Source organism: Bactrocera oleae, chromosome 4 (assembly GCF_042242935.1).
Source record: "Bactrocera oleae isolate idBacOlea1 chromosome 4, idBacOlea1, whole genome shotgun sequence".
NCBI lineage: Eukaryota > Metazoa > Arthropoda > Insecta > Diptera > Tephritidae > Bactrocera > Bactrocera oleae.
The window spans coordinates 39,576,428-39,648,516 of record NC_091538.1 but is presented as its reverse complement, the minus strand read 5'-3'; the positions used below and the strand labels follow the sequence as shown (position 1 = coordinate 39,648,516).

The window sequence follows — 72,089 nt, the reverse complement described above, 5'->3', positions numbered from 1 at the left end:
CTGCCCCCTGTGGTACCAGAATTAAGTCTGCGGTCAGACCTCGTAGCCGAAACTACAACCAGTTGAGCTTCCATACTGCTCTGGACTGGTGGCCAGGGGTTGAACCCCATATGCAAATTTCACGCACACACTATTTACACAAGAAGCTAACTCTAATTCCTAGTTTAACGCCTTCGCCGTCTAAACAACTCACGCGCATACGACCCTAACTGTTCGCCATTCCGACTATTGGAGATCACGACCCCATACCCCGAGATCCCATCGGACACTCCGCGATCTCGTGAGCCTCACACCGCGCACCAGACAAAATCTGAAGTCTGGGTTACCTTCAACAAACCTAACGTCCCGCATGTACTCATAAGTCACCCGACCTCTTGCTCACTAGATACCCCTCACTCTCTACATAATCGTCGGAAATCCAATCATTCTGCAGCAATGACACACTCAAACCCCTTCTTAACCTGAATGCAACAGCACGCTGTATGACAATCAGGTCAAGAGGGGGTGAATCTAAAAAAACCTGCATCCCAACCGTCGACATTATAGTCCGACATACAGGCAAACATGCAAGCATCATGCAACGTTGCTCAGAGAGAAGTTTTCGGTGACCCGAGACCATCAACGCTGATTCCCACCATATTGCCGCCAGCCACCACCATATAAGCCACGATATACGGAGCGAACAGCACGGTGTCCAAGGTCCCAATCGCTCCTTAAAATGCGTCGCACTTTGCCTACGATTGCCTGCCTCCGCTCCTTCAAACTCGCCAAGTATGGAGTAAAACACCCGGACAATCGGTAGACGAACCGGTGGCAATCTTCCCTTAAGCAGCATTGTCGCCGTTTTTTCCATCGATATGTCAACCACCACTCCTAAACCCAAACTATTCCCAATTTCTAAAAAATGTCCTCCCACCCGCTATAAATCTGACCGCGATCGACCTTCAACCAGAAGAAGAAGGTCGTCCGCATACGCACAACATTCGCATATGCCAAGGACATATTTTTTGACATTCTCGCTTACAATACCGACCACCCCGCTTTAGCTGTTAAGGCCGTTTCACCATAACTCTTTCCAGCACTTTTCCAAGTCCTGGAAGGAGAGTGATGCCCCGATAAGAATGAGGATCCTTCCGGATCTTATCAGGGGATTTCAGAAGAGGAATAACCCTAGCAGTGTTCCACTCGCGTGAAAGATAACCCTCCCACCTGAATGAACTTCCAAAGGCGGACGGACAGACTGACTGACATGAATAAATTGAATCAGTTGGTTGCGCTAATCATTTACATATATATGTATATATGTATACTATATTTGGTCTCCGAAGTATAAAAGTATAATATTATATTTCGAAGGGCGGTATTAGTACTCATTTAAGCTTCATAGGTGTATGCAAACATACAAGTATAGGAATATTCATATTCGTATGTTATAAAGAGTGTACAATGACTGCGAAAAAGTATAAATTTTTTCAGTTGGCGGTGCCAATTAAATGTTCGCTACCATGCATTTGTAAAATTTGGTTGAAAATAATACCGTAAAGTGTGCTAAGCTGGCTGACAGCAGAAGATTAGGAATTTAAACATAATCCGGTCTCATCTGTAAAAATATAACCTTAGGGATAAAATTATGCCTCTATATAACTACCAACTGCATATACAAACCAGTTCATATACATACATACTCGTACATATGTAGGTGTGTGTATGGACATTTTGTTAAACCGCTATGGCCCCTATAGTTCGAGTTAACACAGCTTCATCCAGTCAATGATGTTGGCTTTATGGCGCATTATCCCTTAAATCGAAATCACACCACAAACAAATAAAACGGTAGATGCGACAATGAGATATAGTCGCACCGAAGCACACAACAATTAGGAATTTATAAATAAGCAGACAAATTCACACATGCATATACGCACTGTGCCATAAGCAGTCAATTGAAGCGCTGAGGCAAAAAAATAGAATTCGCTAACAAAAATGTAAACACACATATGTAGATGGGTGTGTGCGAAGGTAGAAAACTGTATACAAACCATATGGACTTTGTGACAAAACATTAAAGATGTATGTAAACAAATGGGCCTATAAATATGTCTGTGTGTGCATGCTACAGAAGCTGAAAAGCAATCAATTCAGTGTGCGCCCGAAAAGGACTCTGAGTGATACACAGCAATTACCGGCAATTGCGAATTGGACATTTGTTAAAATATCGTTAAATACACACGCATCGATTATACGGCAGACCGACAATTACATCTACGAGTATTATGGGCATATGTGTATGTATGTATGAAGGTGTGTGTAATAGTCATCATCTTATGTGCTACCTTTCCTGCAAGTGATATAATCTGCAGCTGTATGCGTTATTGTTGTACTCTGCTACCGAAATTGATATATTAGTCGGGAAAATCTGTAAATCCGCTTTAGGGAAGGGAATTTGGTTTTCAGGAAGAGTGATTATCACAAAGTAAGCAAAGCTGAAGTAAACCACGGCATGGGGTCATACATACCCACTTAAACACATACACACGTACCTAAATACGACTACTAACATGCAAGAGACTATAACAATGTCCATACTTTCGGATTTGTATCGGTATGTTTACGGAAGTACTTTAAAATCCCATCTTAACACCCATTTGCGATTTTAGTCAAGACATTGAAAAGTAATAGTTCATATTTTGGTAATATACATACATGTATCTCTAATGTAATAGTTAGCATAAAGAATCTGGATAGTTGTTTACCGCCTTCCAAATTGAGTCTTCAGGGTATCAAGCTTAATTATAAACAAGTAATAATCCATTCCAAAATTTTTGAAGATATCTCGTCGAATAAAAAAGTTTTTCTTTCAAAAACTAGATTTTGGTCGTTCAAAATCTGAAGAACTAGGTCGGATATTTACAGACTCGTTATGCTGATTATTTATACCTATATACATTTTATTCTGGGTGTTACAAACATGGTGCCAAACTTCCTATATACCAATTCCAGATATTAATACGGACTAGTCTCTAGTAATAGATATATGGAGTATGTTTCTTTCTCCTAAGGGTAAGGGGTAGTTAGAATTTTTATACTCTTGCAACATGTTGCTACAGAGTATAATAGTTTTGTTCACCTAATGGTTGTTTGTATCACTTAAATCTAATCGAGATAGATAAAGGGTTATATACATTCAAATGATCAGAATGACGAAGCGAGTTGAAATCCAGATGTCTGTCTGTCAGTGCAATATATAACCTAAGTAAAAATTAAGATATCGTAATGAAACGCTGTAGACGTATTCTTTGGAAAAATAGTAAGTACGATTTCGTAGATGAACGTAGTCGGCCCACTGCCACACTCACAAAACGCCATAATCAAAATCCTATAAATTGTTATAAATACGCCACAAACTAAGATACAAAACCAAAATTTGCACAGAACAAATTATTTCGACACCTCTTGCGACAGCGTGCAAATAAGTGAAATGATAGCCACGCCTACGCCCCATATAACGTTTTTAATTGAGTCTATGACCTATAATATAACTTAAAAAATTACCAACTTTGATTGTAATTCATTTCGTAAGATTCGGCGAATAATGATTGTTGAATTCTTTCGCAACTTTTTTATACTCTCGCAACCTGTTGCTACAGAATATAATAGTTTTGTGCACCTAAAGGTTGTTTGTATCACCTAAAACTAATCGAGTTAGATATAGGGTTATATATATATAAATGATCAGGATGAAGAGACGAGTTGAAATCCGGGTGACTGTCTGTCCGTCCGTGCAAGCTCTAACTTGAGTAAAAATTGAGATATCTTTATGAAACTTGGTAGACATGTTTCTTGGTACTCTGCAGATGGGCGTAATCGGACCACTGCCACGCATAACTAAGCTCCGCAATAAGATACAAGATTTATTATTTGGTACACAGGATCACATTAGGGAGGGGCATCTGCAGTAAAAAAAAATTTAAAGTGGGCGTGGTCCCGCCCCTAATAGGTTTAATGTGCATATCTCCTAAACCGCTAATGCTATAATAACAAAATTAACTAGAAGCAAATGCTTTTAGCACCTCTATTGACGGTGTGAAAATGGGTGAAATCCGGTGACAAGCCCGCCCACTCCCCATATAACAGTACTGTTAAAAACTACTAAAAGCGCGATAAATCAAGCACTAAACACGCCAGAGACATTAAATTTTATCTCTGGGATGGTATGAGATGACTTTCTAGGAATGGCGTTCAAAATTAGACAGTGGGAGTGGCACAGCCCACTTTTAGGTGAAAACCCATATCTTGGGATCTGCTTAAGCGATTTCAACCAAATTCGGTTCATAACGTTGTTTTCATATTTCTATGTCATAGTGCGAAAATGGACTACAACCACGCCTATTTCCCATATAACACCATTTTCAATTCCATCTGATTCTTTCACTTTCCACAATGCATATCAAGCAACAATGATTATATTGGGGTAAAACTTTGCGTGAATAATACGTTTAAAGTATGCTACTTTGTGACCAAAAATTGTCTAAATCGAACCAAAACTGTTCAAGTCCCTAAGTACTAAATATGTGAACCCTAGTGCCTATAGTTGACCTTCTACCGAAAATATCAGTCAATCCACAATGAAATCTCAAACGAGTATACCATTTGACTTTGCGAGAGTATAAAATGTTTGATTACATCCGAGCTTTGCCCTTCCTTACTTGTTTAATATGAAATTTTTCCAAACCCCTGAAGGTATTTCACCGGATTTGATCGTTGCAAATTGTAAGAGTATGAAATGTTCGATTATAAAATTATAAGGACATTGAGTACACTATGGAGCTTTAAACCAGTTGTATGGATAACAAACATGCCAAATTTAAGTAAACTTTAAAAGATAATTGAATGTAATTCAAATTGTAATAATCGATTATATTTCTTTGCCGGAATCGATCCCTCAATGGTCTAGACTCATCCTATTGTAATGTTTATTAAAATTTGTTTTTTAAAAATTTTTAATAGACTGTTGTTAAAGTAATGAAATTACAAGTTCACTTAATACTTTTTCCCACCTAAGGGAACGAGACTCGTCAAAATGTTGGTTTTTTATTCTACAATAGATTGTGCAAAATCCCTACTAATCCACTTTCTATAAACACCTGTAAAGATGAAACTTATGCCAAAGCCAAAAGAGTCTATAGAGCGTTATCAGTTTTTGGAACACACCCGCATAACAATAGAAAAACTTTAGCCACAAATAAGGCCGGCAAAGCTAAACGATTAAAATAAAGGAGGTGTGCAGTTGCATGGTTTTTCTTCGTCGAATGTGGTCATTTTCTGTAATTTGGCATTGAATCGGCCCGATAATTGTACTTATTGTATGCTCCGTGAAAAGTCATGAAACGATGCCGACATTCCTTTGGATTCCGCTAAAAATCATCAATCACTGATATGAAGTCATTGATATAACTCTTTTTTAATTTTTCTTAAATCTGCAGACTCGCTCGCGTCCACACGCGTTCAAAATAAAACAACGAGAACGAGTCGGCTAAAATTTTGACAATAACCGTCTACGAAAATGTACCACATTTCTTTAGCAATATTGATGCCATCGTATCGTTGAATATATATGTATACGTAAGCAAACCAATTGAATTAAATTGAAATTATTTTGCATAAAAATAAAAATAATATTATTTTCACTTAACTTAACTTGAAAACATATGTATATATATGGTAGTTTAATATTTCTAAAAACTAAATACTCTTTTTTACCATAAGTTCTGTCACAAGTTCAGGCCCTTAGAAAAATAAAACTAGAATACATTTTTTAATAAAGTTTATTTTATTTAATAATTCATATGTATATTAAATGAGCGATGTACGAAATTTCATTCGAAATGGTCACCTTTTGCTTTTATATAAGACTTCAAACTTTTCGGCCATTGATCAACAGCAGCACGCACAGTTTCTATTAGTATTGACGGCGCTGCTCGAACCAAAGACTGAACTTGTTGGAAGGTCCAATGCTCTCCATCCAACAGAGTATTGCTAACTGCTTTTCCGCGCCTTCTAAAGCATCCTGCTGGTACACTTTTGACACAGCTTTAACCCTTTTACCACACCAGTGAAGTAATGGTAACCAAGTTGAACCCTCGGAATACAATTTTTTCGTCTTTGTAAGTTTTTGCGTAGATTTTATCGTGCCGTTTTGCTTATTAAATACTTATTCATCAGTGAAAATGTTTTCATCTGTAAAAAAGGATAATTTCACGGCCGTTATATATATACGAGTATATAAATGCGATCAATTATGCGATAAACAAACATTCTCTAAATATTACGTTTTTTGACAAACTTATAAATTTTAATTACGCTTTTTCCACACTAATGTAAAACAATCACCGCAATACGATTGCTGTATCTCCCCACTCGATAGCTAATAAGCGAAAGCAAACACTGAACTAATAGTTATATATGAGTAGACACATCATACAAATTATGATAAAATATAACGGCTTCGGCCAAATGACCACCGGTACAGCGTTTCGGCTGCGATTTCGGCTATAGTGCCCCGAACGTTGTCTTTGAGCTCCTCGAGGGTTGCTGGTTGATTGGCGTAAGCCTTTGATTTAACATACCCCCAAAGTAAATAATCTGGAAGCGTTAAATCGCAGAAACTGGGCAACCATTTGACTGGGCCATTTCTCGAAATTAACGCGTCGCCAAACTTTGAACGCAATGTGTCCATATTTAGAAGTAAAACATAAATCACCGCACCGTCTTGTTAGATATAAAGATCGTCCGCGTCGATTTCATCAAATTCCGGTCGAAAAAAGTCAGTTAACGTCGTGTTATAACGCTCGCTATTGAAGATAATGGCATTTTCTGCCTCATTTCGAAAGGAATAAGATCCGATGATTTTTCGATTTTTGAGAACGAAATTGAACTACACGAAGATTTAACCCACGCCAATATCGGCAATTTTGTTTATTGACGAAGCCATTAAGCCAGAAATGAGACTCAACTGAGAAGATATTTTTTTATTTTACAGTAGCCACATGATGAAATGGCAAACCTTACTAAACACATTCAGGCACGCCACGAGCTGTCAAAATCACGCATCCCTATTAGTAGACGCTATACATAAATGATCAGCACGACGAGCTGAGTCGATTTAGCCATGTCCATCTGTCGTTTTGCACATATCCTTTTCTTCCCAAAAAGCTACTCATTTGTCGGAATACTATAGCATTTATCGGACCACTATAGCATATAGCTGTCATACAGTTCGAACGATAAAAATCAAGTTTTTGTATAGAAAACTCTTTTATTTGATCTTCACAAATTTCGGTATGGATTATTGTTCAAAGCAACGGTACAATTTCTGAACAAATATTCAGATCGGACCACAATCTCATACATTTTCTTGTTTTTTTTTTTTACTAAAACGTTCAAAATATAAACATTGTCTTAACATAGAGACACTTCTTATAAACAAATTTTTATAATCTGTTATGGTAAACAAAGAATCACACTATCTGTCAAAGTAAAACTATGTGCCTGACATTTGTGTTCATTATACTTTGCCATGGTACTTTAAAATGAACTGATTTTGAACGAAACAATGTTTAAAAGTAATGAAAATTTCAATGCGTTTTTCTCAGTACTATGTTTTTTGAGCTGGTGACCATTGTAGCTCAAAACCACTCGGTAGATTTCAATAAAATTTATTTTTCAGAACATGAAAAAGTGGTGCCTGATCGAAGGATTTTTTTTCTAATCTAGATTTTTTATAAACAATTAACTAATACAAAAAAAGCTTCGATCTAGCTAGAGATTATCTATTAATTAGATGCATATCCAAGGATGAGTGATAGTCACCGCAAGGAACATTACTTTTCATGAAACGCAGTCGCGATGTCCACATGTCCAAACTTCTGTTCAAACACAAAATGGTATCAGATTTGCAAACTATTAAAACCGAAATATTGGCAAATCATTAATTTTTGAGTGTGTTTATTTGACATCAATTTCTTTACTTTTAAAATTGTAATCCAAACTTGCACTTGTTGTTGGCCGCGTTAACACAAAACGAACAGCGCCGAATATTCAAAGACTCTATAATGAAAGGCGTGGCGAATACATGAAAGGCTGGATATGTTACCATTATTGCTGATGCCACCATTTATAATGGCTGTGCTGTGTATATACTAATACATTTATATATGTATATACACGTGTACATATGTAAATTCGGAAAACTATGCTCCACGCACACAATATGCTAATATTATATTTCCGACAGCTGTATAGAGGCAAGTGCCGAACTTAATGATACTGTTTACTTTTATGTACTGTAGTATGTACGAGTACATATATATAAACATACGTACCTAAGTATATACGAATGCTATGCGTATATCACTTTATTCACTCTCAAGGCATGTATCATTGCTTTTCTGTTTTCATTCTTCTTTAGGCAGTCGTTTGGCGTTAACACGTGGACTCTTTTGTCGCTCATTATCGGCAAATTCTCTTTTGGTGTCGTTCAGTGCGTTCACACTTGGACATGAGTCCGACAATTCGAATCGAGTTTTTGTGTCACTTCTTTTCACAAATAGTTCGCAAATGTTTGTGCGGTTCGGCTAGGCGATATTTGGTGTGTGTTGCATAGTTCATTTGTATATTGGTCTTATATTTTGCTTACAAGGAATTACCATGAATGTGGTGGAACAATATATGTATAATAAATATGAACGCATCTCAATAGGTTTATGTAAATATTAAGAAGAAAAATTAGTACCATTTTTATTAAAATAATTTATATACGTATAGTATTACATTTAATACTACTAAATGTTGTTAACTATTTTTTTATCCTTATTCACTATTTTTTAAAATATTCCTATTATACTATACATTACATATTACATACAAAAAATAAATAACAAAATGAAAATTTCCGAACATATCGTATACATATACTCATTAGAAACCGAGCGCTATTACAACCATGACAATAATTCAAAAATGAAAAAGATTGCTGAATTGCGTAGCAGCGAACTGTTTCGAAGAAGAACACGAAGCGTGCACCCGAGGTCGGGCACCACGGTGCCTTCGCCTACAAAAAATTGGTTTGGGCTACAAAAAAAGACCATGTGTGAACCGGCTCTAAGAGTACTCTACACACCGACACAACATAGATATGTACATGTTTGTATACATTTACATTCATGCATATGGATATCTTTAAAAAATATATACAATATTTTCACGTAAATATTATACATTATTTACATAGAAATTTTTACAAAAAATAATAATTTTAAAGGAAGTCGAAGAAAGTCTTACATTTTTTTCAACAAATTCCAACATTGTTCATTTTATATATATTTATATTTGACATTTATTTGATATATAATAATTTTGTTCGTTTCCAAGCTTTTTCAAAGCATACTCATTTATATTCTAAGTATTTTTTACTTCAACATGCATGCTTACTTATAACGACATATCCCCTAATGTACATATATACATATAATGGAGATTTGAATTCAAAAGCGATAAAAGTGGAACGCGTGGTAATGAAAGAGACAACTCTACTGGCTGAAGTGTGTATAACAAAAACATTGCTCAGTTTCTCAGTTGTTTGAATGTTTTCGGTTCGTGGGTGGGGAGATGAATAACTAAATGGATGTCTGGCGCGTTATGGCTTTGTTGGTTGGTTGACTGAATTCGGATTAAATGGAACTTAAATCTTAGTATGTCTTTCGATATTTTGCTTAACAAAATTTTATTTAAGTTAATGTTAATAAGGATGCCAATATGATATACAGTGAGGCACTAAACCCTTCACAAAGTTTTAAAAAAAATCAATAAACGAGAATATCTATTTTTCTGAGCTTGTATTTTTAGAATATGTTATGTACTAAAAGGAATTTCAAAATTGCTGGCAAAACTAAAAAATAAATTAATAAGCTTAAAGTAATTTATTTGAAAATAATGAGTTCTGAGAAGCTCGAAATTTGAATATTTTCGTCCCTTGACTTATACTTTTCAATTTTAATATTTTGTATGTTCTCCACTTGTTTATTGCTTTAATTCTGTCTGGCATACTTTTAACAAGATTTCCTAAAATATTTGGACTGATTTTTTGCCATGCTCTTAGGACTTGTTCCCACAGTTAATTGGTGGTCTTTGGAGCTTCTTCTTCTGAAAAAATTTTTGTTTTAAAATATCCCAAAGCTGCTCTATCGGGTTTAAGTCTGGAGATTGTGGAGTTCAATGGAATTCAAGGAGTTTGTTATTTGTGCGCTATGCTTCGGGTCATTGTTCTTCATGAATATATTGCTTTACCTATTCTCTAATCCAAATATGTCAAGACTTGAGAGATATATTGTACATAAGTTCTCGAGAATAGTAACATAATAATTTGCTTGCGTAATACTTTCAATGCGCCAAAGTACAGCTAGCTCACTGCCGCAGAAACATCCCCACATAATGAGTGATCCTCCAGTAAATTTCATTGTTTAACATACATTTATTGTATGTTGGGATTCTTAACAGCAATTCTGATTCCGAATACGCCCCCCTTCCGATTTGCTTCAGTTTCTTAGAAAACCTTCTCTAGGAGTTCCTAAGCAATGTCCAAAGGTTCTTTTTTGACGACTATAAATAAAAACAAGTAAGTAAGGGCTAAGTTTAGATGTAACCGAACATTTTATACTCTCGCAAAGTCAAATGGTATACTCGTTTGAGATTTCATTGCGGATTGACTGATATTTTCGGTAGAAGGTCAACTATAGGCACTAGGGTCCACATATTTAGTACTTAGGGACTTGAATCCCTATATCCAATCCCAATCCAATATAATCATTGTTGCTTGATATGCATACTGGAAAGTGAAAGAATCAGATGGAATTGAAAATGGTGTTATATGTGAAATAGGCGTGGTTGTAGTCCATTTACGCACTATGACATAGAAATATGAAAAGAACGTTATGCACCGAATTTGGTTGAAATCGGTTAAGCAGATCCCAAGATATGGGTTTTCATCTAAAAGTAGGCGATGCCTCGCCCACTGACTAATTTTGAACGCCATTCCTAGAAAGCCATCTCATACCATCCCAGAGTTAAAATTTAATGTCTCAGGCGTGTTTAGTGCTTGGTTTATCGCGCTTTAGTATTTTTTAACAGTACCGTTATTTGGGGAGTGGGCGGCATTGTCACCGGATTTCACCCATTTTCACACCGTCAATAGAGGTGCTAAAAGCATTTGCTTCTAGTTAATTTTGTTATTATAGCATTAGCGGTTTAGGAGATATGCACATTAAACCTATTAGGGGCGGGACCACACCCACTTTAAAAAAAATTTTTACTGCAGATGACCCTCCCTAATGTGATCCTGTGTACCAAATAACAGTCTTGTATCTTATTGCGGAGCTTAGTTATGGCAATTTATTTGTTTTTGATTAATGGCGTTTTGTGGGCGTGGCAGTGGTCCGATTACGCCCATCTGCAATACCAACCGTCTCACGGTACCAAAAAACATGTCTACCAAGTTTCATAAAGATATCTCAATTTTTACTCAAGTTAGAGCTTGCACGGACGGACGGACAGACGGACGGATGGACATACAGTCACCCGGATTTCAACTCGTCTCTTCATCCTGATCATTTATATATACATAACCCTATATCTAACTCGATTAGTTTTAGGTAATACAAACAACCGTTAGGTGAACAAAACTATTATACTCTGTAGCAACAGGTTGCGACAGTATAAAAACAAACAAACCAAAACAAAAAACTGATTTTTTATTCCACATATTTTTCATTGTCAAGTTCAGAAAAAAATTTTAAAGACGTGAGAAAATATGTGTGAAAAGAACTGATCTTAAAAAAATTCAAATTTTCGATCAAATAACCGCAACTCTATTATTATCAGTTTAATTACACTGGCCAAAGAAAGTATTCGACATATGCATTTTGTTTATTTATTTTTGAAATATTCCTCAATATAAACTAATAAAAGACCAAACACCAGTGTTTTTAAAGCAATAATTTATTTAGTTTGTAACTTGATGACTTTTATGATAATAAAATCAGCAAAACTAACCAAAAAAGCAAAAAAACTGAATTTCTTCAAAACTAAAAGCAAAAAAAATATTCGACAGTTCATGTAAAATCCAAGTTAAAAAACAAAAAATCAATTTTTAATATCGCGTAGCTCTTCCTTTTCTTCGGACTACTTCTTTTAAACGTCTTGGTATTGATTCGACCAACTTTCTTGTTATGGATGTGTCTATACTGTACCACTCTTCCATTAGTATCTGTTCCATTTGGGTTTTGCTCGTAAAATGACGCTGCCTTAGTCTTCTTTCTAAATGATCCCATAGAAGCCAAAGCTTTGTATTTAATGCGGAATGCTTCGGGTCGTTATCTTGGTAAAACTGGAAAGTCGCTCCGATTCCGAGATTTTCTGCACTAGTTCGCAAGTTTCTCTTCAAAATACCAATATATTGCATGTGGTCCATGATTTGGCGAATTGATTCCATTTTTTCAACTCCTGCTGCCGACATACACCTCCACCTCCGTGTTTCACAGTTGCCACTGTATTTCGCTCTTCCAGCTCTGTATTGGGTTTCCTGTACACAATTACTTTGCCATCACATCCAAAAAGATTAAATTTGCTCTCATCTGCAAATATCACATTACTCCAAAATTCAACGGGCTTGTTTATGTACGTTTTTGCAAAGCTTAATCTTTCCAATCTATTTTTTTAGAGATATGTGGCTTTTTGCGCGCAATTCTTCCCCTGTAGTCATTAATTTTCAAATAATTTCGAATGGTTTGGGGTGTCACATCTATATTTAGGCTTTCCTTAACATTTTTGGAGAGAACCGTGGCATTTGTTTTTGGTTATTTTTGACCTGGCGAACCAACCAACGTTCGTCTGTTTTACAAAAGACCTTAGGTCGACCACACCTTGGATGATTTTCAACCGACTTCTTATCTTTCCACTTTTTAATAATATAATGAATAGTTGTACGTGGCCTTTCGACTAATTCGGCTATTTTGCTTTCGGTTAATCCACTTTTAAAGTACTTAACGATAAAATTTTTTATTTCTTCAGACACTTCTTTCTTTTTACGACCCATGTTTAATACTTCACTTATTTACTTTAATTATCGCTTTAAAATTGATTGCTGCAAAACAATGTTAAGCAAAATATTCAAACCGATCGTTATTTTTTACCGTTAATCATTGGAATTCGCGCTTTGGCGTAATTGTCGAATATTTTTTTTGCTTCAATTTTCGGGGTAATTTAGTTTTTGTGCTTTTTTGGTTAGTTTTGTTGTTTTTATTATCATAAAAGCCATCCAGTTACAAACTAAATAAATTATTGCTTCAAAAAACACTGATTTTTGATCTTTTATTAGTTTATATTAAGGAATATTTCAAAAATAAATAGAAAACTGCATATGTCGAATACTTTCTTTGGCCAGTGTATATTGTACTGCCGTATCTGAAAAAATAATAAAAAAAATTTTCTGTTTACCTTATAAGGGGCAATGGTACAAAATGAATAATTGTTTCATACATATGGATTATATATTATTTAATAAATAGAGATAAGTAATATATTATTTCGCAGCGAACTCCTTTCAGCCCTGGTGGCCTTTAGTCGCTCTTCAAAAAAATAACCCTGGTTAATTTATTAGGTTATTTTTCAAGTCGCTAAAAAAGAACTTTGGACATTGCGCATTAACCTCTAGAGATGAGGCAATAGAGAAAATGGTATTCGGAAGTTTAGCCAAAACGGTTTATTAATTACCGCATACCGTTATTTTTAGGGATCTTCGAATCGTCTTATGACAGATATCTACTCCATGGACCTCCTTAATAACTTTATTAGTATCCACCGCGGTGCCTGTAGTACCTGAAACGATTAAACGCCTGACTATTTTTGCTATTGTCAGAAATACATTTTCTGGATGACCGCGAGTCTTTTTGGGGACTAAAAAATTAATTTTATATTTTGTATTTTCCTGCAATTTTTTATATTCCTAATAACATAACTAAAAAATTTTTAAATATTATATATTTTATATTCAAACAACTGAAAAGATATTTACTTATTTTCCTAAGAAAAAACGCAGATTTCAATTAAGCACCAAATTGAGATAAAGGAGTTTATAGCTGACAACAATGTTCACACAACTTTTCCCACAGTTTCGCATTAAGGAAATTTGTAAAGTACCGTTACTTAAAAAAGAGTTGTTAGAGGAACATTAAATGATGGTATTAACATTCACACTAGACACAATTTACCAAATTGAGTAATATTTTTTATTTAAATTTTATTTAATTAAACCTTTAATTTAATTTAATTACCCTTTTTTATATATGCGTGAACATTTAGTCTCTTACTGTATAAGACTATGTTATACCGTCTCCACCATTTGAAGTATTTCACGATTTAAACTTCAAAATAAATATTCTTAATTTATCTTTTTCACTCATATGCTTATTAGCATCCACACAATACAATTTTGTATAATAATAATAATTGATTTTTATATTCTATTAATTAGGGAACTTAAACATTTAATACAGAATTTCATTCCACAATGATATAATAACCCAACGATTACCCTCCTCCCGCCCTACCGAAGCGAGGGGCGCAATCTGCATACGTGCGGAATTAGCCGAGTCAGAAAAGCCAAGTGAGTTTTTTAGGTGTTGAGATCTAAAACTGCTCAGCTACAGAAACAAAAATTTCAACAGCTTAGATTTATAGTTACGATATAATAAATTGTTAAATTCTCATTTCTTTAGAGAAAACAATAAAGTCTTTTTAATTTTGATAAGTGAGTCAGATAAGTCAATGTGCTGGAATGAGAATTAAAATCATGACATATACGGCAGAATGGTTCGTATAGTTCAAAATTTGATCTACAGGATTTTAACAGTAAAGGTCTAAACTGCCTCGAAAAGCGAACCGGGATATTAAATTTAATTTCAGACAGGAGAAAAGAACTGCAAACTGTTCCATTCAAGATTTTCACTAAGAATATTATGCTAAGCATTCCCCTACGACTAGAAAGTGTAGGTAGATTAATCAGTTTTAAACGACTAGTGTATGGAGGTAGACTTACCCTAGAATCCCATCGGAAATGCGCTTAGGCGAAAAGTAAAAATTGTTTTTCAACAGACTCTAACTTGTCAGAATGGATTTGGTAGCTAGGATTCCATACAACAGAGCCATATTCTAATATAGATCTAACGAAAGTTGTATAATGTGTTTTAGTAATATACGGATCTCTAAATTCTTTAGACCAACGTTTAACAAAACTGAGGACAGCTTTTGCTTTCAAGACCATGGTATCAATATGAAATTGATAGAACGATTTATTATTTTTGAGCTCATCAGCTCAACAGCTGATAGGAAACATCAATTTTTCTTTTAAAAAATAAACAAAATAGTTAAACAAATATTTCCAAACCATTATTTTAAGATTGTAAGATTAGTATTTTGTCGAAAATACATTTTGTTGTAACGACGATTTATTGACGATGTGAGATGCTCGCACTTTTCAACCTTTAACTTATTCATAAAGCATGTCGAAATTAGTAATGTTTTGTTGAGCTACAATATTTTTGACATTACTCCATAAATGCTCAGTGGGATTGGATCTAGACTGGGCGATTGCCAGTCAAGAATGCTTACTAAGTTTCGCTCAAAGAATTGTTTTTTAAGGCGTGCTGTGTGCGGATAAGTTCAAATTACGTACATATCTTCTGCTGACCATGGTAGCAATACATCGTGCATTATCTCAATATACTTTTCTATGTTGAAGATTTCCTCGATGCAATGCAGTGGACCAACCCTGTTTCTAAAAACTGGTTTTACCGTTGCAGTGCTTGAGCGCAGGGAACGTATTTGGTAAGAAACTCTGCAACTTTCGACTGTCTAACATATTATATTTTCTACCAACTGGACCAAGACGGTTAATATTTGTTTCATCGCTTCAGACCACATATTCTTACTTGTTGAGCTCTCAAGCAATTTGACGTACAGCGAATTCTACGCAGCATATTCTTTGACTTGAATTCACTAATGACACTTGTATATATGACCCGTTGTTTTAAAATTTGACCACAATAAATATAGCTTTATTTATAAAAATAGATACAAGTACCTACCACAGTATAATTATAAAATAAGCAGAGTTCGGTAAATACTCTATACGCTCCTTTTTTCTTTATTCTTTACGCTCTTTGACCAGAGAACGTAAAATATTCTTTATACGTTCTCTGATTTTATTTAGAAACTACCCATGTTCTACACCAGATATCAGAACTTGGTTAACAGGACGTCCCCTGTGGGCGGATAGGCAAATCAAAGCAGAAAGCAGATACAGAGAATGTTAATAAATAGAGAAGGCGCAAACCAGAGAACAGAGAATGTTGAAGCAGAGAACGTAAATGAATAGAGAAGGAGCAAATGCAGAGAACGTAAATGAATAGAGAAGGAGCAAATGCAGAGAATGTTAATGAATAGAGAAGGAGCAAATGTTAGCTGTTCTAAAATGTTAATTACGATGAAGGAACATCGAAAACGCGCAAGTTCGAAAATAAAATTTCACCACACCTGTCAATTTACGCAACGAACTACACCACTCTATAAGCAAAATGTATAACATACATATGCAGAGATGTTCTTTGATATGCGCATAAACAAAAATTAAAGTAATAAAATGGAGAATAATTGACTTATGAAAAGAAAATGTAAATAATGAGGGAAATAATAATGAAATTAGAATTCAAATATCATTTAATAAAAAAGGGTTATAGAAATAAAAAAGAGTATAAAAAAATATCTGATAGGATTTGAACTTTGGCAAAATATTTCACGTTGCAATAAAAAAGTCTGCTATACAAGCAGCACCACAGACGATATCAGAGCAAATTTGTCTAATCTGTGAACTCAAACAGCTATTATTGTTTACTTGCTTCAAATGTTCATATGTCCATATATGAATAATCTTGAAATTGCCTTCTTTCATTCGCATGCCAAATATATTTGCATATGTATGTCCCTCAATATGTCTTTCGCAAAAAATCAAACATTCGCGCAAGTGACAAAAAACGTAGACGCCATCATCGGCCAATAATATTCAAGCGAACTCGCGGCTTATTTTCTAAGTATTTCATATTACAACGACAACAAATTCATTCATAAGGAACGTGCGTCTGCTTCAAAGCAAAGTTCGCTCGTTCATAACTCTGCGCCGCGCTATTTTTTCTGTGCGCCTGGTAAACCACATTTGGTTTTCATATAGAATTCCTACCGCAAATGCGTGAGAATAAAAATGAATGAAATTGAATTTGAATGTCTTCAGTGAAATTGAAGAAGTTTCAATTTTACAACTGATCCCACCATTCCCCTCGCATTTGTATGTTGCCCACAAGCTGCTGCTTCACAACATTTGCTAAAAATCAGAAATTGAAGAATTTGTCTGGTGTTCCCTTCAGAAAGGAGAATTGGCAACATGACCTCTTAGCGATTTGAAATATTATTTTAATTTTTTTCATATTATGCACTATTTATGGCATTAAATTATAAAATTTATATAAAATTGCCATTCATATGAAATCATTAACTACTTCTATATATTCTAAGCACCCTCCATATAGTACTTTTATATGTTTACTTATTATCATTATTTCATAGTTTGTCGATTTAGCCCATTTTATCTAAATACGACGCTATGAAAATGCAGCCCAATCGGTAATCGCAATATTTCAAAAGAGCATAAGTCAATTTTCAACAGCAAAGCCCTGCAAAAAGGACAAACGAGACAACATAGCCGATCGACATTGTCGTAAAAATGTCGATTCAAACAAATTTTGTCAACTCCGCCACGATGCGCAAAATTCGGCGTCAATATGTATGCGAGCTCATATGTATATATGTATGTTTGTCGACAAAATCGTCATTTGGCTACTTTCAACAACACAATGTCTGCGCGAACTCGCCGTTATTTCGTTGGCTTGCCACTATACACAGAGGCGTTCTAACTGAGGACTCTTAGTATATTATTATGTTGCTTAATTTGTATTGAAAAATACTGATGAATTTATGAATTATTTTCGTAATATAATATATATTATATATATATATAAATACACATAAACTCATACCTATAATCATTTTTAAACTAAATTCGATAAATAAAATATATATCTGAAATAATTATGTGGCAGTGCGCCCCAATCCCTCCTTGCCTGCGATCGTTCAACCCGCAAAAAGCAAAAAGCGTAGACAAAAGTCATTGCTTGTGCGGGGCAAGAAGAAGCAAGCATCTGCGTACGTGTATTTAAGAATGTATGTGTGATTATCACATTTGTGTAAATACGCATAATAAGAAAATATTCAATAAATCTAATCATATGAACATATTTTCCTGATATATTTTAATTATACTAGGAAGTAAAATTTGCTATTTAAGAAATTGAATTATGATATGCTTAGACTCCAATTAATAAAATAAAAAAATTAAATAAAATTTTGAGTTTTATGTATTTTACGATTCGAACGTATATGCTCGTATTCGGATTGAGCTTAACTCCTTCACGCCTACGACCTAAGCCACTATATAAATGGAAACGCGGCCGCTTAGCCACTGTTTTATTGTTATCTTTTGTTTGATAAGTATATTGCTTACGCAACGCATATACAAAAGTTGGAAAAATTGCATATCAAAGGTTATTTTATTATGAATTCTGGGGTTTTTACCGATAATACAGATTTTTAATTCAGAAGGCTTTTCATAATTATAAATTTGTCATATCATAGAAATTGAAAACATAAATCTAAATAGGTATGCGCAACGATTTTTCATATAGGAATATTCGTTGTGTCTATTTATAGCATTTCGGACATTGTGTGGTGTATTTTTTTTTTTCGAAGTTATATTTTTCGATGTTCCCTCATCTGGAACTACAAATTAGTACTCAAAAAGATTTCATTTAACATTTGCTCCTTCTCTATTCATTTACGTTCTCTGGCAAATGTTAAATGAAATCTTTTTGAGTACTAATTTGTAGTTCCAGATGAGGGAACATCGAAAAATATAACTTCGAAAAAGAAAAACACACCACACAATGTGCGAAATGCTATAAATAGACACAACGAATATTCCTATATGAAAAATCGTTGCGCATACCTATTTAGATTTATGTTTTCAATTTCTATGATATGACAAATTTATAATTATGAAAAGCCTTTTGAATTAAAAAGGAGGATTACTGGCAAAAACCCCAGAATTCATAATAAAATAACCTTTGATATGCAATTTTTCCAACTTTTGTATATGCGTTGCGTAAGCAATATACTTATCAAACAAAAGATAACAATAAAACAGTGGCTAAGCGGCCGCGTTTCCATTTATATAGTGGCTTAGGTCGTAGGCGTGAAGGAGTTAAGCTCAATCCGAATACGAGCATATACGTTCGAATCGTAAAATACATAAAACTCAAAATTTTATTTAATTTTTTTATTTTATTAATTGGAGTCTAAGCATATCATAATTCAATTTCTTTAATAGCATATTTTACTTCCTAATATAATTAAAATATATCAGGAAAATATGTTCATATGATTAGATTTATTGAATATTTTCTTATTATGCGTATTTACACAAATGTGATAATCACACATACATTCTTAAATACACGTACGCAGATGCTTGCTTCTTCTTGCCCCGCACAAGCAATGACTTTTGTCTACGCTTTTTGCTTTTTGCGGGTTGAACGATCGCAGGCAAGGAGGGATTGGGGCGCACTGCCACATAATTATTTCAGATATATATTTTATTTATCGAATTTAGTTTTAAAACGATTATAGGTATGAATTAATGTGTGTTTATATATACCTATATATATAATATATATTATATTACGAAAATAACTCATAAATGCATCAGTATTTTTCAATACAAATTAAGCAACATAATAATATACTAAGAGTCCTCAGTTAGAACGCCTCTGTGTATAGTGGCAAGCCAACGAAATAACGGCGAGTTCGCGCAGACATTGTGTTGTTGAAAAAAACCAAATGACGACTTTGTCGACAAACATACATATATCATATGAGCTCGCATACATATTGACGCCGAATTTTGCGCATTTGGCGGAGTTGACAAAATTTGTTTCAATCGACAATTTTACGACAATGTCGATGGGCTATGTTGTCTCGTTTGTCCTTTTTGCAGGGCTTTGCTGTTGAAAACTGACTTATGCTCTTTTGAAATGCTACGATTAACGATTGGTCTGCATTTTCATAACGTCGTTTGTAGATAAAATGGGCTAAATCGACAAACTATGAAATAATGATAATAAGTAAACATATTGTAACGGATTTCTCGATAAATCGTCTACCTGTAACTCACTCTTGAGTTCGATCACTGGATTGTTAAATAAAAGTCCCAATTTAATGGCTACACACTTATCTTTATTTCTAATTCCAACAACTTAACACTTATTGCTCGTTATTCGAGCTTACAACTTCTTGCTTATAGCTTGATTGCTCTTATCACGACGACACTCTAACTAGAACTGTGTTTGCTGCACAATCCGGCAGCCCTTATATAGTAAATCTGTAACAAAACATTGCTTCTAGAACATTCTGGCAACTACGAATTCGGTAACTAGTTGCTTCTGGCAGTTTATCGTTCATTCGATTTTGTTCTATCATCTATATTCGTCACACTGCCCTCCACCTAAGTCTGATCGTCCCGATTAGACATATTTGCGATACCAAACACAAAGCTTTTATGTCCCCCATCTCGTCTTCTAGGCTGGTGCTGACATCGTTAGCCGTCCTTCTCTTCTTGGAGTTAATTCCATCCGTTTTTCGGATACTCAGTTTCTGGTACATCCCTTGACTTAAAGCTGACTCGAGATTCCATTCTTGATCAGAACGTAACTCCATTGGAACACCGAATCTCGTTACCCACTTGTTGATGAATGCCTCCGCCACTGGTTCAGTCTCTTGGTTAGGAATTGTGTATACTTGTGGCCATTCATTGAAATGGTCCTTGACTACCAAAACATGACTACTTCCTAATTTATTGGTGGGGAATGGACCATCTTCATACACGCCTATTTTTTCAACTGGCGCACGCGAATTGTGCTGTTTCATCTGCCCATGACTCCTGGAAATTGATCCTTTAGCTACAATGTTCTCAGCATACTTCGCAATCCTTTCTATAGCTGATTGACAACCAGTCCAATAAAACCTTTACTTCAAATGCTCCAAGGATTTCATGTCTCTCAAGTGCCCTCCTCTTGGACATTTGTACTGCACGTTAAGAACATCAGGAATTCCAACCCTTGAAACAACCATAAGTATTCGGAAGGTTTGCCCCTTTTCGCTTTTCCATACTCGATGCAAGCAGCCATAATTTAACTTTAAACTGCTCCGTTCTGCCCAATATGATTTTGTGACTGGCCTTCCTGTAGTTAATTCTCCAATCGTTGTACATTGGTTCAACTCCGCCTTATGTAATGCACATTCCAATTCTGGATCTTCTTGCACAGAGTCATCCGTTTCAGGTTCAATTTTATGCTGATCTTCCACCTGTGATGGTATACACGCTTCTTGCTCTTCCAACTGTAAGGACACTTGTGCTGGTATCCAAGCTTTTTGCTCTTCTAACTGTGAGGAACCTTTTATTGGTTCACACGCTTCCTCCTCTTCTAACTGTGGGAACACCTGCCCTGACATACGCAGTTCCAGCTCTTTCGACTGTGAGGACCCTTGTACTGGTACACACGCTTCCTCCTCTTCCGACTGTGAGGACACCTGCGCTGGCATACGCCCGTTCAGTTCTTCTGACTGCGAAGACACTTTTGCTGGTATACAAGCTTCTTGCTCTTCATACTGTGAAGATCCTGGTTCACATGCTTCCTCCTCTTCCAACTGTGAGGATACCTGCGCTGGCATGCGCCCGTTCAGTTCTTCCGACTGCGAAGACACTTTTGCTGTTATACAAGCTTCTTGCTCTTCATACTGTGAAGATCCTGGTTCACATGCTTCCTCCTCTTCCAACTGTGAGGATACCTGCGCTGACATATGCACGTCGAGCTCTTTCGGTGCTGACAACTGTGCTGAAAAACGTGCATGTTGCGCTGCGAACAGCTCTTCCAAATGCGTTGACAATCGCGTTTCTAACTGCGTTGACATCTGAGACATACGTGTATCCTGCTCTTTAAATTGTGTCGACATTTACGTCCCCATCTGCGATATTGCAGAAAAAAGCATGTTTATGTCCACCATCTTTGACGAGCATTGAGCGTCTTCCTTTTCTTCTATCTTTGTTGTCTCTTCTTCTAATTCCATGTGAAAGACATATTCCTCAACATTAATGTTTTCCGCCTCCATGGCCTCTCTCAACCGTGATTGTAATTCAGTTTTTAATCTATTTGTCGCCAAACCACGTTGTTCCAGCTTCTTTTTCAGTTGTGGAATCTTCAGATCGTTAAACTTGGCCATTTTTAAATAATTATCTCCTTGGGAATTTATTTGACAATCCCACTTCTGACACCAATTGCAACGGATTTCTCGATAAATCGTCTACCTGTAACTCACTCTTGAGTTCGATCACTGGATTGTTAAATAAAAGTCCCAATTTAATGGCTACACACTTATCTTTATTTCTAATTCCAACAACTTAACACTTATTGCTCGTTATTCGAGCTTACAACTTCTTGCTTATAGCTTGATTGCTCTTATCACGACGACACTCTAACTAGAACTGTGTTTGCTGCACAATCCGGCAGCCCTTATATAGTAAATCTGTAACAAAACATTGCTTCTAGAACATTCTGGCAACTACGAATTCGGTAACTAGTTGCTTCTGGCAGTTTATCGTTCATTCGATTTTGTTCTATCATCTATATTCGTCACAATATAAAAGTACTATATGCAGTGTGCTTAGAATATATAGAAGTAGTTAATGATTTCATATATGAATGGCAATTTTATATAAATTTTATAATTTAATGCCATAAATAATGCATAATATGAAAAAAATTAAAATAATATTTCAAATCGCTAAGAGGTCCATGTTGCCAATTCTCCTTTCTGAAGGGAACACCAGACAAATTCTTCAGTTTCTGATTTTTAGCAAATGTTGTGAGGAAGCAGCTTGTGGGCAACATACAAATGCGAGAGGGATGGTAGGATTTTCAGTGATACAAATTGTAAAATTGAAATTTTGCTGATTCTTCAATTTTACTGAAGACATTCAAATTCAATTTCATTCATTTTTATTTTCGCGCATTTGCGGTAGGACTTCTATATGAAAACCAAATGTGGTTTACCAGGCGCACAGAAAAAATAGCGCGGCGCAGAGTTATGAACGAACGCACTTTGCTATGAAGCAGCGCACGTTCCTTATGAATGAATTTGTTGTCGTTGTAATATGAAATACTTAGAAAATAAGCCGCGAGTTCGCTTGAATATTATTGGCCGATGATGGCGTCTACGTTTTTTGTCACTTGCGCGAATGTTTGATTTTTTGCGAAAGACATATTGAGGGGCATACATATGCAAATATATTTGGCATGCGAATGAAAGAAGGCAATTTCAAGAATATTCATATATGGACATATGAACATTTGAAGCAAGTAAACAATAATAGCTGTTTGAGTTCACAGATTAGACAAATTTGCTCTGATATCGTCTGTGGTGCTGCTTGTATAGCAGACTTTTTTATTGCAACGTGAAATATTTTGCCAAAGTTCAAATCCTATCAGATATTTTTTTATACTCTTTTTTATTTCTATAACCCTTTTTTATTAAATGATATTTGAATTCTAATTTCATTATTATTTCCCTCATTATTTACATTTTCTTTTCATAAGTCAATTATTCTCCATTTTATTACTTTAATTTTTGTTTATGCGCATATCAAAGAACATCTCTGCATATGTATGTATATACATTTTGCTTATAGAGTGGTGTAGTTCGTTGCGTAAATTGACAGGTGTGGTGAAATTTTATTTTCGAACTTGCGCGTTTTCGATGTTCCTTCATCGTAATTAACATTTGCCTTTTCTATTCATTTACATTCTCTGATACTATGTAGCTGCCATACAAGCTGACCGGTAAAAATCAAATTCTTGCATTTCTTCGTCGGTTTGGCTTCAATAACGTTGCTCTTCCTCAAGTTTTTATTAGAAATCATCTAAATTGTAATAGTTCTAGTACAAAATCATTACAAGTTGTTGGAGCATGGTTAGGGCAAAATTGATCCTCTTCCAGGTGGCTTATGAGCATAAAGAAAATGACAAGACCTATTGCATTTTAGAATTATGTCATTATTATTATTGTATTTAAAATTCAACAACTGTATTAATTTTTCAAACAATGTAACGAAATGTGCAACAATGACTTACACTTTCTTACAAAATATTATAACTATTCCTTTCTTCTTCTTCTTCGGGTACGCATTCATGTACGTATGCCGAACATTTGAATATTTCTGTTTAACATTTTAGATTTCTTTACTTTGTTTTGCGTTTTGTTATAATTACGTAAGTATATAATTAATGTATATACTATACGTTAACCGTTATTTATTTATATTGTATGCATGTATGTATGTAGTTAATAATTATTGAATGTAATGATAAGTAATTAAAGAATAATTGAACACAACAATTTATATTATTACAATTTCCTAATATATGTATATGTATACATTTGTATATATGCATGTATGTATGTACTTGTAAAAAATATGCATGTATTTGTGTGTATATGAGTGTGTGCTTAGTGTGTATGTATGTATGTTGATGGTGCGAAAAACATAAACAAGTTTAACATTATTTGTTCGTGACATTTGTACATTGCACATAATTACCACATACTACATATGCAATGCGTGCAACAAATACAACAAATGGATTTAATTATCAAAAAATCGAAATCAAATCTAAATAAAACATACATAAGGTACATATGGATGCTTGTGTGCAGGTGTGTGTACGTCATGTTGACGATTTGAAGAGGAAAGCAAGTTCGCATATTTTAGGTTCAACGAGTGGCGAGTACCGGAAAACGACTCCGGCTGCGCCGTTGCGTCGACGTCGTGGACTGTGGGCCCGCAGCGCAAAGCAATGAACCCTTGGACGGATGTAATGCCAAACTTGACTCATAATAACTACATTCTAACGGCATCCCGTTGCATTAAATGTTAATTGTATTATTTTCTTTAACTTTCGTTTATGTGATTCTATTCTTCTATTTTAAATTTTTTTGTTTTTGCTTTCGCTTTTATATGCATCTGGTTCAAGGTGTTTAAATTGTAACATTCCAATACATCCTATATATACACCGTGTTCTGAATCGTTTGCATAGTATATGTTTGTATGAATTTATAATTTTCAAGTTTATATGTGTGTATGTGTGTGTTATTATTGCCGTTCGCCTAGTTTAATTGTAAGTCTGCTATTGATATTTTCTAATAATAATATATAATCAGTTGTAATACATAATATGTTATATCTTTTATATATAATCTTGTTTGTTTTGTTAAACTCTGAAAACATAACAATTTAAAGCCTTTCTCTAAGGCCATTCAATGGTGCAATATTGCTAATAAAATACCTAAGATTACCCGCTCACAATTTACGAATTTGCCTATACGATTTAATAATATTTTAATAATTATTGCAAGTTTCTTCATTTGTTATATATAGTATATATTTTTTTGATTCTTTTTTTACATTTTATACCCGATTTCTAAGTGTATAGGTTTCTGTGTGAATTTGGTTAACAGTGGAGATTCCTATATCCAACTAATGTATTGCTCTTTGTTCATGTGTGTGTGCATGTGCAGGTGTTGGATGTGAAATTATCATCATTTGGCTTAAATCGTCAGTGGTGACAGTTCCATAAGCTCAGTGGCTGCAGGAACTTCTGATTCTTTAAGCAAAACCTAACCTAACTTTTTCTGCATGCGTAAAACTGTATCTGCCTAGTTTGGGTTAAGCTGCTTCAACCAATTGATAAAAAGCTGCTTGAAAGCACATACAGCTTTGTTTGAATAAGAGTTTAGCTTGGAAATATGTTGCATTGTGTAAATGAATACTTACAAGCTAAGAATTTACTCGCAATGTTTCATAAACATTTTTTTGCTTTTCTTAAGATTAGATAACGGTTTGTTCAACAAAATATTTATTTTTGACAAAAGCGGCTTTCCCAAACTACTTCAGCTACGCTTTTGTCTTTATGCACGCACATATATGTATATATTTTGGCGTATGTATTTGTATGTGTGTATGTATGTATTTTGGGTATTTGTGTACTTAATCAAAGAGGAAGGTAGGTATCTACGTAGCTTCGAATATAAAAATATTGCTCATTTTGATTTGTTGACTTTTAGCTCAATTGGTCTAATTACAGTTAATTGCTGTAAATGTTGTTTCAAAAGTTTTAACGCGAAGTATGTGCGTGTCTAAAATGAGATTTGGCTGAAAATCAAACAATTTTTCACACAAAATGTCTTCATTATTAACGTTATCACTAAGATCACTGTGGCAGTTCTTAAAGCGGTTTCCGCTCCAGGTTTTGGTTGATTCTTCATAAGCATTTTTAATAAAAGATAAATAGTTCAAATAAATCCACCAGTCCCTAACTGATAATTTGCACCACGTCGAACATTTTTTTGTTTTAAAAAGTTACTATTTCTAAATATGCAAGTGTTAGATTAATAACATTGTCCTGAATTAAGTATTTCTATGTTTGACGATCATGGCGTATGAGTAACTTATTTGCAATCGTCATTTTTGAGGAGACACTTTGCTCAGAAAAACAAACTAGTAGAGTAGAAGCTCTGGAAAAGTACACATAAATGCAAGTAAACTAGCTATATACTATTATGAATACGAAAAGAAATTTTTAATTGATACTCAAATGGAATATACATTTTACTTGAGCACTAACATCTTTTGAAAATCTCTTAATGGGGTGATGAAGTTCGTAAGTTCTTGTTACCGAGATGTGTTAACGACCATTTCGGCTATGTAGTGCTATTAGGAATATGACAATTGATGATTTCAGTAATCTTTTTCAACGATAAATGCAATAGTTTGCGAAAAGCAAAAATGTTTTTACAAAATATATAACCAAAAATACACTTTAAGCGCGACTTTTAAAAAACAGTTACTATTGAAAATTTATACCTTAGCAATAACACTTCAACAGTTTTGAATTTTTTCTTCAGACAGTCTTTATAGGGCGCAACGCTCATTTCACACATACTTGCACATTAAATCGTTTGATTTTGGCCACTCGACATGAATCTTTTGATTTTTTGAGATATCGGTTGCACATTTTACGTGAATTCACCAAAATTGCTATTGCGTTTTTATGCCAAACAAATATTTCAAAATTAATTATTATTAATTAAATAACTACCATATAGTTCGTCGCTATTTCAATTAGGTTTGTTTTACAAACGAGTATATGCCACTACATACTAATTATGTGTATAATTTTCGATTACTTACAACTAATATATGTTTTATAACAATTAATTTAAAATTACATACATACGTTGAAGGTACATTGCAAAATTTGACCAGCACTAATAGTTAAATTATTTAGTGACTCCTCGCAAGCAAACGAAAATTTTTCATAGCACGCCAATACAACAACACTGCATGTATATTTATGGTTATTCGATTGACTGATTTTATCAGAACTCTACGATTTCCCTGTGACCGCACACGTGCTAAGAAAGATTTCCCTCAGCCTATCAAAAGCTACGATTGGCTTTATTTAATGCCCTTCTCTAATTTCCTTAATATACAATTTATGTATTTAATAACATCATTTGTTTAATTTTGAGGCGGATAAAGCTCTAAATGCATTTCTAAAAAATCGTTTGCCTATTGAAGGTGTCATGTGTTTTGGTTTTTTCTCTATCTTCACCGCTTCTAATCGATACATTCATCTGCATTCACAGTATTTTCTTGATATAATTGCTTCTACGCGTGTGCAAACGATTTGCTTTGACGAATACTCGTCATTATCTAACTTACTCATTTGTATTTAATTAAGAAAATTGTACGTTAAATATGATAATTTGCATAAGTATTTCGGTAAATGTACTATTTTATATTTTTGATTTGTTCTTGCTTTCAGTTACAATCGACTATCACACACTTTTGCATCTCGTGACTTCAGTTTCCGCTTCTACTATGCTTACGGCTCCTGCCTGTTGCAGCCACTGTTATACAGCGAACCACTTGCTTGATTTTCTAAAAAAAAGACTCACTAAACTTTCTTATATATTTACACCTACATACTTTTGGAGCCTTCGCCATTAATATTGCCTCTAGCTGTAGGTTATTTGTCTCACTATAAAAAGCTCGTTCAACAAGCCCTTCATTGCCAAATATTGACAACAATTCTCCATTTTTTGAATGCCTCCGTGCTTGTAGTTATCTACTTTTGATTGTTGATATTGGCCGCGGTTGTAAGGCTAATTGGTTGCTATTGGTGGCTTTTGCTCAACAAATGAGAATTGAATTCATAGACGTTGTTGCACTGTTCGCCACAAATGTTGCACTTCCACGGATTACTCTCGCAGTGACAGCCCTTGTGCAGGAAGTACAGTGTTTCGTCTGGAAACTCGATGCCACAGAATAAACATGTGAGTATTTGCTTGCGACTTAGCAGGTTTGGTTCGGTCTCTTGGCCGGTTGAGGTGATCGTACCATTGCATATGGGAGTGGAGTTGCAGGAAGAGGTGTTGCTTGTGGTGCCGGTAATGCTGCCTGTTTGCACGACATTGTTGTTGTCCAAAACAGCTGCATTGCGGGTGATGCGATTATTGGCTTTGGCGCAAATGCGTCGTTTGAGGTCCTCTCTTAACAAGGACTTCAGTGGGGATACCTGCAATCCATCAAGATATATAAAAAATACTCCCAAGCATAGGCATGCGTATAATTTGATAAAAAGATGAATAATTGAAGATTGCACTGTGACCTCTGCACCGTGTCTCGATTAGCACCCCCCAGCACTATAATAAATTCTCCAATTGCTTTCCTTACTTGAATTTGAAGATCCGAAAAATTTACTTCTTCCCTAGAGAGTTGTATTATTTACTAAACTTTGTAAGTTATATTTTCTTCACTTTCTTCTTTACAGAAATCCTTATTACTGATAATGAGATCCCACTGTGCAGAAACACTCTGGTCCAGTCTGCCTAATGGTCGCTACTGAGCGAGCTTAGTCACCTGGTTCATTTCTGGTGATGGCTCTGTGTTGCTGTACCTATATTAGGTGGGGCTGTCTGCTTATTATGACTATACGGTGCTATACAAGGCACCGACTAATTTTGAATACCCACGTATGAAAGATGCTAAGGGACCTGTCCCTTGACATGCAGATCCTAGTTCAAGAAAAAGTTCTTTCCTAGGTCGGTATATCTGATTTTGATGGTTAGTCAGGATTTTAGTGTTCAGATATTTCTCAAAAGAGTCTTGATCCTATTGGCTTATACCAAAATAGTAACCTTTTTTGAGGTACTTCGTATATATGTATAATCTACGTAGTTTCTAATGGATATTTAGATATTTTCAAGCATAACAAAACAAAAATTCAGGTAAGTAGTTTGGTTAAGTTGAGCTTTCGAAAATTCCAGTCCAACTAGAAATGTTCGCCCTTAAGGATGGATTAGGTATCGATTGAAAAGTCAGATGATTTTGACATAAAAAACTTGAAAACAGACCTTAATTAACGAAGTTAATCTGCCGTTCGGAGACGAGAATTCCGATTCACTACAGTCACCGCCATTCATTTGTTCGCATTGTGTGGTTGGGCATTTGGTGCCGCTCTTATTAGCATCCGTTGATAAATCCTCCCCTACTGGTTCCTACATTAGAGCAATAATAACCAAAAACAAACAAAAAACAAACAAAAATGGGGAGATATATACATAGATATGTATGTTTATGTGAACAAAATGAAAAAGGTTATACAATTTGTGCATTACACTCGCCTGCTTGATTGGTATCAAACTGATGGATGGTGTGATGTGGTTCTCGTGGTGATGGGTTTTTGGGGAAGGGCAAGCATTCAACTGCACACCGACATGACTGGTGCTTGAAGGCAACGATTTGGTATTACAATCGATCGGATGTTCTTGAGGTGGTGGTGGCGCTGGTGACTTATTTCCAACGACTGCATCCCGCTCGCCTCGACCGCTGCTCTTCGTCTCCATCAGTTCCACTCCGGTTGCGGTATTGGCGTTCCCCTGCAAATCAAATGCACATAAAAACGCCGCATCAGTGGATTTCCCCAATTTGCAATTTAGCAACGCATTCCATGTTACATTGAACAAATCGGTTCCATTGTCGGACAGGGTTGAAATTTCCACATGCGGCGTCAAAAAGTGCATGGGCGGTGTGGCATTCTCCAGAGAGCGCATCGACTCGCCACTATCGCTCTGATGGGTCGTCGCCATGCTCGAGTTGGCATTCTGGCTTGCCGCAGCAGCAGCTGCAGCCACAGCATTCAGGCCCGGTACGAAACTGGCAGCGGCTGCGGCAGCTGCTACTTGTGATGCTTGTGACTCCAAGGCGAGCAGTAATGATGAGGAACCACCCGGTCCCGGATTATCAAGGTCTATACCATGTCTAAAAAACACATTGGATTTAAAAATAACTTTATTTCTTCAATTCTGCGAAGCAACATATCCACATATATATGTACGTTGGTAAACCAGCTTATGGCTCACCTGTTGAAAAAGTGAATCCTTAGCGATTTCATAGAACCTGCTCTATAGCTGCACAATGGACAGGTTTTAACGAGGTCGTGTTGGCCGACATGCTCGTTTTGGAAATGAGCGCGCATAGCGATTTGGCGCTGGAAGCCACGGTTACATATGGGACAGTGGTATGGAAGAGTTTTCGTGTGCGTTGTAAAGTGTTCCGCCAAATGGTCTTTGCGGAAAAATCTATAAGCAAAAATTATATAATGTCACTCTGTATGGTCAGTTCGTAGAGTTGGTAGTAAGTACAAACCTCTTTTGACAGACACGGCATTCGTAAGGCTTGACACCAGTGTGGCGCATCTTATGCCGTCTCATATTTGCGCCATTTGAGAATTTCATATTGCAAACATCACATTCAAAAACTTTACGGGATGAAGACGACGAAGACGATGATGCAGTTGGACTGCTGGCATTGCCATTCGTTGTGACCACCGACATATTTGTGGGAACATTATTTGCCGTTGCCGTATCCGGTACCAATTTGGTGACATCGTTGCTGTTGCCAGCATTTTGGTCTGCATGGGGCATCACCGAACCGACTACACTTAGATTCTCCAATTCAGGTTCTTCGGTTTTGAGGCGCGCATGATTAGACAAACACTGGACGACATGTAATAGTAGCGATGCCCTAGAAGTAGTCTCGAAATGGTCGCAACGTTCACAACGAAATGTCGCCATAGCGGGCGGATTCGGCGTGCTTGTGGATGTGGTGTAATTCGTTGGTGGTGTACTATTTGCGCGTGCCGTACTATCCAAGGCCACTGGCTGTTCATCCGCGCTGCATTCCTTCAAGCTACGTAGCGCATGAGTATGCTTGACTAACGCACTGTGTTGCATCAAACTACCGGGTGTCATGTCAATTATCCCGCTGTCCTTTAATGTCATCTCCATACCGGCGGCTGCACTTATAGTTTCAGCCATTTATCTACAAGAAACCGCAAGAAAAGTTGTAGTAATCGATTTTTTTACCTAGTCCTGTGCTCATTAAAAATCATTTTAAATTAACCCTGGAGATTATACAGATGTATCTAATTTATACATAATTTCGAGAATTCATGCTTAGCATTTTACTGATTTATTAAGATACGTAAAAGCTTAAGACCATGTTATGAAATTTGTAAACAGAGATCTCGAGAAAATATAGTTATACTATTATATTATATATGTTACTGTGACTGCTTCTTATAACAAATATGATAATTATAGTGTCGGTAAGATCTCTACAGTGAGTCGAATTTCTTAAGTTATTCGCAAATACTTTCGATTAACCTCTAGCTAACACCGAAGCACCGAAAAAGCTCAGCTGATTTGTCTTTTTCTTCCTGTTTTTACAAATAAGGACATAAGTACATCTTGTTAACTTTTCTGCGTTTGTTTTTCCTTGGCAAAGAATTTCACCTTACACCCTTGATTTAAATTTATGGCTAGCGACGATTTCTTTCTTAGTGATCTTAACTGCAATTGGTTTAAACACTCAATTTGTTTCTTCGGAGGTAATATCTTACTGATTTTTTAAAGGTAAAGCAATTTCCTCATTAAGTTGAGCACACGCATAGCACTGAGCGTAAGGCCTTGAGGGGATTAGCTATTAAGACAGTCATTTGCTTTCATTCCAGCGTTCAGTTAAATTACAGAGATGAATAAAAGTGCATAAGCAGCATAAAATATTCAAACTAAAATAAATAAACCTCTAATTTTACGAATATAAATACGTAGGAGAAACAATCTTTAGCGTTTGATTCAAGGTTGAATACCGTCCATCTTCAAATATGCAGACGTTTGTTGAGAGTGAATGGTTTTTGGTTTGATATTAGAGGCACTTACATTAAGAAAACAGGTTTGAATGAAAGAAACCATAAACTAAAGAGGCACATACTTATGCATGTCTATATGTATGCCTACAGGTACGGTTGTGTATAAATACGCTTGACCAAACATTAATATTTGTCCCTACGATACTTTAGAGGTCATCCGGTTAATCCAATTTGAATATTCACACAAACCAAACAATACACAAATGCACACATATAAATAGTATACCATGTGTATGTATGTATGTCGTATAAATAAGATTGACCTTCACGAACTGTATCTCAAACTCCGATAGAAATTTCAAGTTTTCAATTAATTAGTAAATGTTTATGTTTTTTTAATAACAATATTTATAAAATGTTTTTTTATTTTTAGAAAGACAAGAAGTCTTCATTGTTTTCTAAAACTTGCCCAGAAGTACTCATGGAATATATGCTCCAGGTATTGAAAAACCTTAAATGGTGAATTTCGACCGAAATTTATTGGCTTATTTACTTATTATCTTTTTGTTATCAGAGGTAGCTACTTATAGTATTTTCGTAATATATTATAATTATAACAAGCATAAAGCTACTATATGACTTAATTTAGTCCTGATTTTTCGTAAATTTAACGCAATCGAGAGTTAAACATTCATTAAATAACAAATACCATTAAAAATAACGGTAAATATTGAAGCACTTTTCTTAACAATTCCTCGGAAATAAGTTTACAACTTGTGTGTTTGGATAGCCTAAAAGGTCTATTTTAAACTAAACGACTTGAGGAAGTTCTGAACACTTAATCTTGCTGATTCACTACAAAACTTATTGAAAAGAATTATCAGGAAGTAATATCATTAGGTTACAATTAAAAAATAATAATAAAAAAAAAGGTAGCTTCGGCTGCCCCAATGCTATAATACCGTTCACAGTTGCACTTCTTGCAGCATAAAAATATATAAAGAGATCTTTATCTTGATTTTAACCGGCCAGTTCGTATGGCAACTATTGCTACAGTGGTCCGATCTGAGCACTTCCTAAGAAGATTGTGCCGTTGCCTTGGATAATAATTTATGCTAAATGTCGTGAAGATATCTAGCCAAATAAAAAAGTTTTTCATATAAGGACATATATTTGATTGTTCAGTTTGTATGGCAGCTATATGCTATAGTGATCCGATATCGGCGGATCTGAAAAATTAACAGCTTTTTTGGGGAGAAAATAACGTATGCAAACGTAGGCCAAATCGACTCAGCTCGTCATGCTGGTCATTTATAAGTATATATATTTTATATTGTCTCCGACGTTTCCTTCAGGGTGTAACAAACTTCGTAGTGAACTTAATATTACCCTGTGCAGGGTATAAAAAAAAAAAAACAATTTCTGATCCCAATTTGCAAAATAAATATCTACGAGTTTAAATTATTACAAAATCGATTCAAGTTTTTGTATACGCATATTAATAAATTTCTCAGCATTTTATCAAGCATACATACGCATTTGTATTAACATAACACATACACATAAGGTATATGGTATACCGCTTGTTTTCGAATAACCCTACAGTATTTTCTAGTTGGCCTATTTTAACGTTGGTTATAAAACAAAAATGTATTAAAGCATAAGCGCATAAGCACATAAGCACGTATAAAGAAATGCACGTCAATAGTAAATATGTACTAGTATATTTTAATGCTCCTTAGTTGCATTACAACCAAGTCATTAGGTCAAGTTTTGAAACCAAACTAGCTCACATCCCAAATTCATAAATATCTCGCTCAGAAGGTAAAGCTACACAGATTCATACAGGCACTATACAAACATACATACATAGTGAATAGTTTACCCACATTACCTACATACACACATATGTATATATATATATATATATATATATACTTATGTGTGTATATATGTATGTAAGTAAACAGATACACGTTGAATAGGCATGAGAGAGCGCATTTTGTTTTCTATTTTCTGCTCTTTGCCACTTTGAAGTTATTCATGTCAGTATGTCAGTGACATATCTGTATAACATTTTTTATGTTGGATTATGTTGAACAAAAGCCGGGCGACTAACAAGTAAACCTACCAACCAAGAAAATATGTTATATGGAAAGTGGATACAGAACCACGTACACATGCATAAACATCGCTCACCTAGACGCTTTGTTACATTTTAAATTAAGTCAAAATAAAGCTTCAATGTAATGAAATTATGCAGAACTTCTGGAATGGCGACTTTCGCCTAAAATGACAGCCTGAATTTACTAACCTCAGTTAATATTCATGAGTCCATAAAAACTGTTCATTTAAGTCAAATCGCTCAGTTGGAACGAATATACCCTATATTCCATATTTATCAATTATAAATCTTTTATTTTTTGCATATTTGAATATTTTTAATTTTCAACAGAGAAAATCTGACTCGAAATATTTAATGTCAAATTAAAACTGGTAATTTACACGCTGAGCAGGTCCAAAGCAATTTCCAGTGTATATCAGATTTCATGTCGGCCTTCAAGTGATGTGATCAAATATTTTTCATTTCAATCCATTCCATCAACTCTATGGAATGGAAACTGTGCTTCTTTGAGTAAAGAAATATTTTGATGTTATATTAAAGCTAAGTTTACTTTTACACTAAACAGAGGATTTTTCTTCGTTTTGGGCAAGCTGCCCCTATATGTCAAAATATTTTCAAACATATAAGTTTGGATAATTCTCACTTCATCATTCCTTTCAGAGAAGTCTCTTTCTATATGCTCTAAGAAGCAACAATGTTCACACGGCCTTACTTTTTAGCAGGTGATTAACTGACCTTTTCCAATATAGGACAAGCATGGATAATTCTCACTTCATCATTCCTTTCAGAGAAGTCTCTCTCTATATGCTCTAAGAAGCAACAATGTCCACACGGCCTTATTTTTTAGCAGGTGATTAACTGACCTTTTCCAATATAGGACAAGCATATTCTCAATTTAAGGTCTTTGCGGATATTTTCTACGATTTGCAACTACCGGGAAGATCCCAACATGAAAGATAGATCGTTGTACTCTTCTAACGTCGTGAACCAAGCACCAAACTAGCCACAATATACATACTTATATCTATGTGTAGGACACTGAGGGAGGTCAAACATGATAACATAACATATTAATTTTTTCTCAGAAATTTCTTTGCGATATAACCGTGAAATAGTTTATAGTTCTTATCTAAAATGAACCACGGTATTATTTATCATATAGGTACTACTTATGTATGCATAATTTGGATGCATCCTTTTAGGGTGGATTGATTAACGGTACTGGTTTACATTTTAGGGAAAGTAAAAAAATTAAATTACTTGGGATTGGGCAGCCGCCAAGATCTACTTTCCTCAAGCTATTTTACAAGAGCAAATAACAGTTAACTACATAGCGCACGTGCGAGAGTTACACCCAACTTTACATTCAAAAGAGGAGTTGTACATCTAAATGTGAGTGTGTGTTAGCGTGACACTATCAGAACTTGACATAAATTCTGAAGTTTCTGTTATTTAAAGTGGGTGACATTGTTCCCGCTGCTCATTGACAACATGCCACACAAACGACTTCTCGCACACACACACACCAGGCAGTTCAACACAGTCCAACGCATGCGGCAAACAGAAGTCAAATGAGAAATTGTTTGTTCGGCGAAAATGAGCGATGAAAACTAATAACAACAATGCATATATGTTTGTATGTAAATACGAATTAATGGTTACTGAGAATCAGTTATAAATGTAACATAAACGCACATACGGGGATTGTGCTTTTCGCGCCATACTCCCAAGTTAGAAAGTGGAACAGGAATTTCTCTCATTAAGGTATATCAGCGAAATGCTCGCCACCGGCAACGATCAACAGACCGAAAGCAATATACGCTCGGCTATGTAAGCCGCATATGTAGCGGCGCGTTGTTCCAAATGCGAAGCGATGATTTCATTTATGTAGGCGCTGCAGCAGCGCATTGCGAAACACTTGCCATGGCCAACGGCAAGAGCAAGTGGAGCAAAAATAGTTCACCATAATACACATGTGGGACAGTGCCACAGCGCTGGCATTAACCAGAGTAACAACAATAGCAACAAAAATGACCGACAGACAGACCGCAGTCGAAAGCCCACATCAAGCCAAACCAACCAGCCATTTAGCAAGCGAGCCCGCTAGTCTGCGAGACGACAAACTGCTTGGCTAGCCCGTTTGGCTACGTCGGCTCACACATTGCTATATTTGCCGTTACAACTTCCACTATCATTCGCAACTCTGTTTATTTCGGCACATTTAGCTTAACGGAGGGCTCTGTCACTCTGGCACCGCCAACACTCACATTACCCAAAAAAAACTTAGGCACAAAGTATCGTGGCTACTTGCTTCACTTTTGTCTAATTTGCGCTGCTCGCTGTCGTTTTGACCTATTGTAGTAGGTATTATAGTTATTTTTATTAATTTCATTGTATTTTGCGTTTTTTTTTCATTATTTTTGTTCTAGCATTGGGCAGGCAGGTTTATTACACGGGTGAACCCAAGCTCATTGAACTAATTTCTGTTCCACTCGTAGTGAAACACTTAGATAAACACTGACCCCATTGGGCAATAATTGCTTAGCAATGAACGATGAACGTAAACGTATATTGCTTTAAAATCGTTCACTTCACTTCTTTCGCTCTGGTTTGCTGTAGTTCTGTTCTTCTGCGATTTGTAAATAATGAATTTCTAATAAATTGATTTAAACTGTTTGCTGTTTTCGCTTTAAAGTGTATTTCACTCTTTTAGAGGCCACAATGTTCGTGGAATTCAAAGCACCGCGTGTGCTCAATCTTGTCAACGTACGGCAAAAGTGCTCTGCCAGCGGAACAACGTGCTTTGCCAGCGAGAAAGTCTCTCCGCCGCCTCTCGTCAACAGCATAAGCTCCCAGCGTTCGTTAGTGCTTGCGCTCGAAAGCAGAGCATATTGTTTTGTTGACCTAATTTTCCTCTCGCTTGTTACAGTCGTGTGCCCACTTTGACTTTTTATTATCTTTGTATTTTACATTACTAATTTTTACTCATTTCGTTAAGTTTTCTTGGCATTGTTCTCCTCACGCCATGGTAACTAGTTCTCTGACAGACTGGCTGGCAAATGGTGACTTGACCGTCTCGTCGGCCGACTGTTCGACCATTGCAGTGGCTGGCCGTTGCGCTTATATTTCGTCAGTATTCAGTTGTATCGAAGTAGTGGAGCGACGAGTAAATGTTAGTTTGCGGCCGTGATGCTTTGTAGTTATGAACTAGAAAACCAGCTGCAGCAGCACCAACAACTGCGGTAAGTCGTTACACAGCACTGCACATGTGTATTTACTGTGTACATACATACGTATAGACGCACATGGACACGGTTGCTCCCATACAAATGTGTAACTAAGTGGTCGTACTTAAGCAAAGCTCATTTTCAAGCGAAGAACTGCTAGAAGCCGATTTGAGATATAAACTGGAGTTGCGCTATTGTTGGCTCACTTGCAGTTCACACAAACACCTAATTGTGTCAAGTATAAACATAATAATTATTTAAGTACATTTTTGACGTTGCCAGGCTGTAGGAACACATTGGCACAGAGCATATGGCTACCGTCATTACATCGTCATCGCCATTGCTTCCGTGGCGGCGACCGGATTCTTACAATTTCACCTAATGGTGAGAATAGAATTCTCGCCTCACACCCCCAAACCGCTGTAATTTTGCAAACGGATTATATGTCACAAAATTGTTGATATACTTATGTACATATGTATGTATGTATGTGCGAATGCCGAAAACATACAAATTCGTAGGCTTATTTATGTCCGTTTGATTTATATACATGTATGTGCATATCATATGTACATATGTACGCACATCTAATCTTAATAAAAAAAGCCTATGCTCGCCATGCACCCAACCTAGTTTCCACTATTTGTTCTACTTTTGTTTCGTTGCAGCGAAACTTAGCAACAATTTACCTCACATAAAACTGATGTCAGGCCAGAAGAAGTTTGCAATTTTTCATTACTTGGATGTTGATTGTACTTGTTGTGTCTTCAGCGATTATTTTCATAACTTTATTGCACAATCCACAAAATAATCCATGCACTCATGTACTCGAAACTGCGTATGTGTGTATATTTCTACGCCACCGCGTTCTTCACAGATGCGCTTATGCGTGCGACAAACAACCGAATCGACGATGGAACGAATGCGTTCGATGAACGACTAGAAGCGATGGCGTTTTCGGTGAACGCAGGTACGCGTGTATCGCGTCTTCGATTCTAATGTTTTGCTTTTCGGCACAACACAACACATAGACTGAATCCAAAGTATCGCACAATGCAAGTACACAGGCAGTAGTGTGTCAGGGAATACCACTTTAGACGAAAGCGACGCAGCGACGCCGGCAGCGCGAACATCAGTGTCAGCTGCGCCATAACTAAAGCTGCAGGCGGTAATCATCTCCAAAGCTAAACGCTCCCAGTTTATATACGTAGTCAGCACTCAGCGAGCTACTCGTGCACAACTCGCCAGTGCGCTCCACAGCAATTGCCATGCTCTCGCTCTTTTGGGCTGTGTTGTAACAGAGAGCGATGCGACCGATGTGTGGTAATCGTAAACTGAGTGAAAACGCCAACGCGCCAATGTTTGAAGCGAGACGACGCACGATTCAAAATTAGGTCAACAGGTTTGGAGTGGGCCTTCTCATGTGCTGTTTGATTATACCGCAGCTCCCCCCGCGCCTGACACGACATTCGAAGCACTTGCTGTTTATTTTGCGATTGTATGGCGCTCACCGCACGAGCAGCGAGCTGAGAGCGCACCTTCATGCTCATCCAATTTGCGTCCCAATGCTCTGTAGCACACCTCTTTCTGTTGTTCTTCCTAATCGTTCCGCACTCATTCGGTTGCGCGGGCAAACACCGTAAGTCGGCCAAACCACCGACGCAATGCATTTATTGCACCACCGCCACAGGCAACTCAATTTTCCACTCGCTGCTCGCTCATCGTATTGTTTGGTTAGTTGTTGTTAGACTAACGGACTTGGTTGTTGTTGTTAGTTTAACGCTTGCTGTTTTAGGCTAAAGTAGTGAAACAGCTTTAATAACAATTCCGATACTGATTGTGCTTTACGGTGTTGGTTCGCAGTTACGGCAGCAGGTACTTAGGAACAGTGAAGCCTTGTTGTTGTTGCCGTTGACGCTGTCGCTGTCACTTCCACCATTGCAACCGTCTCAGCCACTACTCCAATGCAGCACGCAACTGGTATACCTGTATAATCACGGGCCTAGAAGCCGTCTGAAACAAGCGCACATACACAGGAACCAGCTATGAATAAGGTGTCAGAATGCTACTTGTACACCTACACACCCACATGCATAAACCCATATGAACGAATGCGTATCTTGGCGAGCATCTGTTCCAAATGTGCAGACAAGCGTTTGCAGCGCGGTGCAATATCTTAACAGGTATATTTTGTATAGCATAACAAGAAAAAATCGTTAAATTCGGTTACACCGAAGCTATTAAGCCCTTCACAAATTCAAAAGATTCCTTACATGAACTATTGAAAAACTTCTTCAAAGATTGTACCAATGCTTTGGACAATAACCCATGTTAAATTTCGTGAAGATATCACGTCAAATAAAAAAGTTTTCCATACAATGACTTAATTCCGATCGTTCAGTTTGTATGGCAGTTATATGCCGATTCCGACAAATAGCAACTTTTTTTTAAGAAAAGGACGTGTGCATGATTTCAGATCGATATCTCAAAAACTGAGGGACTAGTTCGAGTATATACAGACAGACGGCCATGACTAAATCGACTCAGTTCGTCATGCTGATCATTTACATATGTACTATGTATATTATGGGGTATCCAACGCTTCCTTCTGGATATTACAAACTTCGTTGCAAACTTAATATCCCTATTCAGGGTATAAAATTCTGCCGAAAATAGAAGGCATGGTTGTTTTTCTCACAAATGGTATCCATGCTTTATCCAATCGGTTCACGCAGGCAATCGAAAAAATAAACCTTCAAAGGGAACATTAACGAATAATTATATAATCTCAAAAGTTCATCGAGTGTAAGGATATTCTACCAGAGTGACACTATTCTCTTATTGTACCAACATCATGAAATTTAATTATAAGTTTTCGGGTTGCATTTTCCTACGAATTCCAACGAAAAAAGTTTCTATATTTAAACGAAAATTGTATAAAATAATTCAAACTGTAGTTATACCAAAAAATTGTTACTTAAAAAGCATATTTAAATTATAAAAAACTTGTTCCAAACGAAGTAAAAAAAAACCACCACAATATTTAGAAATGAGGAAAAGGAGAAACAGTTGTTTGTAATACCTAAAACTAATCGAGATAGATATATATTATGTATATATAATATAAATGATCAGGAGGGCGAGACGAGTTGGAATTTAGGTGACTGCAAAATCCTGATTCGTGCAAGCGATAACTTGAGTAAAAATTAAGATATTCTTTCTTGGCATAATGGGGAGGTTGGTACTTTAGATGAGCATAATCGAACCATTGCCACACCCATAAAACTAAATTATACGAAAATCTATAAAATGTTATAATTAAGCTCCACATTGAGATATAAAACTGTCATTTGATACAAGTAATCGCATTCGGGACGGGCATCAGTGGTTTGAATTCTGGTGATGGGTGATATCGGACGTTACCTCCTCCCACGCTTCTTAAATCGGTTATATTGAATAATAAAAGTGCAATAACTCCATAAATAAACACTTCAGAAGCATTACATTTCAAAGCCAAAATGTTACCGAGGGGCTTTATAGGAGCCAGTGTCAAAATTGAACGATGGAATAGCGCTAAATCTGCGAGATATAACAAAGAAACTCAGAGAAAGTATTTTCCTAGTGATAATGTATTTGTTGGCAATAAAAGGTTAAACCTTTGCATAAATTGATCTAGACCTTTCTCTGAAAGGCCCTCTGGGCTCAGTTTATATCAGATATTTTTCATTCCAGTACATTGATTTTAATATAAATATTTCGGGTTCGAAGCAAAATGTAGTAACGACACTAAGTCAGCTTTCCTATAATATACATAAGTTAATATCATACCATGTTTAATTGTAATCGATTTCGTTTCTTAGACAAACGCATGTTGAATTCTTACGCAACTTTCTTTAATACAAAGTTGTGTCAACACGTGAAAGCAGTTCTTAAGTTTTGATCCTTGAAAATTGCGAGACTATCAAATGTACGATTACACCTGAACATAGCCATTTCTTACTTGTTTTATATAGTTAGGATAAGTATTTAAGAATATTTTATTGGAAAAAACTTAAAATTTATAACACTTAATTTTTCCATAATCGAGCATTGTTTCCACACACTTATTTCATGATATATTAAAGCTTGGCATTTTGCTTTCTGAGGATTCTTGTAAAGATTTGAGAGCTTGGAGCAATAGAAGCGATTATTACTAAAAATAGTGTGTATTCGCTTTAACACACAACTAGATCTTCCAGTGTTCACTATGTTTTACGTATTGGCTTTGCTCTTTACGCTTGGACTTGGTCTACAATATTCAAGTTTCATGCTTCTTCTTGTGTGATCTCAATCTCATGCAGAATGGCATATAAACACCGAAAACTATTCGTATCGAAAGCATACGTTCTGTTACTATTACCACCTGATTACGATGTGTCTACGAGTGCATAACGAACTACATAAAAGCATACACATGCAAAGTGTGCGAGCTCGTAAGTATTTGCTGACCCAGTGAGAAAAATAACAAGTGACACATTGGGGCCCTTTTTGATGAAATTCATAACCAGTTGGTGATTTGGTCTGGTACTGAACTAAATTTGAGGTATGACAAACAAAATTTTACACAAATATATTTACTACTTATTGGTATTTAAACATAATGTTTATATCACTTCACTAATATTTTGTATTTTTGACGTATTTCTTCTTCGTGATATGCCGAAAATGGATGGATCTACAACATTAAGATTCATTATGGTTGGCTTACACACATTTGACCATAACTTAAGATTCTTATAATATCTAGGCTATAACGCACTTTCCTCCAAATGGTAGGCACAAACTAAGCCTTTCACCTACGATAGCCACAAGCAAACTTTAGTGGCAAGTTGGGTATTTCTACAATAGACTAATTCGAAATAATTTACTCGCAAACGTCTCCATCACTCCAAAATTTCCTACAAGATAATCATAGGTACAAGCTGAACGAACGCACATTGCGCAAACATATTACAACTGCTACGTTGTGTGTTTGTATGTACCTGGGTATGTATACATGCATGTGGGTAAGTATGTCCAAATGAATGCCGATTCGTATAGTTAAGAATTTCGAAACGACCTATGACAATATTTAGTTGCCTAATCACAAAATAGAGTTACTGCGCTAGTATTCCTCTTTGATTTGGAATATTTGAAATTTGCGAAACAGACGAATTTGCAGACATTTGATAGTGTAATGTTCTTAGTCAATTCTTTATTCAAATTAGAATATATAATATTATAGTAAGAAATAAGAATATTAGATTAAACATGAGTAATAAAATAAATATAATATTATTATAATATATTATTAATTCAAAACGTTCCTTGGTAGTTTACTTCTTCATTTTTGACTAATGGGTTAATGGGACTTTGGGTTAGTAAGACATAGTTGTAATATATTCTACGATACTGTTGCGTTAAGGGAAATAAATTTTATAAAATTTAAAAATCATATTTGAACTTAGTGCATTTATTTAATAATCTAAGGCTCTATTCAAAAGAGTTTGTTCTAGTGCTGGTTCTGTTATACCGGATCGTTCGCTTTTGCGCAACGAAAGTATTTAAATAGGAAACAATCTGAAAAGGGTTTGGTTAAAAAGACCAAGCAATATTTTCACTGAAATTGATCCATTTCCATAACAACAAATTTAATACATGCAGATATATCGTATAGTGGTTGTACCCATGCGGGGGATTTCGAAAAGCACCACCGATCCTCTTCTCGAGCCAGAGAAGTTCCCTCTGCTGCATTACGAAAACATGCACATACCTACACATGTATGCTAGTGAGTCAGTTTTCAAATATAATTAAACGTACACTGAAATTAAGTAAAAATGCAGGGAAGAGTTGCGAACCCCGATGATGCAAAACATAACTTGAAATAGCATACACCTCCATTTTTACTTTGTTCAACACGCATACACATATACTATCATATCGACGCATCTCTCGAGGCTTGCCAAACCGCTGGTGACTCTTCCAGTTCTGAACTGAATGATGCGGATATGTATCTAGAAAAACTGTAGAAGTAAGACTTAACGCTTCGTACATAATCCATAATGAACTTAATTTTTTAAATTTGTTCAGTTTCATTTTTATGAGCTTCTGTTTCTATTCTGTTCCATGTACTTGTTCTTTTTTGTGAATTTTATGTTTGTTTCGCAATTCCCATTCAATTTTGTAATATGACAAGGTGCACTCTTGCAACGCCACACACTCTTTGCTTCCCGCCCACACCCAGCACACACATCGCAGATCTGCACTGCACTGCACCGCGACTGAATTAAATGCCGTTCGGTTAAATTGGTCGGATACTGCATATTGGTCTTTGCTACTCTTGCCACTCTATGCTTGTTCTACTGGTTGTTAGTTCCTTTATTTATTATTATTCTAGCTTTTTCATACCAACGGTAGTAGGTCGCTGCAATTACCGATCTAAACGTATGGTGCAGCAGCTCCTGCCAGGGTTGGCGAAGTAATGAAGTCAAGTGGCTGTTCGAAAAAACCCGTAACGCGTCTATCACGTACCCCGCGGCAAGTTCCACCGAAGTTCGTTACACGAAATAAGTGAACAATACAAATGACCAAATCGGAAGCAATAATAACAACAAACAGGAAAAAAAACAAAGCACTCTCAATAGCAATAGGTAACTAACAACAATAATAACAACAACAACTGCAACAATGCACGTATAACAGATATAAGAAACTAAAAGAATCACTTGCTAACGAAGAAGAACAACGAACGCTGTGAACACAAAAAAATTAGTACAAAAACGAAACGAGTGGCCGGACAGAAACAAATAAGTGAGCGACCGAGCGAGCGAGCGAGCGAACGTGTAAAAACGTCCGCATCCGAAAACACACTGGTAGCAGCCAGCGGCTCCATGGCTGTTGTAGCGACGAACACTACTGCATTGCTCTGTTTGCATTCGACACTGAGAACAGCGACGTCGACGCCGGCCCATCAAGGTACCCACCCCACCGAGTCGCAAACCATCAGCAACGACGTCGCTACCGCCGTTTGAGCATCTCACAAAGTCGGGAAATCGGTATAGTGCGCCGCCGCCACTGCCCCTTGCGTGCCACCGCGCCGACTGGGCCCACCACACACTGTTTTGAACGCTGGCTACCTTTACATACAGCTGCGCGCGCGCTTTATCTCGACCGATGAACTGAACTGCAAACACTACAACTCCTCAAGGCCTACATGGATTTAGGCCATAAAAATGCCGAAGTGATTCAAGCCACTTCCAAGAGACTCAACTCAACATTTTCATCTACATTCACATACATATTTATGTGTATATATATGTTTGTATATACATACATACACTCATATATACGTATCTTTAAAAGCACATTTGTATGTATATATGCATGTCAAATATAGTTTCTCAACGCTCTGTTGGAGTTGGTATTGAGAAACTAAATTGCACCGTCGGCAGCAACAACACAGCGGCAATAACATTGGCTTAAGAAACCAACAAGCCAACAGTAAGCAGCTGGAAATTCGGCCGGCGCTCTCGGCCGACCCACAACAGTCTAAAGTCAGCGAAGGGGAGCACTAGCAATGAGTGGGGGCAAACATTCACTTGCGCTCTTTGTTTAGACTTGCATGCACATGCATTATTTCATACAAAGCTATCTAAATACATATATGAATAAATATACACACATACGTTTACTCCGTAGATATACATATATTAACTTTAGCATCATTGAGCATAGAAACCAAGGCTTGGAAAAATAAAACATCTAAGCTCGCCTACTGATTGACTTATGCTAACATATAGCATATATGGAACACACAGCCATATTTACATATGTAAGAAAATAAAACTATATACATACGTACCTACATACAAGTATGTACAATATTTTCATTGGTAGGGCAGCAGACTGCGGATGCCTATGCCGGATTAAGGCACCTCAATTAGAACCAAAACTTAATTTAACCACAAGCCCTGTCGATGTTTCTATTAAAGTTTCTGTTATACCCTGATCAGGGTATATTAAGTTTGCCACGAAGTTGATCACACCCAGAAGGAAGCATCGGAGATCCTATAAAATATATACATATCTAAATGATCAGCATGACAAGCTGAGTCCAACTGTATATGCCCGAATTAGTCCGTCAGTTTTTAGATATCGATCTTAAATTTTGCACATAACCTTTTTTCCTAAAGAAATATCACGAAATTTTGCTTGGATTATTGTTCGACTATAGCAGATAGCTGCCATACAAACTGACCAATCAAAAATAAGTCCTTGTATGAAATCTTTTGCATTTATGAAGGGTATTATAGATTGCATCGGTGCAACCGAAGTTAAATTTTTTACTGATCTTAATCCTAACAATATCGCAGATTCCTACTGTGTTTCTAATAGTACACCAACCGACCACCAATACACATTGGGTTATGGGTTTGAAGACAGTGTCCAACATTAGGGACAATAAAATACATATTATTTTTAAATCATTACAATAGACCTCAAATTAAATAATGTAGTGAATTTTTTTAACTTTCTTTATTGAATCTCTTTATTTAAAAGCTAATAATAGCAATAAAATCGTAATTCCGTTTAAAACAGCTAAATGTTGTGTACGCTATATCTTCATTATACGAGGCTTTGATTAGCAACTAATAGTGAGGAATTAGCCAGTGGGTTTGTTTAATCCCGCAGTTTAAGAACGTATTTTCATCTGCTGTCCTCTACTTCATTCTTTATCATCGAAATAGGAATACATATTTTCATTTCGAATGGACCACGGTGAATTCGTTATTGCTCTAGCTTTTCTCTACACATTAATATTTACAAATCTATTCTTTTTGGAAATGCTGTGAAATTTCAAATATAGTTTTATTAAAGTGGATCGGAATAACAGGCTATAATAAAAGTCTTTGATATTTTCTAACAATGATAAAAAGTAGATACATTTAGTTTGAAATGGTTTATTTATTCGTATAGTAACAACCAAAAATGATTTGACTTTATTTTTTTTAAGAAAGATTTGTTTGGTGTATTTCGTGAAACTGTTTCGATTTTCCTTCAAATATTTTCCTTTAATTACGCGTGAGAGAATTGTAACACTTTTAAGTATATTGGAAATATATCTGGTCTACTGGGTTGCCATTAGCTGCTCATTCATTACATCGGTTATGAAAAATAAATTCGATTCGGCATTTGAGTTCTGACCGATAATTAGCCTTATTTTCGTTATTTTTAGATAATTTCAAGTAGTTTCGATTAAATACAATTTTCTTAAGATTTATAGTTATAAAAAAAGTTTTATAAGCTTTGCACACAGTTTGGTGGGTTAACTGTTGTGCTCTCCAAATTTTCAACTGTTTTAAATAAATACTTAAGTCCTGGTCTTTTCGTAAATAGCCACTAACAGCTCACCTTGCCATATTAATGCAAATTTCGTACTCTAGCAACACTGTAGACAGATACGCGAAAACGGACACTATACCACGCCTACTTCCCATATGACACAATTTTAAATTCCATCTGATTCCTTTACTGTAACATGTATAAGTCAAGCACTAATCAGTATATCGGAATAAAACTCTGTACAAATAATGCTATCAATATATGCCATCTATGTGTGGTATACATATGTTAGCCTGTATACAAATCGAACCAAAACTTTTCATGCCAGCTGATACCTCAGTGCCTATAGCTGACCTTATAGCGCATATAAGTAAGGGTCAATCTGTAAACTATCTTAATGAAAATCAGAAAGCATCATTTTCTAATATTAATGAACAGTAGTCATAATTATTTAATCATGTTATTATGCGCTTAGTATGGATGAAAAAAACATTAAATTTGATCTCTGGGATGGTATGAGATGGCTTTATAGGAACCACGTTCAAAATTAGATAGTGGGCATGGCACCGCTCACATTTAGGTGAAAACCCATATCTTGGGATCTGCTTAACCGATTTCAACCACATTCGGTACATAATATTCTTCTTATATTTCTATATTATAGTACGAAAACGGGCGAAATCATTTTAAATTCCATCTGATTTTTTCACTTTCCAGTATGCAAATCAAGCAACAATGATTAAATCGGCGTAAAACTTTGCGTGAATTATACGTTTAAAGTATGCCACCTTGTGACCAAAAATTCTCTAAATCGAACCAAAACTGTTCAACCACTTAGGTACTGAATATGTGGACCCCAGTGCCTATAGTTGACCTTCTACCGAAAATATCGGTCAATAGTCCAGTCATTTAAGCTTAAATTAGGTAAGAATCTCGGAACTCAGATACCCAGCTGTAAGTCTGTAAATACTTGTATATTGACACCCTAAAAGTTGTCTCAAAACCTACATATGGTAGGGTGTACGCAACTATTAAATTTCAAGGTCAAAGGTCACAAAAATCGATTTTTTGCGCTTTTTTTGTAAATATCTCATTTCCTATGGGTTTTTTGCTATTGGTATTTATTATCAATATTCTCTACAAATTTTGTTTAAAAAATTTGTTCATACGGTAAACCGTTTTCGAGATAGAGGGCTTAGAGCGCGCGGTCACAGCATCACTTCAGGTCAACCGGTGCCTCCGATCAAAAACGCGCCATATATAGTTGATGAACTATCGATAAATCAATGATTATAAATATTTGTCAATTTTTATTAACTATTATATTATATTTTATCATTTTCTTCATGCCTTAAATCTTTATCTATTCAATAATACTGATCACCGTTTCCTAAAATTAAAAAATAATGAAGGGAAAAACTTTAATCTTACTATAATTATATTCTCATTAACACTAATGACATTTTAATTAGAAAATAATTAAGTGCATCTTCTTTAAAATCTGTAAATTTGTAAATAATAGGACAAGATATTGATTTACTCATCATTTTAATTGGGCGTACACTGTCTTACGAACAAGAAATTTTCTTTAAAAAAGTTGGGAAAGGCAATGTAAAAACGGAGATATACTCGACCAAAAGTTTTGATAATTATCCTCATTCCAAAACACATATTTTATTTCTGCACGCATTAAGTGGATGTGACACAACTTCTGCGCTTTCTAAAAAGGGGGAAAAAAACATTTTTAAAAGTTTTTGAGAAACTGACCAATTTGGATGAACTAGCTGCAGCATTTGAGGAAGAAAATTGTTCGGCCCAGAGATTATTAGAGAGTGGAACTCAAACCTTATTGGCAGTCTATAATGCTCCGAAATCTGTGAAAAGTCTCGATCATCTTCGTTATATGCATTACGTCAAGTCTACAAAACTTAATAAACCTGTGCAGCTTTCAAATATTCCACCAACAAGTGCAGCTGCTCATCAACATTTCGAACGTGTATATTATCAAGTTCAAACTTGGTTAGGGCATGATTTGGAACCCCAGGTATGGGGTTGGGCAACTGCAAGAGTGGTTGTGGTTCGCGATGCGGATGCAGGAAAGCGGGCTTGCAATGCTCTTTAGCTTGTGGCCAATGTAATGGGCTAGCTTGTCTCAATGCTCTACCATATCAGAGCGACATTAACGAAGATGGAACTTTTGACCCCGAAATCATGAAAGAACTTGAAACAAATGTCGTTGAAGACGATAATAAAGACCAGTTTGAAATTTACCAGCAGCCGGAAGACGACGATGAAGAGGAAGAAGATGATTAAAATTATAAATTGTAGTTTTTGTACCCTTTATTCCATTTTTTTACTTTTAGTAAAAATAAATGTATTGAATGATATTTTTTAAATAAATTTTTTTAATTTTTTTTTTATCATGTAAGAAGTTATTAATATTAATAAGGTTTAGGTAAGTGTTGTTAAATAAATTAATACTGAATAAAAAGTGGATAGGTTAGGAAAAAATGATAAAATATAATATAATAGTTAATAAAAATTGACAAATATTTATAATCATTGATTTATCGATAGTTCATCAACTATATATGGCGCGTTTTTGATCGGAGGCACCGGTTGACCTGAAGTGATGCTGTGACCGCGCGCTCTAAGCCCTCTATCTCGAAAACGGTTCACCGTTTACAGACTTACAGCTGGGTATCTGAACTCCGAGGTGAACTTTCTATAATGACTGGACTACAATCCACAAAGAAATCTCAAACGAGTATACCAATTGACTTTGCGAGAGTATAAAATGTTCGGTTACATCCGAACTTAGCTCTTCCTTACTTGTTTTAATATTATATTATATAAATATCTCAGACATAAGGCAAAAAGTGGTAATGACACTAAGTAAGTCTTTGACCTATAGTATAAGTTAGGGATATCAAATATCATCGTAATCATCATCAAATAATTGAATTAATATTTAATTTAAAATTATTTTTTACTTTGTAGTCCTATTATCTGAACAATACTGTTAAATTTTAACTATTATAACGATATTCCTACATATCTTATATTATTATTATAAATGTAATGATGTATTAATGATTCAAATTTTTGAAAATCAAACATAAACAATAATACTTGAAAATACTTATTTCAGCCGTTGCACCTATTTACATACATATGTATGTATATATAAAATTGGAACTGATCGCATATTTTACCATAGACAAAAGCTCAGCGATACCGAAGATTTATAGTACAGGGTGGCTCATGAATCGTGATACAAAAACAAACAGTAATAACTTTTTTTAATCAATGTGTTACAATTATTTTTTTTTTAGTGTGTAATAATAAATATTATTTTATTTTATATAATTAAATATTTTTAAGAATTATGGATCGTAAATGAGCTCCTTGCTCAGCCACGCTTATGCGACACCTAATTAGAAAATTATTCATTGCGCCCTGAAGAGTTGAAGTCGCGATTACCTCAATTATCGATTTAATGGACTGTTTCAATTCAGTCAGATTTTCGGGTTTTGTTTTGCATACCTATGGCTTGACATAACCCCATCAAAAAGGTCTGGTGCAGTCAGGTCAGGTGACCTTGGGGCACAGCGGAAAGTGGAGTTTCTTGATATTAGCTTGTTTCCAAATTTTTGTTGGAGCTCCGCAATAACCAGTCTGGCTATGTGTGCAGTTGCTCCATCTTGCTGGAAACAAACGCTATTGAAAGCGATACGTCTTCGGAGCAGTTCTGGGTAAAACAACTCATTCAACATCTTGAATGACGGTGGCCATTGACAGTTACTGTTACACCGTTTTCTTCAAAGAAGAATGGCCCGACAGTACACCTTGATGAAACTGCGCACCACACAGTGACTCATTCTGGGTGCTGTTTCATATCGTGAATTATTATCTGAATTTGATTCCCTCCATTTACGGCAATTTTGTTTGTTTACATTTCCGTTTAAATCAAAATGGGCCTCATCAGACATAAACCGGCAAATTTATCAAGTTATTGTCTTATTCGGCTATTTTAATCATTTTTTGGCAAAATTCCAGGCGAATGGACAAATCTAGAGTGTTTAACCGGCTTGTTATTTGAACTTTGTACGGAAATAGGTTTAAGTCATCATGAATGATCCGTTGTAATGACCGTCTGCTAACTCCAAGTTGCACCAATAAGTTACGAGTCGAAACTCTTGGATTTGTCTGAATTGACGATGCAACAACCGCGATTGTTTCTTGAACCCGAACATACGGATCTCGATGGTACGGTTTACTTGCGATACTTTCAGATTCAGCAAACATATTTACCAACCTCATACTGGCCCATCTACTCAAGGTGTGCCGCCAAAATCCTGTCAAAATTCCCTTTAGACGGAAATGACGGACTGCAAAGCATGGTACCGCTGCACTATCCAAACCCTCTTTTCGGTATTCCAAGCGTTTATTTTTATAAAACTTAACTAATAACCTGCCAAATAAAAAAAAAAAGTAAGTCCAATATTCACACAGAAAGAAAGATATTACGGTTTGTTTTTGTAGCACGATTCTTGTCCCACCCTGTATTTAAAAGTGATAAAAGAGATACAAAGCTTAAACTAACGGATGTGGCATAGAATGAATTCCAAGACTAGGCAGCAAAAGCTTAAAAATTCGACCACGTAGAGAAATCCTTAAAAGGTTTGGTAAGTGACACAGCCACAACCTGACAAAAAGTCTTATTTGCAAAGGAATAGTTGACATTTTTTCACTTTTTTGGAAAACGTAACTAAAAATATATTCTTAGTCGAAAGAAAGAACTTCAGTTTTTCGCCGTTTTCCTTATTAATATGAGAATTAGATGTTACAATTTTCAATCAAGTATGTAAGTAATCTTGACACTCTCATAACCGCATGCTCTTACGCGCTTCCATTTTCGTTTCATACTTGTAATATTCACAAGTCAAGCTTCTATTTACTTTTAAATTAAGCGCGAAAAGTTTAAATAATATCATTTTACTAAATAAATGATACTTAAATATTCATCTATAATAAGCAAGTATTTTAATGTAATGATGACATTATGAAGGAGTATGCAAGGAAATTCTAGAATCTAAATGATAGAACGAAAAAAATGTTTAACCTGTATCCTCCTGCTATGCTAACTATAGAGAATTTATTTAATTTTCTTGACTATTAATCAAATGTTTAATAGATTTTCTTATACCAGGGCAGAATTCATTCCGCATACCCCTTGTATGAAACCTAGGCCAAAGGGGTTGGGTAGAGATAAATAATCATAATGATAATTGATTACATAACCCACCCGGAAGGATTGATCAAAAATATTAAAAAGCTTGGGTCCGAGAAACAGGTATTGTCTAAATATTAAACTTATTTTTTTTTATTCTTTAAAAATTCTGATTTGAAAATTATTTAAAACAGCGAAAATAATACATCAGCAAAAACACAAATAAATTTTTTTACCTTAATATACACTCTATTAATTGCAGGGCTACTCAAAGTTACAACAGTATCATGATTCAATTATATAAGGTTGTGTTGATAGCTTAAAAACAACAATTTATCAAAAGTGTTTTAACTTATAATGTCAAAATCAGCTGTTTTCCTTTGTTTTTATGATTCAACAATATAATCTCAAATATTCTAGCCAATAAAAACGCGTTTTTTGAGTAATTACTGAATACGGATAGATTGTGAATCACCCAAAATCCTCAAAATGTAAACAAGAACAAAAACTGTCAATTTTTTTTGAAAATATCTTAAAATGTGTGTTTTTAAATGTACTTAACCAATAAATAGGGCACATGCTGATTTTCAGGCTAGATTAAAAAAGAGAAAAAATAGTTAACCCACCTTAAAATAACTGCATGCCTCCTATTTATCGGTTAATTACATTTAAAAACACAGAGTTTGATAACTTTTTCAGAAAAACCGCTAAAAATTTACCAAAAGTTTTTTTGACATTATAGAATAAATCTTTTTTCGTAAGAAGAAGCACGCCCCGGAGTAACACAACATCATATTATCGAATCATGTCCAAGTTTAAGTGCATAACTTTTATTTGCAATGCAACCCTGTATTGCGCTGAATATGACTGCACCGTGCACCATCTATCCGCGAAATTTTTCATACGCAAACAGATTTTCCTTCACCGTGGATTCACCAATTGTGCTCGCCGTAAAGCATAATTAAATAAGCAATACCATAAGTAATAGTATAATTTAAATATTTAATCTTTGGTGTATAAGTTGAATAGACTTCCCAACTTGTATGGAAATATTAAATATTGCTGAATATTTCGCGTTTGTGCTGAATTGACCTCGTCAACACGAAGCGAGACGAAAAACGATAACGATGAGCTCTGAGTCCAAATAGGAATTTCAAGATGGCGTCAGTGATTTTTGGTGGAATTTCAGTGTGTGTTTAACTTAGTTTACGCGGTATTTGTGCTGATTAAAATTTAATAATTGTGAGAAATATCATAAATGTGAAGTGGTTAAACGGTAAAAAAAAAACAAAAGAGAAATAGGAGCAGATGTGCCTTTACCCTTTTAATTAGTGATAATTCGCCTAAAATGGCGTATGCATGCAAGGAAGCGAAATAACTTTCTTTTTTCACAAGTTTATATTTTTTTGCTGCTGGTCCAGTGCTTGGTTATCTAAAGAAAAGTCGAACAACGTGTTGTTGAATGTTATAACTTGCACTGCTATAGCATTTTGTGACAAGTGGCAAGTGGTACAGTCGGAGTTGGGACGCGTTTTACATTTATTTTAATTGCCAGCGTGGGAACATACGAATAATATATATGTACATATATTTTGTCACAATTATTTAAACATTGTTCAAAACGTCACAAAGCACCACAGTTGAATCTGCTTATGAAAAAGTGAAAAAGGCGGGTAAATCAAGAAGAAAACCCAAAAAATGTGTGCAGCACACAGTAACCCACAACAGGGCTTCGGCTATACTTGGGGATTCGCAGATAATACCCGTACGGAGTCTGTACTGGAGATTCCGGCAAATATAAATTACACAGTCAGCAGTGAGTCCGTAAGTGATCAAAACAAAAATGTAATGTCTGATTATGTTATTCCTTTTAGTTACAGATAAATAGCGTGTAGACGCGTTTTGCTTTGCTACCACCAATGTATTGTTTTTAGAGTCCCACTGTCTCAATTGGTGTCTGTGTACAAGCACACCTTAACTCCCCCCTTCATATCAAATTCTCATATTCATGCATACTTGTGCACATAATAGTGCGTGTACTTTTTGAAAGAAATGCATATATGTACATATATCCATACATACATTTTGCATTTAAGTACTACGTTTTACATGTATGTACCTTGTGTTCATACGTGCAGATGAGTGTGTGCGACTATACGTATACGAGGTTTTATGTAACGCCATCATAGTCGTTATCGGCTACGGTCACACTTTGTCACATGCATGAGTAGTGGACACCATGAACATTGACATTTGTTTTGTATTCAAAACAAGTGTTTGAATTGATAAAGGCTTAATTAAATGAAAACTGAATATGTGGCTAATAATGCTTATATACATATATATAATAATATATTGAATCGTAGACTAATTTTAAAATGGCGACTGCATAAATTCGCCTCGCTATTGGCAAATAGTAACGAAGGCGAAGATTCGAGCACAGGGTTGTATTTTTTCGGGAGAAAACAGCTTTTATTCCGCAATGGTAAATTGCTACGTATCGTAAAACACTTGTGTAGTATTTCAGTCAATGCTGTGGTTTAGCAGCGAAATTCGTATGTGGCAGTGAATAGGCAACACCACACATATCGGTAACAAGTACACACACCGCTGCATGTATGGTGCTGCTGAATACACACAATGAAACGCATGGTTGGTTGTGTTGTGTGGTTTGTGTTGTCGAGTTTTTGGCGCAAAAATATACTGACATAAGTCCAATTGTGGGTAAGAAGCGCGCTCTCTAGTGTGGGAATGTGTGTGTAAAAGGAGATATGTGTTTGTTTGTTTACATTTTTCTGTTGTAAGTTATACTAATTGGTATGTCTGATTTGTAAGCTGTTCCTTTTTTTTTTGAGGGGGTGTGTAAGGTCGACCACTCTTGGCGCCAGAATATTTTTCTAAAGGGGTTTATTGTTTCTGAATGATAATTTCCAAGTATAGATGAAAAGAAAGTAACCATTTTCCGTTAGTATTAGTAATTTTGGCTAGATTTAATTTAGTGAAAATTGAAATAAAAAAAAAAAATAAAAATCAAATTAGACATGTAACTAAACAATGTGAAGTCTTGAATCAAAAATTCAAAATTTGAACTTAAGTTCAATTTATATTATAGCTTTTTTAAAATGTATGGCAAATAATGTTAGCTTGGACTTAAAGCAATTCAACGATGAGTCTCAAATACATTGAAATAGCACCATGAAAGACATATTTTTTTCGTGGTTTTTATGTATTATAAACATTTTATGTCCTCACGTTTCATAAAAATATTTTCGGGTTTTAACAAAACATTTGTATTTGACCAGATATATTTACGAAAGTTAGCATGAATTATTTTTGTTTTTGTTGTCGTAGCGACAGAATTCTGATGAGTTGACAGTCCTTGGTTACGTGGACCATACTGTGGGAACAGCATGGATTATTGTTGATGTTGTAGCTGCAGAAAACATTCCTGAAGTAATTTTGAGGAATGGTGCCGAGTTGACAGGCCTTTGCCGGATAAAAATCCGGGTCCGTTCCGGTTACTTAGAGCGGACTGTCGTGGGAATGGATTGTTGTCTAAACCAACAGTACAAGCATAGAGCTGCCAAATAAACTAAACCATCAGAATTCAATTATTGTATGGAAAACTTTGTCCATTGAGAAGTTATTTTTACAAAATTTGGCAGGTTATTATATAAGGCAACACTACAGTCTCCGCAGAAATTGTTTTGATTGGACCACTATGGCATATAACTGACACAAATTGCCGGTCAATATCAAGCTGTTGTTCGGAATATATTGTAATTGTAACGGGTATTATAGCTTCAACAGAAGTTAACATTTTTTCTGTTTTTTTTATAATGGTAATTCATATTTTATTTTTAAAAATATCTTCCCTTCTAATACACATTCTTACTATTCTTACAATATATTTAGGTGGATTTTAATCAATATATCTTAACAGAATTTGTTTTTAGCCCTTATATTTAGTATGGTGGTAAATAAAAGTATTATTTTGCAGATGCCATATTTGCTATCTACAGACGGCTCTTTGACTGTGCAGAAGGACGTTAAAGGAGGATTGACGGCTCAGAAAGGAGGTGTTGTACGACGTATGTTCGTTGTAAATGAACCATTTGCACCAGGACCACAACGGTAAGTTTATTGCTCATTTATAAAAATCATTGGTCAATGCTTTCTTCTCATAAATTTCAAATAATTTGATTATACGTATATTCAATATTTTGCTTCAAATAAAGAATTCCTAAATTCTCAAAATGAGTAATGTTTTAATCTTCAGAACTTTTCATGACATTGGCAAGTAATCACATTTAAGTTAAAATAATGTATGTAATAGTTTCTTACATTCTTTAGGAGTATTTACTATCTTTTGCCAAAGAATATTTAATCTAGATTTGTAATGAAGCATATTTTTCTTTTTGCCGAAATTGAATCGAAATGCTTAAATAAGAAAGTATTTAATGTTCAGAAAATTAAATTAACTTAAAATAACAAAAAAATTTATTTTCTTCTATTTCAGGGTTATAACTGCAGGTACTACTACACCATCGGTGGTGAAGAAACAAGACCAACAAGTGCTCAGTATTAACTGCGACAAAAATTGTAAGCATCCAAGTCCATGCACACCAATCGAGTATATTTAATAGTGTTTCAAAACAAAACAAACTATTTGCTTTTGATTTAGACCTACTTGTAGATCAATCAGATCAGTCACACTCTCTGACCAATGGTATCGTCGACACGAAGTCACAGACCATTCTAACGACAACAGCTGGCACTAAAACGCATTTTAGTCCCATCGGGCCGATTCATCTCACTGCAGAGGAATGCAACGAGATTTTAATGAAACGAGCGCTTGCCGCATCTCAACAGACTCACACGATCACTACTGCAGACGGACATGGGACGACAAGTAAGACTGTAAAAATTTCAAAGAAATTCTAAGCTCCCTCGTCCGTGCCTTTAAACATCGTGTGACGATCTACTTCTCTTTCTACTAATGCATAGGGTTTTGAAAACAAAGACAATAGAAATGCTAACATATTTTGTACTGATCATTAGAGTTTTCTAGTACAAATTAACTCTGTTGGAAAGTGCGTGAAATCAGTTTTTTTTTAATTTTTTTTAAATTTTTTTTTGTATGAATAATTTTGGGCACTTGTTGTAATGTGCGATGGAAATGAATTGAAGAAATGCGCGTCATTTTCAAAATTGTTGTTACATTGTGTTTTTTTTTTTTCCAAAAATGTTACATTCTCGACTCAGTTACATTTCGAAAATGTTAGAGTTTACTTTAAGCGGTGGCTTTATGAAATTATATTAAATTATATAATACAAAATACTTGATTATAATGGTTTTAATATTGTTTTTGATATTTCTAATTTTTTATCCATTAGAAAAATTAAATTATACATATGTTGGTGTTAATGTGGCTTGGTGTTGGTACATGAGGTTTTTGTGTGCTTAAATTATCATTTTTATTAATTTTTTTTAAGTACGCGTATAGCATAAATATTATATATATATTAATAGAAGTCATAATCAAATAACTATTTTAGTTATATGAATCAAATGTTACAATTAAAATAACTATGCCATGCATTAAGGATATATTTTCTTAATTCGATGAATCGATGTACGCATCGCCTTCAGTATGGTGCATTTACTTAGTAAGATTAGTGATCGTTGACTTAACTATATTGCTAAGGAATTGCTCCAATATCTAAAATCTTGCAATGGTAACATGTAAATATGTTTCATTGGCAAATTCAGATTCAGTTAGGTAAAATCGAAACCATTAAAGTTTCCTCTCCTGAGTATTCCCTTCAATTACGGTAATTGTCTCAATACTACTTGCTTATTTAAATTTAAGTTTTAATTATTAGTTTTTATTTTTAACTCATGTTTTTTCTCATCTTTTTGGTATGATTATCAAATCACTTAGTTCATATATGGTATACATTGTTATATTTTTAAATGTAATATTCCGTTCTGTCCAAAAATGTATGGGATTCACTAAAATATATTCGATCAGTATAGAACTGGACAATTTGTTGCCAAAACGGACAACCGGATCGATTTTTGCAATTGGGTTACTACTGAGCCATCAAACACAATACTAAGACTAACACATTTAAAATCATGACATTAATTTTGTGTTTGGGAAACTTTTGAATGAAATTAATTTCTATATATTAATCCTCAATTTTGCATATTTTCTTTGATTTCTCTTCCGATTGTAATGCTCACACTCTCAGGTGACATTCTGCCGGGTATATCGGTGCAAGTTCAAAAAGTGATCCAAGGTTTAGAAGAGGCGGATGATTCACAGGGGGATACACCCAACTTAAAGTTGGAGCCTGGTACATTAGAGCTATCTCCTAAAACAGAGTTGCAAGATAACATGAATTATAACGAGGTAAAAGAAATTTTGCGTTGTTTCAAGATGTAGATATATTTCTTTTTATATTCAAAAGAATGACGCCACAGTTAAAAAGGAACGACCATACAGTTGCGATGAATGCGGTAAATCGTTTTTATTGAAACATCATTTAACAACACACGCGCGAGTCCATACAGGTATATTTTCTTAATTACAAAATTATATGTTTGATTAAAATTTACAGGACAAAACTTTATTGCAGGTGAACGGCCGCATGTGTGTATACATTGTAGCAAGAGCTTTGCTCATAAGCACTGCCTCAATACACATCTGCTGTTGCATTCAACTGATCGGCCCTTTCAATGTACCGAATGCAAGAAAAGTTTTACTTTGAAGCACCACCTGTTGACACATTCACGTGTTCATAGTCGTGATCGGCCATTTGTGTGCCCCGAATGTGGGCGAACGTTCCCATTGAAGCGACATTTAGTGACCCATAGTAAATTTCATGCTGGTGAACGGCCTTACGTTTGTGAGGAATGTGGCGAAAGTTTTGCTCAGGAGAATCACTTAATAATGCATTCACGGTAAGGAAATTAAATCGTTTAGAATTAAATTGAAATGTTATTACTTTACTCTTTGTGCTTTCAGTTTTCATGGATCGCTGAATCCATTTGTTTGTCCAGATTGCGGAGCTACATTTCCGCGCAAATTTCAACTGGTGAATCATGGTCGCATACACGGTAAAGTACCACACTCCTGCACCCTGTGTGGCAAAGAGTTCTTACAGAAGCGTACGCTGGTTTCTCACATGAGGTAATTGCCATTAGCACTTGTTGTAAAAGTATTAAAAGAATTAGTGCTGAACAATACACAATTTTTTAGGATTCACACCGGCGATCAGCCATATCCTTGCATTAGTTGTGGAGAGGGCTTTATGTCTAAAGCTGAATTAAATCAGCATGTGCGTAATACACACGGAGGCGTAAATCCAAACTCCTCAAACACTGCGGTAAGCATCGATAGTATTTCCATAATCTAATATGTTCTTGTGAAAAGAATCCGTTATAAAGAAATATACACAATAAATTTCTATAAAAAGTGGCCTTTCATAATAAATCATCTATTAATGATGTCTAATAGGCTTCCTGGTGAACATATTAGGTTAAGTGGTGCATATTTTCCAGAGTCGTATGCTTAATTGCTAGACAAAATCTAAAGCTCTCATACAATGTATGTAGATAATTGGTTTTTATTTTAATGAAGCAAGCTCAATATGTTTAAGCAATCTTTAAGTTCTTAGGAGAATATCAGAAGCTTATAATTAATGTGGGACAAATTTTTGTGAATTGGGTATTTTTGTTCTTAACAAATTTAATACAAATCCTATATTTTATGATATTTTCATAACAGATACATTCTACGCAGCAACATCATACGCAACAACAGACGCAAGGGTCACATCCACAAACCATTACTGTAGTCAGTAATCCAGCGAACCCGGCATTATTATCTGTGGGCGGTGACAATAATGCTGCCCGGCCCCAATTTGGCTGTCGGTATGTATGATTTACTACTAACAAAAAATAAGCAATACCTTATTTTATTCTTAAATTGAAACCGAAATTTTCCTGTTTTCGCGTTTGCAGTGAATGTGGAAGTGCCTTTAATAGTAGAGAAGCGTTAGCGCTTCATTTGCGATTACATACAGGTGACAAAAGCCTTATGACTGATCTGTGCGCTTTAACTGCGGCACTGCCTGGTCACTTCCTCAACACCGGCCTTAATCCAGGCGCTACAGTAGTTGCTACCAACCCAAATATAGTGGCCCAGAATACAGTGCCCGTGCAGATCATTTCATCAACCGGACAAGTCATGACACAAACAACATTAGTACAGGCTGCCGCAGCAACGCATCCACAGGGTGTTGTTACTAATGTGCCTGGGGTGATGCATCATCAACAGCCACAACAGCAACTAACGAATACGGCGCCACAACAGCATCATCCACAGCAACAGCAGGTAACGCCACCCAAACCAAAGTCACATTTTTGCGCCAGCTGCGGTAAAGGATTTGCCGCTAAGCATGGTCTTATGCAACATAATCGAAGACATCCTAACGGTGGCTGCACCGTGCGCACACATGTATGCGAATGCGGCAAGGCATTCTTTCAGAAGAATCATTTGATGCTACATCAGCGACAGCATTTGGAAACCAAACCGTCAGCTGCTGTCGCTCAACAGCAACAACAACAGCAGCAGCAGCAACAACAACAACAACAACAACAGGTGCGTTGATTGCATTGCTAAGCAAAAGATAAACAAAATATAATAAATACAAAAAAGCTGCACAACGCTGTGTAGTCCGCAAAAGAGTAAACCTGCAAAATACGCAAGCCGGCTTTGCAACGCTTCCATTATACTTTTTACACGAGCTCGGTAACGTCACGCTGAGACAAATAACCAACGCTTAACATCAAGCCAGAATCCTCATATCAAACATCCACGAAATAAAACTGCATACGCAAAATACTAACATAATGGTAAGGAAATAAGTAAATAAACTTAAAAATACCTCTATATTTATAAAGAGCACATTTTAAAAGTTGAATACAATAACTAGACAAACTGAAGGCAGGCGAAACTTTTTGCTAACCTCAAAAAAATTTAAAATGATCTTAACTAAACAAGAACTCGCTAAAAAAAAACTTGAAGATTTATACACAATTTTAAAAGTAATTTGAGAGAAAATTATTGAGAGCAACTGACTATTGTAAGATTTAAAAGATTGTTTTCTTAGATTATTTGTAAATTATTACGCCTTAAAGTGAGCTTGAAAAATAATTAACATATCCTGGAGCAATGTTCTGTATAGTTTGCTCTACTTGCTTCACTTTATGTTAATACCTGATCAAAAATGATTTACGGGTTGCTCGTTGAATTATTAATGTAAAATATTTTAAATATTCATGCATACACACACATTCTCTTTTTAGTACAATATCTACAGGTTTTTAAAACAAGTAGATGCATAATACTAAGAGAGATTATGAAACCAATACAAAATATATTGTCAGCATCTAACAAAAACATGATATTAGGCAAAGAAAGGTGCACCTATATCACACAAATTGCCAATAAAACTGTTAATAGAGATATTAAATACAATTTTTTACATAACCTATAAAGATTTTAAGTCAAGTTATGCTGTATTGTAAAATGTTTTGATTATTTGCTTTACAAAAGTTTTTACGATAACTGTAAGTTGTAAGTACCACAGAAAGTAAGGAGTATTTCATTCGATAAATGTTTGGATGCACGACTATGTTAACTCTTTCCGGCGTACTATATGAAATCGTTAAAACTCAAACATAAATTTTATTTCATTACATTCGTTTCAGCTATTTATTTAAGAAAAATGCAAAAAAAAAAATTATATGTACTTGCTGGATTTTGTACAAGGACGTCGTAAAATTTTTATACCACCGCACATTATGTGTGAAGTGAAGTTCTAACGACTGCAACATCAAGGAAGTGAAAAAATATTCTGTGCCATCATTTGCGACTTTTTCTATTCAGTTCGTAGTATTTCATTAGTTGATCCAACTTGTCAACGTCATTCATGTGCATATTATAATCGTGTATAATTTCCAGCTTATCGATATATTTAGTGAACCATCCCATTGACGTTGATTCATCTTGATAATTTTATTCAGATCATGGAAGTTAGATAAAGCTGTAATCGCCCTTTTGTCTTAAATTGCAAAGAATTTTATTTTGTAATTTGCAGTATACCTAGCTTCATTGGAAACATTTGATACATGGCGGGAAACACTGTTGATGATTCACTATTGTACCATTTTCGAGTTAAAAAACATATAGATTTATCTCTTTCGCACCGTGATATAATTTTTTTTTTAGAAAATTTGTAAAATATAAAAGTGTGTATGAATAATACCAGCGCACACAACATGAAGGAAAATTTTCCAAATAAGTGGTAGTTTTCATACCACCGCGCCGGAAAGAGTTAATCGTTATTTATTTGTGTATGTATATCTATTATATGTTTAATTTGAATTCAAAGTAGAAACAGTTTTTCTTTTTTCCATTTAGGATTTAACACACGAACAGCACAGCCGCTCGCGCAAACAACAACAACCACAATCGGCTATGTTGATAGGCAATCATCAAGCGCTGCACCTGCAAGTTCTGCAAGGCACCAATGCATCTCAAGTTATTAAGTACGAAATAAATATACCACAGGATAATCAAAGTGGATAAGCGAGTTGTTAGTGTAGAAATGGTTAATGGTTGATTCATTTTATAATATCACTAACCCAAAGGACAGATTTCAACATTCATGGCGGCTGGGAGGATGTGGGTTCAAATTGTACGGTACACAGTACGGTATTTGTTTTCATTCGTTTAAGTTTATTACGTTTTTAGTATTTAAGCTTTATTGTGTGCACACATTTCGCAATGACAGTAAAAATTACTAATTGTTTCTATTTGTGTATATATTTGTTCAATTTAACTTAACTATCTTTATCAATTATAATTTTAAGCCCTCAACCAGACAAGCAAACGTAATTAATAAATTCCTGTTACTAAGCTAATTTATAGGGTAGATCCAATTAGTATATGGTTTGGTTACACATTAAGTCGTGCACAAGCAAAAGGATCATGCGTTTGCGTTAATTATGTACCGAGTTCTCTTATCCCTCACCTTTGCCCTTTTATATACATATATTATATATGTATAACGATAAGAGTGCTTAGATTATAAATCAGAAAAGAATTTCAACTTCATGCCGACATTTTATTATAAATTAAAATGTCTGATTAATACATAGTATATACAGTACATGGAATGTATGTAAAAATATATACGATTACATACAAAACAAAACAAAAACAAGAAAACAAAAACTAATAATAATAAACGATACATACATAATCATGTACCAGCATGACAAAACATAGTTATATAATATTAGATTTATGTGCATAAGAAATGAATGAATAGTAATAACTAAATATATATTTTATTATAAGCATAAAAAATTAATGAAAAATAAGAATAAAATAAAAATCAGAAAATAGTAAAATCCCTTTATTTTTTCACAAATTTGCATATTTTTGCAACGATGGAGTGCAATTTTATTTTATGAGAAGTCACTTCAATCTATGCTTCGGACTTAAAGTTTTGTATTTACATATATCTTTTGGAAAAAAATATTATAATATGTATACATTATATTTTTGTCAAAAGTAGGAATATCTAGGCAAGTAATTTTGGATCAGAGTTGCACATTTTTTAATTCAAAAAATGAAAATCTAATAAAATTCAATTTTCAATTTAAAATTGAACATTGTCGGCCACTTTATGGATTTTGGGATTAATTTTTAATACAGGAATGTGTTAAAGATGATGGAGATGCGAGCTAAAGTTCAAAATAGTAAAACACGAAGTACGCAAACGTGAAAAAATGTTAAATTTAAAACAATTTATTCTTTTTTATTCTTAATCATTGTATATGCTTTGGATTAAAATTTTTATTATTTTTATACTCTCGCAACCTGTTGCTACAGAGTATAATAGTTTTGTTCACCTAACGGTTGTTTGTATCACCTAAAATTAATCGAGTTAGATATAGAGTTATATATATATAAATGATCAGGATGAAGAGACGAGTTGAAATCCGGGTGACTGTCTGTCCGTCCGTCCGTCCGTCCGTCCGTCCGTAAAAATCAATTAAATTCAATTGCACTCGGTTTTGAATGTATAGTTAAATTGCAGCATAAATTCTTGAATATGATATTGGTGTAAATGTCAATTTGAATGTATTATATTATGTAAATAAATAACAAATTTGTTTTACTATGCAAGTATTATGTAGAAATACGCCTTCAAAATGTTGCATGCATCAGTATGACATAACAAGGACAACGTTACCACATGGCCTGAAATATCTTTGGAATAACAATTTGATGTAATTTTGAGCTCGACATCCAATCGATCCAGTAACAACAGTCATATTGTATATTGATTGTTTCATTATGTAAAAGGTAGTCGAATTAATTCCATGTGAGTTCCAAAAAGCACTGGAAAAAACTGACTTATGTTTCAGACGATATTTTGGAAAAGTCGATCCTCATTCTTGGGGCAAAAGCTATTAGGCGTTATGACAGTTGAACTCAGGTGCGAATTGATGAATGTATCCATGTTTCATCCATTGTCACCACAAAGCAGCGCAGAGCGCTTGTCTTTTTTTATTAATGTTCATAAAAGGCCGCATTCATTGCGCGCAAAATAAATAAATAAATACCCGCGTTCATTTGAGATTCCATTTATGTTAACTAATTTACATAATTTCAATTTACCGTCAGCCAGAACAAGTTCACGAATTTTCGGGATGTTTTTTGGCGGTACTGCCTTTGGTATATTGATCCGATCTGAATAATTTGTTACGAGATTTTGGCGTTACCTTGGATAAAAATATATGCTAAAAGAATGAATATCTTGTCAAATAAAGAAGTTTTCCATACATAAACTTTAGTTTGATCGATCATCTTGTATGGCAGCTGTATCCTAAAGTGGTCTGATATCACCGGTACCGTCAAATGAGCAGCTTCTTGGGGTGAAAAGGACGGGTGCAAAATTTCAGATCGATATGTTATATTATATAGAAAGACGGACTTGGCTAAATTAACTCAGTTCAGGCATTATATATATATATATATATAATATTGGTAATATACCCTATTCAGGCTGTAAAAAAATTGCGTATTTAGCGTTTGCTTTACTAATTTGTTATCGTTAACCCATGTCGTTAAATTCCAAACTTGTTTCCTTGAGAATAAGTACAGCTAATTCGGGGCCACCCAGATATTAATTTCGTTTAATTTTTCGGAGCTGCGGTTGTTATTTCTTGTTATGAGAGGCGATAATTATAAAAAACCTACTATTTAAAGATGTCCACCGGTAAAATTTTAATTTGTTTGTTAAAGTTTTTTTTTTCTTACAATTATAAATTTCGTGTTTTATTTTTTTCTTTTAGATATCGAACAGCACGTTCATTGCATCATAACTATAAATTAGTATGGCAGTTTAAGAACATGAAAAGGGAAGTCTACCATTCAATTTTTAAATAAAAAACAATATTGTCACACAAATCATACTCTTGAGTTAGCAATTAAATCGTCTCCTACAAACTTTTTTTGAATCTGGAGCCATCCCTGAGTGAATAACCGAACGTAAGTTTGTTCGAATTCCTTTGTCCTTTTCTAATTTAAAAAGCACGGTAAACGGAATTGGTTTCTTATTTGTTTGAAGTTTAAGTTTGTGAAAATTCGCGTTTTACAGCTATCTGTTTACAACTTAAAAAGTTAGTAAGATTTTGAATATTTGTTGATTCCATTACGATTCTGTTACTATTTCCATTGAATATTTTGCATACGTTTTGAGTAGTCGACTTTGTCTAGTAATAAGTTGGCACACATCCGAATATCACAGTCGTGATCTATAAGAATTAAAGGAGTGTGAAATATTTAGAACTAGTAAAAATGTATTACGAAAATGTTGCGTATGCAATTACTAGTGATACAAACTTACGCAATGTACATGTTTATACATACGTGTAGATTTGTTCAGAAAACTTGAAGTAATCGGAAAAGATTTGGCCAGGTTTGAATTTTGTTTCCGGAGACCACATTAATAAAAAAAAATTTAAATAACGTCTCATCGAAATCACCTACTTTTAGTTAATTAGTTCGTTTCCGAAATTCAAAATCACAATGTACGTGAATTATTTCGCTTCACTGTAGTTGGCTATATATGGTACCTATGTACTATGTACCTCGGTAAATTGTCAAAGATTTTAAAAGCGCTTCTAATCAAAGATAATTGAGTAAATTGCGTGTATACTCGCTCATGCAAAGTTTTCAAGCTTCTAATGAAATTTGGCTTTTGGTGTACAACGTCACTTCTTATTGTATGGCGCTGAGGAGGTTTCGCATACAAAAGCCCGCTTATTGATATACAAGTATATACATATGTACACATACATACATATGTTGCAATGTGGAAAATTAGATTTAAGTGACCGAGGGCGGTTGCTTGATTCTTAATAAAGCTAGTGAGAGTTTGGGCATTGTATTTGTCGTACATACGTTGATAAAGTCAACATTTAAATGAGATTTCAAGGTTATATTTGTTTATTTTCGATAATAATATTCAAAATAGAACAGAGTTTCTGATTCCAGAGAATTTGATTACTCTGTGCGGACAAACTTCAGGGCTATGGCAACTAATTTTTTGTTAATGAGTTTCTAATTCAAAGCATACATATGTATTTTATTAGTAGTCCTTATAATTTACAGGAGACCAAAGAAGAAAGTAGCTTATATAGCGTATAGCTGTGTATAGTAAGCCGGTACATGGAATGCGGCATGGAGTTAATAAAAAAGTTAAAAGCAGCGGATATTTCATTCCCTTCAACATAATGAACATTATTTATATGCATAATAAAAAAGGGACTTTCCTTATCTTTTGGAGAGTATTTTTTACTTTTACGCTTGGTTTAAACTAAAGTTGACAATGGCTATTATTGAGTACAACTAATGTTCTAAGGAAAATAATTTCCTCAAAGGCGTCTGATTAAATTTCTCTTTCAGTTTTCCATATGCCACATGAACATTTAATATAAAATTGGAGATACAGAACTATTTTTCTAACACATTATACCTCTAAACTACTTTAACAAATCTCATAAGTGACTATAAAAGCTCCACTTCAAATAATGGATTATTCATAACAATGTTCTTCAAAGCTTTACCGTTAGAATAATTAAGCATATTCATTTAACCTCGAATACATATATGTACATAGTATGTACGTGCATAGGTATATATGTATGTATCTACTTTCTGTACTTGTATTTTTTACTATCTGAATTTTTCTTATGATTCGATTCCAGTTATCGTATTTTAAAGTGGTTTCCCAGCATCATCCCAATCTTTTTAACCTTAAAGGAATTTAGAAAAATTTGTGTCTGTATTTAAAACACAATATTTTAGTTTGTTCGCAAGTTGATATACAAAATATTTAATAAATTTGTTTTGACATAAGAGAAACCTAAACGGAAAAAGCGATATTTTGATCGAACAAAAATATACACTGTTACTCTAAATGTTTTTTGATAATTCACACTAACTACTAAAGAGTTTCAACTCAAAAAATGACAAATGTTTAAGAGGAGCAAGGAACAATTATTGTAAAAATTATTAAAAGTACTTGTTACATAGTATGTACGTGCATAGGTATATATGTATGTATCTACTTTCTGTACTTGTATTTTTTACTATCTGAATTTTTCTTATGATTCGATTCCAGTTATCGTATTTTAAAGTGGTTTCCCAGCATCATCCCAATCTTTTTAACCTTAAAGGAATTTAGAAAAATTTGTGTCTGTATTTAAAACACAATATTTTAGTTTGTTCGCAAGTTGATATACAAAATATTTAATAAATTTGTTTTGACATAAGAGAAACCTAAACGGAAAAAGCGATATTTTGATCGAACAAAAATATACACTGTTACTCTAAATGTTTTTTGATAATTCACACTAACTACTAAAGAGTTTCAACTCAAAAAATGACAAATGTTTAAGAGGAGCAAGGAACAGTTATTGTAAAAATTATTAAAAGTACTTGTATACAGTCAAATCGTCGTCTATAATGTAGAATATCTTCTTCAAAGAGCGTCTTACTCAAATATGATCGATTTTACAGTTGAACGGAGAAGACATTTTTGAGTTAAAACAATGAATAACAGTGTGATAATCACAATTATTTCATCGAAAGTGACACATTTTAAGCAATAAAGATGATTAAACTCACTTTTTTTCAGATAAAGGGACATAACTTCGCAAAATATAGCAGAAACTTCACGATTTATTTTAGCAATAGCGACACAACTACAAAAAGTACTCTTTTGGTGATACTGCACAATCGAGGCAAACGGTGCAATTAATACAAAAGTGATTTTCCAGTTAACTAAGATAGTAATGACAATGAAATTTCTTGGGTAGATATTGATTTTAAAAATTTTTGAGTTGTGACTCTTTTTTAGTTAAGTTGCTGTTTTGCGGTCAACTACACCATCGAAAACCGTTTCATAAGATCGTAGAGGAAGATAAGAAAGCGCAAATTTTTTATTGCTTTGAAATTTATTGATCACAAAGCCAACAAAAGAAATGTGCTGTGACTTCGATTGCAAATGCATGTGTGTATAATATATGCATGTAAACACACGTAGACTAGAATAAATACATTCATTTCTCGTTAAAGCTCAGTAATTGCTTAAAAATATTTAATTACTCATCCAACACGAGTCGGCCAATATGCACAGACATACTTACATAAATACATATGTATGTTTTGAGTTGTTATGGACCGCATACACTCGTGTGCGTATTCATATTCTGGCTTATTTGTATGCGTAAATATGTAGATACATTTGTACGTGTGCCATAATCAGAATAGCGTCTAATCGTCAACCCTCCATATTGGTGTCCGAAATCAAATCTTGCTTGGCGATTTGTTTCATTGCGTTTTTACATATTTGGCATAGAAAATGCATCACGGCATCAGCAGACATGGCATGAATCATAACATTCTCGTACATATGTACATACATACATATTCTTACATATATTTAAGCCAGGTTCAGTTGGATATGAGTGCCAAGGCTCTACTCGATTCGCGTCTGCTTGGCGTTAAGCTTACAACAAAAAGTAGTTCCGTTAGTTATACAAATTGATATTTACTTATCTGTTTCCCACATACATATGTATGTATTTATGTACATTTTGTTTTGTACATATATATGCATGTTATTTTGATTTTAATATTTATTATTTGTTTTCTATTGAGGGAAATTGGTTGGTAGTCGGTTAAATTTTTTACGTTAATATTAAAAAATTAGATTTTCAATATATACACGTACATATGTATGTACAATAAGGTGCAACTATAAAATATGATATTCTTTTTAGTGTTCTTATTTCGAGATGCATACCACAATAACTTTATTTTTTAATTGTTATCTGTCTGTCTGTTTGTTCCGGGTGACCCCTGAAAAGGCTGGACTGATTTTAATTGAACTTCCGTAGGCAGATAGAGGCAAGACCACAACCAAACGACTCTCACGAAATGACATTGCGTTAGTGCGTTTACAGTGTGACAAAGCGAATCAACGGGTCTATTCCGGACTTAATATGCACACGTGCAATTGAATATATCAAAATTAATATTATTTCAGGTTGAGCGGCAATTAAATTACAGTTGGCCAATTTGGAATTAAAAAAAGAGACTATATGATATTTTATCGAGTAAGAACTAGTTTAATTTCATAAAATATGGACTTCCGTCCGCTCCAACCCTTTTAGTCAACTGCTGATTACAGTAGGGATAAAGATTGTAGACTGTTTTTATCGTCTCTTTGTTCCATAATAATCCAAATAAATTGCCATAACTATTATCATATTAGGGAGGGGCATCTGCAGTTTAAATTTGTTTGAAAAAGTAGGCGTGGTCTCGTCTCCTAATATGTTTAATGTGCATATACCCTAAACTGCTAAAGCTGTAATAACAAAATTCACTGAGAACAAATATTTTTAGCACTTCTATCGACAGTGTGAAAATTGGTGAAATCGGGTGACAAGCCTGAGACACCGGCACTGTCCACTTTTAGGTGAAAACACATTTCTTGGGATCTGATTAACCGATTTCAACCAAATTCGGTGCATAAAATTCATCTCATATTTTTATGTTATGGTGCGAAAATGGGCAAAATCAGATTACAACCACGCCTATTTCCCATATAACACCATTTTTAATTCCTTCTGATTCTTTCACTTTTCACTATGCAAATTAAGCAACAATGATTGTATCGGGATAAAACTTTGCGTGAATAATGCGTTCAAAGTATGCCACCTTGTGACCAAAAATTGTCTAAATCGAACGAAAATATGTGGACCCCAATGCCTATAGTTGACTTTTTACCGAAAATATCGGTCAATGTGTAAGATATATAATTCAAATTCATATAATAAAATAAATAAATGAAACTCTCGATAATAGTATGTTTTTGTGTCAAATGGGTTAAATCGGATCAATACTTCCTTTAATATACAATTTTGCCAACACCTGACGTAATTTCCCTTGTAAGTTGCGAGAGTATAAAATGTTCGGTTACACCCGAACTTAGAACCTCCTTACTTGTTAATAGTTGAAATTTAGTTTTGAGCCTTTTCATTATGAAAAATTATAATTAAAAAACTAAATGTGTGAAAAATCGTGCATACAAATTGAGCAATGGCAACATTGGTCAAATGAAAACAAAAGAAAACAACCGATTTCTATGTTGCCAATACGGTCATAACTTTTGACAAATTTGGTTTGATATGAGCAGTAAGTACGGAAGGGCGGAATGTCGGTGACTGTAGAAGTAGCAAAGAAAATTTTAAAAGTTTTTTCTCTTTAATTGATATTCAATTTTAAACAAAATGGTTAATAATACAAAAAATAAAATATGCAATTCTAAAAAAACAATTAAAACTAAAACCACTCGCATGTATTCAATTATGCACCTGTTAAGCTTTTAACAAAAAATATTAAAGTTTATCGTAAATTTGCATTGTTTACGACTTAAATAAAACATTTAACTGAAATTGTGCTTTATTGAGCCTGGTAAGAACTTTTTAATAAATAAAAAAATATTGTTTTTAACAGTTATTATAGCCATGACAAGAGCAGGCTCTTCCTCACAAATGTTATCAAGAGCTAAAAATAAGCCAATCAGTGATCATAAGCGTTCAGAAAAGGCGAGTTATTGTCTCCAAAGCACAAGTTGAAAAAAAAAATTTTTTTGACGGATGCAGACGCACGTCGCATGATAAAAAAATATAAATACGAACAAGCACTTGACACCAAAGAACGCATTTATAGAAATAAATAAGCTTGTTGGTAAGTAGAAGGCCAGAAGAGCGCTTGGCGACATTGACTACAAGTATATCGCAGCGCTAAAAAACAGAAACCTGCATTGTCAGTACAGAATGTTAGGGCACGATTGAAATTTGCCAGAAAGCACCGAAAT

The 72,089-nt window shown here is 34.9% G+C and overlaps 2 protein-coding genes across 11 annotated transcripts; one reads left to right on the top strand and one right to left on the bottom strand.

The window, feature by feature from the left end:
- Positions 1–24,359: 24,359 nt before the first annotated feature.
- Positions 24,360–44,827, bottom strand: LOC106617840 (zinc finger protein ztf-16). 7 transcript variants are annotated; one of them, XM_036357039.2, is made up of 7 exons: positions 44,381–44,827; positions 31,098–31,772; positions 30,812–31,030; positions 30,407–30,710; positions 30,068–30,328; positions 29,804–29,947; positions 24,360–28,965 (listed from the first exon to the last, which is right to left on the bottom strand). In XM_036357039.2, exons 2-7 carry the CDS (start codon positions 31,766–31,768, stop codon positions 28,564–28,566), a joined length of 2,001 nt encoding a protein of 666 aa, XP_036212932.1. In that variant the 5' UTR covers positions 31,769–31,772; positions 44,381–44,827; the 3' UTR covers positions 24,360–28,563. The 7 variants fall into 7 exon arrangements, with proteins under 7 accessions (XP_036212932.1, XP_014090738.1, XP_036212910.1 ...); XM_014235263.3 differs by having other exon boundaries at positions 30,068–30,710; XM_036357017.2 differs by having other exon boundaries at positions 30,074–30,710.
- Positions 44,828–53,482: 8,655 nt separating this feature from the next.
- cg (zinc finger transcription protein combgap) lies at positions 53,483–64,038 on the top strand. 4 transcript variants are annotated; one of them, XM_036357106.2, is made up of 12 exons: positions 53,483–54,371; positions 56,548–56,681; positions 57,067–57,149; positions 57,232–57,459; positions 58,806–58,966; positions 59,025–59,127; positions 59,193–59,517; positions 59,582–59,746; positions 59,816–59,942; positions 60,344–60,489; positions 60,580–61,219; positions 63,044–64,038. In XM_036357106.2, exons 1-12 carry the CDS (start codon positions 54,246–54,248, stop codon positions 63,209–63,211), a joined length of 2,406 nt encoding a protein of 801 aa, XP_036212999.2. In that variant the 5' UTR covers positions 53,483–54,245; the 3' UTR covers positions 63,212–64,038. The 4 variants fall into 4 exon arrangements, 3 of the variants coding, with proteins under 3 accessions (XP_036212999.2, XP_069965395.1, XP_069965396.1); XR_004975373.2 differs by having other exon boundaries at positions 53,484–54,371; positions 60,580–61,473; positions 63,024–63,203; XM_070109294.1 differs by lacking the exon at positions 57,232–57,459 and having other exon boundaries at positions 53,484–54,371.
- Positions 64,039–72,089: the final 8,051 nt, after the last annotated feature.

Bases quoted from the DNA above. Each gene is read 5' to 3' on its own strand.
- LOC106617840 (XM_014235263.3), bottom strand. From the start codon at position 31,768: ATGGCTGAAACTATAAGTGCAGCCGCCGGTATGGAGATGACATTAAAG. The intron at 31,031-31,097 runs GTTTGTACTTAC...TTTTGCTTATAG, and splicing joins TGCCGTGTCTGTCAAAAGAG to ATTTTTCCGCAAAGACCATT. The intron at 28,966-29,803 runs GTCTGTTTTCAA...GATGGATTGCAG, and splicing joins GATTAACTTCGTTAATTAAG to GTATCCCCACTGAAGTCCTT.
- cg (XM_036357106.2), top strand. From the start codon at position 54,246: ATGTGTGCAGCACACAGTAACCCACAACAGGGCTTCGGCTATACTTGG. The intron at 58,967-59,024 runs GTAAAAGAAATT...TATATTCAAAAG, and splicing joins ATAACATGAATTATAACGAG to AATGACGCCACAGTTAAAAA. The intron at 59,943-60,343 runs GTAAGCATCGAT...TTTTCATAACAG, and splicing joins CAAACTCCTCAAACACTGCG to ATACATTCTACGCAGCAACA.